Genomic DNA, 72,089 nt, shown 5'->3' on the forward strand with positions numbered 1-72,089 from the left:
ATCAGCATTCGCTGACTAGGCTACCTCCATGTAGTGTATTTCACTCGTGATGTTGTGTGATTGCGGGCCAAGCTCACAGCAGAGAGTCACTAAATATTCGAGCAAACTTTTGTAAGTAAGCAAGTATAATTTTTGAGATTGTCAAGGTGCATGCGCACATGTAGGCTCAAACACACGCACGTCCATGTCGTATAAATATCATATGATCGACCGAAAAGATCAATGCTCTATCAAATATTCAAGTCAAAATACAAGCAATATCTACCAAATAAATACTAGTCCTCCCTCTAGATCAGAGGTCTCGAACACGCGGCCCGCTGGAGCATTTTGTGCGGCCCGGGACGACATTTAAGATTTTTAATATTTTGACAATATATAGGTGTCACATATATCTTTTCAGGATATGAAGTGAAAATTCTCTCTTAAATTGCTCCGAGACCATTCGTCAAACTTCACTATCACATCAATTGTAAACGCTACCATGCTGTGGAAGATTCACGATTTCGCCTCATTTCCAATTCACGATGACAAAATCTGACCCTTAGACGTTTCGTGACCGAAATTTGTTAGTTGGACTTGGCCGCGACCTTTATTAGAATTGGCCTACTCAGACTCGGGCTAACTCGATTGCAAAATGAAAATGACTCGAGTGGACTCGGAGTGACTCGCAATGCCGTGAATTTGTTAGAACCACGGAATCAACAAACTATCAGGGAATAGTAATAGATAAAAAGGTCGCGGCTTGGTATTTCGCTAACCAAGCTAACCAAGCTAACTAAGTTATGTCAACCATAGACAAACTGTTATTTACATCTTTGGTCGCTAAACCATGTTATTTAGGCCACTTAAAGGTACCGAGTACCGTAGTGGTACGGTCCAACGATTTAACGACAATGGGCCGTTCGGCGTTCCGACATTTCAATCACTAGGACACATTCAATAATATATTTATATTATATTTTTTTCTGCTCCTATATTTGAAGATATTTGGCCATAAGATTAATAGCCTACTTATCAGAATCCTGGATTGGAATTACAATGCTCAACTTAGAAATGTTTTGATATCAGATCAGTCTCTATTATCAATCTGGTAAATTCGAAATATTCATAGTAGCTGCAAAATTATATCCCGATAGCTTCTATGATGGCATCATACATTTGTCCGCCCATATGGTGTCTATCTTGATATCAAGTACAACAACAATTCTATTCAAATAGTTATAAATGTGATGATTCTCTTCGTGTCAGGCCTAAACGGATACAAGAGTAAATCACATTTTGACGATGTGTGTTTACTGTCAGTCCACTGGATCGGCTCACTTTCAATAGGACAACTCCTTCCGGCCAAATAAGGCCTACTTGGAAAGACATAGAATACCCCTATAAATGCTGCGGCCCGCGGCGTCGTCAAAACTGGAAAACTGGCCCGCGAGCACATTTGAGTTTGAGACCTCTGCTCTAGATTACCGGACCACGACCTGACTAATCGATCTCACCGTCCGTGACATGCCCCCCATTTTTGTCGCTTGCTTTTTCTTATCTTCTTTTACTTTTCATTCAGTGTGCATGCCTGCTCTTTACATCGCCCAGGCCAAGGTGGGTGTTTGATTCCAAAGACTACTCAAAGTCGTTTCGACACCTTCCTATCTTTTCATTGTTTCATTGTTCGTTCAATTAAGGCAGGGATGTTGGATTATCTTTCGAGTTGTTGTTGTTGTTTATTAAACATAAATAATGGCGCTTATCGCCTGACGGCCTTTTGCGCCACGGCCAATAACATTGTACATGAATAATGGCGGAAACGGAATGAATTGGATGCACTCAGTTCATAACAGGCGGTATCACAAGGACACGAGGGTAGACCAAAAACACTAGAGCAGTGGTTCCCAACGTGGGCGATATCGCCCCCCAGGGGGCGATTTGGCGGACTGGGGGGGCGAAAATGACGAAGGGGGCGACAGGGGGGCGAAAATGGACAAAGGGGGCGACGGGGGGTGAAAATAGCAAAGGAGGCGATAGGGGGGCGATGACGCGTCAAAACGGCTGACCTTTTTTTTTTTTTTTTTTTTAGTCAACCCACGGAAATTTAGTTACAAAGGTGTGTAGACATCGAGCCGAAATTTTCACTTTTTTTTTTTTTTTTTTAGTCAACCCGCCGGTGATTACAGTTTGTATGCCCAATTTTCGGCACACAAAATTTGGGGGGCGATGATTGGTGTTGACCTTGAAAAGGGGGCGATGGGTCGAAAAAGGTTGGGAACCACTGCACTAGAGTAAGGCGGTTGCACAAGAAAACAGATCAATTATCAGAATAGCATGATAAACTCAAGTTACAAATTGCGGTTGCACGATAACACAAATTCAACAACATAAGGCGTTATTTGAGGATTAAGAAGTAAATCGGTAATACAAAAATTCACTTTCAATTGCGCACATTTATCTACAAGAAATTCACGGTGAAAAGCATATTTTGGACAACATATTAAAAAGTGTTCGACGGTTTCGGGGTATCGGCAGTAACTACAATATGGAGATTCAACTATTCCAATTCTAAACAAATGAGCGTTCAATCGGCAATGTCCAGATTTCAAACGAAACATGATGCCATCTATAAGGCGGTTCCCACAAGTAGGGGGAGAATCAAAAACAGAGGATTTGAAGGATTTATATTGACATCCTTTTTCGGATATACGGTATTCCTGATCTCACAACGTCATGCAGTGGCGACGTACGATACGGCGAGCTTCTTGTTCCGAGAGCATCGGCAAATCCCGGTAATTCGGCGGGGAGTCAGAAACGGTTTTGGTCAATCTGTCCGCTTTTTCATTGCCATGAATGCCTACGTGACCAGGGATCCAGAGGAATGCCACGCTGACTTCACGTTGTCCGAGTTGCTCAATAGAGGACAAAACTCATATACGAGCCTATGAACAGGATACAAGTTGGAATTACTAATGCAAGTTAGAGCACTTGAACAGTCTGACAAAATGAGAAATTTGTTTGACGAGGATCGGTTTCTGGAGATCCAGCTCAGTGCTTGGTCGATCGCTAGGAGCTCCGTCGACAGGACCGAATGATCCATTGAACAGGCCTCAGATACTGCCACATCAAATGACGGGACGCAAAAAGCTACTCCACCTCCAACTAGAGATCTAGGCCCGTCCGTATATATAAGCACGTGTTCATCGTAATGGTCGGCAACATGACTCAAACAAATCTGGTTGTAGGCTCCGAAAACGTCTCTTGAAGTCCTCTCTGCGAGGAGAGACAAATCCACACTTGGTTGAGGCAACAACCAAGGTGGAGACAAGGGTAGCCGGTATCTGTCCAATCTGAAACCATTGAATAGCAATGATTTAGTATAAGTGTTGAACGTTTGAAAGCTTAGATTAACGAAGCTGTCAATATCGTGCCAGGTTTCTTCAATAATTTTGCAAGTGAAAGAGTTGTTCGGATCGTGGTTCAAGAGGTAACAGCGGTAAGTCATAGAAATACACTTGTGCCGCAGATCTAACGGCATTTCCCCGCATTCGGCTTGAAGTACACAGATCGGGGTACTCTTCATGGCATTGGTACAGATACGCAAGGCTATGTTCTGTATGTTCTGGATCTTCTTCAGGTGGGTAGCGGGCGCAAAGAAGTATGCCGGCATTCCGTACTCGATGATGGAGCGAACAAGGGATCGGTAGACACACAGGAGACTCTTTTTACTAGCTCCCCAACTTGTGCCAGTGAGAGCTCTCAACAAATTTAGTCTTTTGTTACATTTAGAAGAGATGTAGTCGATATGTGCTTTGTACGATAGCCTCTTGTCAAAAACGACGCCGATATATTTGAATGTTTCCACAAACGGTATATTTGAACCATCCAGTTGGAGAGCCAGAGGAGGAATTTTTCTTTTATGTATAAATAACATTGCGACGGTTTTTGATTTAGACAAGAGCATGCCCCACTTGTCACGCCATTCTTGTATAGAGTCCAGGGAACGCTGAATGGACGGAAGTAGATTTGGGATAGAGAGACCGCAGTCCCAAGGCAAGAGGTCGTCGGCGAAGAGTGCATGGGAGGTGTTGACCAATAATGGGAGGTCGGCCATCATGACTGCAAAGAGCAGAGGACTGATGACACTACCTTGTGGCAGGCCATTTTTTAATTCATGAACGTTAGATAGTGAACTACCGACTCGAACTTGAAAAGATCGGTGTGACAAAAAATTCCTTATCCAAATCAGCGTTTGCCCTTTTATCCCAAGCTCCGTTAGTTTGAACAGAAGACCGTTGCGCCAGACCATGTCATACGCGGATTGGATGTCTAAAAAGACTGCAATCACGGAATACCGATTGTTTACCGCTTTATACACGGTATCATGAAGTTGCATGATGTTATCCAAAGTGCTACGTCCATGACGAAATCCAGATTGAGCGGCGTTGAGAAGGGAGTTCGATTCCAAGTGCCATCTCAAGCGCCTCGTTACCATAGCTTCCATTACTTTACATAAATGACTGGTCAGCGAAATGGGACGATAGGATTTAGCCGCAGCCGGGTCTTTCTCACCTTTCAATATGGGGACAACAACGGAGTGTTTCCAGCAGGGCTTTGGAGCAGCCATAAATTTAAACTGCTCCAGCTCCGGCTCCGGAGCTTTCTTCTATCATACATTAGCTCCGGCTCCAGCTCCGGAGCAGCATTATTACCACTGCTCCGGCTCCAGCTCCGGCTCCGGATCTGAAATTATTGAATGGGCCTGTCTATATGAGGGGTGGCCAACCCGCGGGCCAAATGTGGCCCGCGCGAGAGGGTTTTGCGAGGCCCGCGATGTAATTTCCTTTCTATTATATTATCGAAAATGAATTGCTCAGATTGTGAACTTGCAATGCCAACCAAAATTACAAGTCTGGCTGCGACACTTGGGATGTTGATGACTAAAATATCAGTTCCGACGCATTGGCAGGTCCAGGGTCGGTCCAGTCAAATTTTCAGTAAATCGTCGTACATTACAATAAACTGAAATAGTTGTGAAATTTTTCTTCACGCTTCGCGTGTTTAATTGTCACACGATTTCTTGCTTGGTAGCCTACCCCCTACTGAAAATGAAAAAACGCCTAATTTACCCGATTGAGTCTAACTGTATTCGCAATTACGGGAGAAAGTCTTTTCGCGTTTGCGGTCGCATAAAGATCGTCGACGGTGAAATTTAGGCACAAAATGATCGTCGCATATTATCGGAGACCTTCGATATCGATGTGGCCAGACGCCGAATAGTCGTGTCCTTGCAAACTGAGCCTAGCATGCGGTATACTATACAGTAGACCCCAGAGGTGGTCAGCAACGAAGTACTTCTACTTTTTCGAAGTACTCAAGTAGTTTTCCTCTACTTCTGGTACTTACTCAAGTAGATCTGATTTCCGCTACTTCTACTTCTACTTCGCAATATTTTGTGATCAACTTACTTACTTTTCGCTATTTTCAGTTTGTCAAGTAGAAGTAGTTCAATCTTCCAATCAGGAAGATAGCCTGAGGAATTTCGGGGCTGTTTTCACGGAGCATCAACATTTAATTTTCATAAAAGTTGAGTAAAGCCCAGAATTTTCTTCGCGCTTCGCGCGCAGTGGATACGGAGTTACCAGTATGATTTCACGAAAGTGATGATGAATATAATTTAGGTAGCGGGTTGGCGTGATTCCGTTCACACGAGAATATCTAGAACTAGATATCCCTGCGCTCACACCACATTGTCGCCCTTCGCCCATATGAAATAATTCATCACAGTATATATGGCTCATCATATCGTTTGAAACTGATGTTCGCAATCTATTATTTACTAGTCATATCGTAATCTAGCATGTCCATGGCACGTCCTAACCTGGAAAAGTGGACTCTGACTTTTTTGTTAGTTTTAGTGCTGTTTTAGCATACCGCCTTTGAAATTTTCTGGACTGAAGGCATGAAAAATGTGTTCTGCTTTTAGAAGTAGTATTCATGTTTTAGTTTCAATTCCCAGTATCATATACTTTGAGTTATAATTAATATCAGTTCTTTTGTCTGGATAAAATACCTGTTGAAGTATAAAAGCAAGTGTAGTAATGCCTTTAATTTCCGGAAATAAAGCTACACAATATGGCATTTTTACGGTCCACCATATTTCTATTAACGTTTACTAATCGCACAACGTGTTTACACCGTATCCTATACAACTTCTCTGTATTGCTTTTCGACTAAACTACGGACCTTATAATATGGGGGATGGCGACATACCATGCTATTTTCTAAAACGTGCTGTTCGAGAAAACAGAGGATAAGTATCGCATTTCCATAATAATACTATCATTTTCATCCTATGATGTGGACGAATGCTTATGCTATCGAAAATTGGATGCCTGCTGGTATGCATCAATATGAATCAAGCTCTTCACCTTTCGCATAGCTCAATTTGCACCTTTTTACAATCCATGTGAACGAATTAGGATCGTTTTCACAACTACTTACTTACTTGAGTACTTTTAAAGTCAGTAAATTCTACTTCTACTTCAAGTAGTTTTAGGTTGCTTATGGAAGAAGTACTTCTACTCGTACTTGAGTAGATTTTTTCGTCGCTACTTCTACTTCTACTTGAGTAGCTTTCTTGACTACTTTAACCACCTCTGGTAGACCCCCAATATACTCAAGTAATAATATTATTGACCTAGTTTATATATAAACTTTGTAAATTTTACCCGTTTGGCGCGGCTAGTGGACCGCGCACTCGATCGTCAATTGCATGTGCCCCTTATAGACCAGAAGGTTGGCCCTTCCTGGTCTATATAGATTACTAATCTACCCATAGGTTAGTTATCTATAGTAATCTAGAGTCTGTCAGCCGTCAGTAACATCCGATGTGGAAACGAAGACATAGGTGCCGCCGTGCCGGCTTGTGACGTCATAATGAATACTTGTCAATTGTCGATAGTAGTTAGTATGATCGGTCGCGAACTAGCGTTGGCTCTTATGGGTGCGGCGGCACGGTGCCGCGAAAACTCGTGGTGGCACGGTGACCCTTATCTCTTATGGGTGCGGTGGCACGGTGCCATTGTGTCTTATGGCGGGGGTGGCACGGTTACCTTTTCGGGTATAGGCTGCGGCGGCACGGTGACGTGAAAACTCGTGGTGGCATGGTTACCTTTTCAGGTATAGGCGCGGCGGCACGGTGCCGTGAAAACTCGTGGTGGCATGGTTACCTTTTCGGTATAGGCGCGGTGACATGGTGACCCTTCGTGTATAGACTGTTGATGATTTGACTAACGTTGTTGGTATAGGCGCGGCGGCACGGTGTTGAATATGTATCTGGTATGGTAAATAGTGATTGGTTCTTAGTTAATGTATATGTCGCAAATTACTATATATGACCGGTTCGAGTTGATCCTAACGTTTACGGTGAGTGCTACAATTATATATCGTTATTCTTATGGGCGCGGCGATGATTCGTACTTTCGTTTATAGACTGCGGGCGACATGCCGTACTTTCACCAAAAAGGGTGTGAAATAGTTTGCTAAATCTAGGAATCAGTCGCTTGGTAATTAGTTTACCACAGAGCCGGCGTAGACGGCGATTCGAATACCAACAATAGCCGCGTTCACATACTATCACTTCAAAAAGATGTGAAATATTTGTAAAATCCTACGAGCGCTGACAGGATAACACATCAGACAGCCATCTCTCGTGGTTTGGTGTTACAGAGACAGGAATCACGCACAAGCAATATTTTAGTAATTATTTTGTCACAGAGCCGGCGTAGACGGTGTTCCAATACCAACAATAGCCGCGTTCACATACTAACACTCCAAATAGGTGTGAAATAGTTTGCAAACCCTGCGATCGCTGACAAGATAATGTCTCGGACATAGCCATCTTTCGCGACTTGGTGTTACATGCATGCCGATCGCTCACGCGGTGAAATTTGAGTAAGCAGTTTGTCACAGAACTTGATTTCACTCGTAAGATTTAATAAGTACGTACGAATAACAGAACCACAGTGTCGGTAACTTGAATGGTGACAAATTGTCACTTATTTCTGCTCTAACCCTAATCCTTTGTGACGTGAACGCTTATTCAGAAAAGTGTGAAATAATTTTGAAATCCTACGTCCGTTCACAGGGTAATGCTTCAGACATAGCTATCCCTCATGATTTGGTGTTACAGACATACCGATCGCTCACAAGGTAATATTTCGATAATGAGTTTGTCACAGAGCCGTCGCAGGCGGTGTTTCGAAAACCAACAATTTGACACTTTCTGGTGGTCGCTATATGTTTTGACACTTCGGAACGCGGTTGACTTTAGTTGTATGATAAGAATCACGTGAATATTCAAGCAATGTGTCAGTTTGTCAACTTGAAATGAAACTTGCTACACAGCTCAAGTCGATTCGTATCTGAATGTGTTAATTCGGTACAATTCTAATTATTTTGAGAAATCTTTTCGTAATCTTTTGATTCGACCGTAACCTGAATATTACCGACGCCAACTTTCAGCCACATCGAATTATTCGCACATTCTGCGGCGCTGTTTTCACACCTATAGAATCAATACCAACTAGAAGAATCAAGAATCAAAAGTATGTGCATTATACAATTATTGTCTTTATCAACTTGAAATCAAACCCTTAGTAAAAACACGCATCTTATCACTTGTCAACTCTATCATGAAAATCCTCGAATCCGTATTATTAAGAATGTTATAGTACGACGTCGGAATCCACTCGCGAGATGTACTAAAGGTAAATCGAGATCACCCAAAATGAAATATTTTGACTTTGACATAGTGTGAATAGAAATAGGTTTGACAAACATGACTACCAACTTTGATCCAGTCACATTTCAAGATTACACTTTGAAACAATCCTTAAAACTTACAACTCCATTCACGACTGAGTTTTCCGTTTGTCAAATAGAGTTTCAGTAAATACTATCGCGATATTTTAATGTGTTACTACACACAATAGAATCAATCAATGAAATATCGCCCATTGTTGTAAATATTTCTAACTTGACAACCACTTGTGCTACCGCGATCGACTTGTGTCGCGATGAGTTAAATCGGAATATTTCAATCTATTTGTCGAAACCTTGAACAAGCTATCGGGTTATTTTTTGTTGCAATTGAGTGAACGGAAATAGTATTACGTCTCAACATTTTAACATCTTGCCATACAAAAAAGAGTAAAATACAAAAACCTTGTCAAGTCAATCCGTTTGTAGCTTACCCAACCAACTCAACAGTATCCTTATGAAAAGTAGACAAGACTACGCGAGTAATCACTACAATCCAAAATCCATAGCAAGTTCCGTTGTATTCATAGTCCGCCAACTCGTATTTTTTATTCAACTGTAAAAGTCGTTACTATTCTGTAACCAAAAGTAATTACTACTCGGTGTGCGCAACTTGAGATTAACATATGTTTTTAGTATATGATATTTGAATGTCTGACCAACGTAGTTAAGAATTCATTTCTTACGATCGAACACCGGTGTTACATTGAAAGTTATCATCTTGTAAACATCCTTAGTAACACATTGGTTTGACATACGAGATTTTGTAATAGTCGATCACGACTTGATTATTAAATTATGACGTAATTAGACCGGGGTTGTGTTAAAAGTTATGACAGCAACAAACTTTTCAGAAACATTGTTATTAGCATATTGATTTGTAAAACTATGCGCGCTTGAAATGTTCTTGATTTGAAAGATATTCCATGTTGGTACAAATCACTCTGCGTATTACGGATATCAGAAAATATTTTACAAATGTAATTGTTTCCAGTAACCAAGACTAAAGATGAAACAACAATTTCGTTATTCAAACATTGAACTCCCGATGCAAAATGCTTTATTGGTCGAATTCGTGACGTCTAATTGAAACGACTACGTATAGAGTCAGTATATCACAATTTCATGTCGTTACTATTGAATCCAGCAATTGATACAATTTGTTGTCGGAGTTGTGACAGGACTTGAAACATATGCACTTTACAGAGTGGTAAAATATCACTTTTGGATATCGAGCATCGTTCGAAGCGTGCGACCAATACTCAATTACATCCACACTCTCTGTCGTAGGCGCTAAACAGTGTTGGGATGACTCGAGTCATGACTTGACTCGAGTCAGACTCGAGTCACCTTTTTCGTATGACTTGACTTGACTCGAGTCACTTTGCTAAAATGACTTGACTTGACTTGACTCGGTCTATCAAAAATGTGGATTGACTCGTGACTCGGAGCAAAATTCACGAGTCAATTTCAAGTCATCAATTAGTCGGTGTGGATAAAAATCACTGTATCTTGCATATGTTCGGATTGTTCGCGAAACACTGATGTAACCCGTGAGAGCGACCAATCATTCAATGATCGTGCGTTTTACTGAGCCTCCATTGTTCTCCCACAAATAAATAGACCACAAACGAAGTGAAGTAGTGACGTAATATAATAGAAAATTATATATTTCTGTTCTCTGTTCTCACCTTAATCAAACCACTTGTTTTATTGATTTTGAATTCGAATATAGTTTGTATACTCCTCAACCATTGGCGCAGGCTCGAATTGTATCATTTCAATATGTAAATGGGTAAAGGGTAATGTATTGCATCTTATCAATTCTTTTCTCTATTCTCTATTTTGGCTGGTATCTATAAACTGAGACTACATATATGTGATCGATACAGCGCCTTCTTTGGTGTATATTCAACTCTATATTCGTTCATCGGTTCTGAATCAATGACCGCTCAATCTGTATTTAAAGCAGATAGTAAAATGTAATGACGTAATCATGCCTCACACTACGAAAAGGCAACTTGACTTGAATTTTGACTTGACTCGTGACTTGACTTGACTTGACTCGACTTGACTCGAGTCACCTCCAAAAATCGAGTGACTTGACTTGACTCGAGTCACCTTCGAAAACCGATTGACTTGACTTGACTCGAGTCAAAATGTGCAATGACTCGAAATGACTCGTGACTCGAAGGTAGTGACTTGATCCCAACACTGGCGCTAAATGTAAAAACATTGTGAAGTCTACAGATTTACACTTCAAGGCTTTGATCAGCACAGAAGCGATCTGGAATATCTTCACTGGGCACACCTTATTCTACTACACTTGGGTAATATATAAAACTGATAGCCGTATTAAAATCGAAATATGTCCTACACTGAAATCTACAAAAATCTGTTTGTATTATCGTTCAAAGTAGTGATACCGATTTGAACCGCCTAAAATAATTGTCATCATCTAACCAGACTACTGAAAGTCGTTGTCATCACAAAAACAATTTGCATGACGTTTGCTAAATGTATCCTATAGTTAGGCGTACTACAATTATTTGTAAAACACACGGACGATCAGAGAAATTAGAAATCTTCCCATTGTCATTCGTCAAAGTAGATGTAATCATAGCCACTAAAAGAACTTACTTGTATGTGATTGAATCGCCGGTAATTAACTCACTAAATCAAACCCTAAGAAATTCCACTCACTCATCGGCTATGAAACAGCGTCCTTAATCGGTGTAGATCGTTTTACTAAATGTAAATCATATATGTCCATCAGAAAACAATTTTCACTCACTCGGAAATGAAACCAATTTGTTGGTCTCCATTCGATATTTTGTTTGTGTCAAATACTTTGCAATGAACACATTTGAGTGGTTGAGCTTTACATCATCAAGCTGTCATTTGTAAATCAAGATTTCGGTAAACTTGTAAATGTATCGTTTAACTAACCGAAATTTAGTGATTGGTGAACATACCAAACAATACACATCCTCCTCCGAAATACTGCGTTGATCTTAATTTCCATCATCGTGATAATCGAAGTACATTTCTTTCGAATTCGTAACAACCGGCGTTTCTATGACATGATAAATTTTTGACAAGTCATACTTGGAAGATTGGTTGCATATCGCGAAAAATAATATACCACTCATATTGATACTCATATTTCTTGAGTTTCTCCGCTTAATGTAAATGTAAACTCAGCCGTCTTTTAACATCACAAAGACATTGATAAAAAGTAGGCAATCAAACGCTACAAGTTTAACTTTTGTAGGTTGTGTATGATTACCCTGCGCAACTCATTTCTTACCGCAGGCATATGACATATATTCATGTTACACGAAAATACTCGATATTCCCATGCTACGAACCTATACAATGATTGGTGACCATATTTACCATTATTCATAGGAGATTTATCGTTTAATCAGAGTAACAAAACATTTTCACTTGGGGGTTTATCGTTTCGAAGAGTAACAAGCCCCCTTCCCTTTGGAAATCGATTTTTCCCTGAGTAACAAACCTTTTTCACTTGCTAATATATTCCCCCCCCCCCCCCCGGGTAACAAACCTTTTTCGCTTGGAAATATATTTTTTCCCTGGGTAACAAACCTTTTTGCGCTTGGAAATATATTTTATCCTTGAGCAACAAACCTTTTTCACTTGGGAATATATTTTTTCTCCGAACAACAAACCATTTTCACTTGGAAATATATTTTTTCCCTGAGCAACAAAGCATTTTCACTTGGAAATACATTTTTTCTCTGAGCAACAAACCATTTTCACTTGGTGGTCCGTCGTTTACCTGAGTAAAAATATCATTTTCCTTTGGAGATCCAGCGTTTACCCAGTGTAACAATACATTCTCACTTGGAAATCTGTCATTTACCTGAGCACCAATACCGTTTTCACTTGGAAATCTATCTTTTCCCTTGGTAACAATACCATTTTCGTTTTGAAAACTAACCACCACACCGGGCCAATTTGATATTTTTGTATATTGTTACAACGGACAGTGACAAAATATACACCAACAACGACTCCGATACATTTGTGTAATCGCATATTCACTTGTTCTGGTGCATCCCATCAAAATCGGCGGTTAGTCACACACACACACACACAATAACAATGCGCTATTTCGATATGACTGTGATGTCCGGGTTCGTGCTTTAGATTTTCCAGAATCAATCCGTCTAAAGTTGTAATCCTCCGACTTTGTTAACTGATTGATACACGGATAACAATCTTCGGAAAATGTAGGAACGCATGCTATCCATCGTGCGCGCGATTCCAGGTTACTTGTAAATAATTTTCTTGCTCACCCTATACAGATTATACGTACAGGGATATGTAGCAGTAATCGGTTTGGTCAATACATATCGCCCCATTCAGTATGGAATTACAAACCCAATACAGGTCAGTTCATAACCGGATCCGGATATTCAATGCAAAGCGATAAAGCAGAACCAATGACCAAATGTAATTAAACATGTAGATTCACAACCCTTGATTTTTTTTTCGTGAAAAATGACAATACATATCGAATATATTTTACGATTGTTCAACCCTACCAAGTATTCGCGTAAATGTTGTTTATGACATTACATACAATGTGTTGGTGTACAAATGTTGGGTGTTTATGCACACATCGGTATGACCTATAGACAGCATCATCATACCCTCCAGGACTTCGGTATTGCATCGCGAGGTCAATAAAATCAATTTTGTATATTCAATCGGTGGCATAGACGACGGAAGGCTTGGAGATCCAATGTAAAATTCGGACAAACTTACGGGTATATTTGTCCATCTTGGTTATTCACTCAACTACCATCGGTCTCTCGATACAGCGAACGGTACAGTATGCAACGCATATCATTAGAGTGATACCCGAAAAGGTAACCGTGCCACCCCCGCCATAAGACACAATGGCACCGTGCCACCTCACCCATAAGAGATAAGGGTCACCGTGCCACCACGAGTTTTCGTGGCACCGTGCCGCCGCACCCATAAGAGCCAACGCTAGTTCGCGACCGATCATACTAACTACTGTCGATAACATCATGGTTGCACTATAACGCACTTTACTTTATGCCATTGCTGCGCACAGCATTAAAATTCAGGCCTGCTCTTCAATTATGATAAATCAACAGATGTGGTTGTTGCATATATAATAGCATCTTATGAAATACGTCGGAGCCGGAGCTACTCCTCAAATAACGGGCTCCAGCTCCGGCTGCGGCTCCGGCTGAATTTTATGTAGAGCTCCGGCTCCGGCTCCAGCTCCGATGAAAATGCACGGCTCCGGCTCCGGGCTCCGGCTCCAAAGCCCTGGTTTCCAGGAGTCTGGAAGAACGCCATTTCTCCATGAAGAGTTGATCAAATGAAGTATATACGTTAGAGACTTGTCAGACTAGTGCTTCAACATGGTGTAAGCGACATCGTCCAAGCCCGGGCTGGTATTTCCTCGAGAGGAAATGGCCGATCTCAGTTCGGCCATGGAAAAAGGGCGGTTGATGATATCATTGTTAGGTGCTGAGAGACTGGTGATTCGGGAGGTTATTTGATCCTCTATTGCTTCCTTCCTTGTTCGGAATGTTGACGTATAATTGCTGTCACTGCTAACCGACGAAAAGTGCAAGGCTAGAGCGTCAGCCTTCGACCTGTCGTCCCAACCAGTAACGACGCCACCGACAGTGATCGGAGTATGGTAATATAGGAACGAACACCAGATAAGGAACGAACGACCTTCCAAACTTTGCAGTAATTACTGGAATCATTAAGACTAGAACAAAACTTTTCCTAACTTTCCCTTTTGGAAGAAAGTATCATTTTCCGGCATTCCGACCGCAGGCGTTTATATTGGATGACATCGTTTATGCAGAAACTTCGTTTCATTTTGAGGTAAGCAGCTCTCTTGCGTCTTACAGCCCTATCGCAAGACGCATTCCACCATGGCACAGTTGGTTTTCGGTTCGACAAATGAGACTTTGGAATTGATGAATGCGCCGCGTCTATTACACATTCTGAGAAAGTGCTGTTCAAAAAGTTTACATCTTGACAGTCGGACGATTCTAAGCTACAGTCGATTTTTGTCTCAAAGGCCACCCAATCCGCTCTGCGACAATTCCACGAGTTTTTTTCTGCTTGTTTCATTCGAAAAGTTTTCTTTGAAAGTAGGTATTACAAGAAAGTGATCGCTTCCCAGTAACCGATCCGTGACTTCGGTTCGGCACTTCGAAGATACGTCAGCTGATGCGATAGATAGATCAAATAGCGAGTAGCGGTTTATGGCGTTGGAGGCAATATTAATATGAGTTGGCGAATTGCTATTCAACACAACCAATCCATTTTGGTCGAAAGCCTCAAATAGGTGGCGGCCCCGTCGGTTATTTCTTTGGCCCCAAGAAAGATGGTGGGCATCAAAATCCCCGAAAATTATTGAACGATGTGACAGCGATTCCAAGAAAACAAAAGCACTCTCTTCTGAGACTGTGGTAGGGCTCATATAGACATTGCAGATGCGTAGGTGGCCGATGGATATACCCAACACTTCAATGCAAGATGGGGTGTCAAGTTGGATCTGCGTCGCGAGAAGAGATTCCCGCACAAAAATGGCCAGGCCACCGGAATGAAGCGAGTTGTCTTGACGAAATACCCGAAAACCCGTTAAGACGAGGCGTCAACCAAGATGGAAAAAGGGCGCACACCAAGTTTAGACAAATCATTTTTCAGCGTATGGAGCAACAACTCCAGTAACATGCTTGCCGTCTTGGTACTGGCCGATGAAAACTTATTTGCAATGTTGGAATCGGAGAATATTGCTTTGAACAATTGCGATGTGTAATCGTTGGGGAGGAATGATTGCTGGTGTTTGACAGTATAGAATGCCCAGGTACCCTCTGCAGCTGCGGCCTTGTAGTCTGAGGTCGTTGGTGCTGATCGACTTGTGGAAAAATTATTCATTGACTGGCTCAAATTAATCATCATGACACACTTCTTGTGTTTTGGTGTATCAATGTAAGTTGAAGTAGCGGTCTCTCCTATGGCCTCCTGGTTAATGTCACAATTGCAGATATTGCTATGTGCGAAACACTCGCCCTTCAATCTTCGTTAGATACCGTTGAATTCTCTCTCATAATCGACACGAAAATCGTTTTTACGCCTGTTTATTTCACTAATCAGATTTAGTCTTCTTTGTAGCTAAAACTATATGCGCAAGTGCAATGTAATTTGGAGAAATTTATCAATGATTTATAGCTTTACTACTTTTTAACCAATGTGTCGACTGCACTGCGCCTTTTTTCACTACGCAATAAATGCAGCTTTCCCCACAGCTTGAGCTTCTTCTGCTGTGGACCAAACAGCAGTAACCTGGCATTGCTGTTTACTGCTAAAATGACGTCCGCTGCGGTAGCTTATTGGTACAGCCGAAACTGCTGTACCCCCACTCACTGCCCTAGCTATCTCAAATCTTGTCGTGTGTACGTCATGAGAGTTCCTTTCATTTATGATGTCATAAAATCTCGACGAATAAGCCTAATTTTAGAATATTATGCAAGGGCTGGGCACAATGATTCGAGTACTCGAATCTGAATCGAGTATTAATTTTAATGATTCGAGTCGAGTAGTAAAAGACGATTTTTTCGAGTACTGAGATTATACGCTCCTCACCACTGAAAGTTGATTTATCAACGAGGAGTTTATCAACGATCAACGAGTTTATGCTAATTTCACTGTTGAAGCCTTGAAACCTTGATTGGCCGTATCGCAGCATACGAAACATGAAGTACAAGTTACGTTACTGGAAATAGCACATTGCAATGAAATCGGTATGGTCGAAAAAAATAACAAAGTATCCTTAATATGATGGATAACAGGCATTAGGCTATATTCTTTGTGGTCGCTTAAAAGGTACATATTTGAACTTTGACAAATAATATTATGCTATGACGTCATAATGAGTGATACTCGATTACTCGACTCGAAGCATTTTACGTGATTCAGAATCGAATCACTCAGGTACTCGATTTTGCCCAGCCCTATATGCAACATGCAACATAGATACCAGAGGAAAACGATCGAAGTTTTGTAGCGGTTGAAAATAAGACAATATAAGGACGCAAGTCGAAAATAAGGATATTTCTTTTAAATAAGGACAGTCGAGTTTTCTAAGACGTGGCCCTTCAAAATAAGGACAAATCTTAGAAATAAGGACGGTATGGCAACCCTGCTTACAAGTCAAGGAAAGGCTGGTGTGTGCTCGCTTTTAGCGAAGCGCCTATAGAAAGTATCAACAGCGCCACGCGTCGCTGGAGCCCTACGCAACTAGCGGGCTAAGGCAATCGATATCATAATAATGTGACATATCCAATGTAGAATATTTAGACGTAGCCTACATATCTCTATCAGCTGAAGGATATTGCGCGAAAATTGGTAGGGACCAAAAATATTCTGTGGACCCAGTTCTACCCTTACAAGTCAAGGAAAGGCTGATAAGGCGTGCTCGCTTTTAGTGAAGCGCCTATAGAAAGTATCAACAGCGCCACGCGTCTCTGGAGCCCTACGCAACTAGCGGGCTCAGGCAATCGATATCATAATAATGTGACATATCCAACGTAGACTATTTAGACGTAGCCTAAATATCTCTATCAGTTGAAGGACAATGCGCGAAAATTGGTAGGGCCCTAATACATTCTGTGGACCCAGTTCTACTGTTAAAAGTCAAGGAAAGGCTGATAAGGCGTGCTCGCTTGTACCGAAGCGCATAGAAAAAGTATCAACAGCGCAGCGTTTCTCTGCTGACGCGATTGCTCATTGCTATTGCCGCGACGTCAGCTGATCCCACTCTCGCAGCTCAGCCGCATCCTTGCTCTTGAGCTACACTCTCGTTTCGCCAGACAGCATTGTTGCGTCACACTGCCAATCTACTTAACAATTAATAATTTGGGGCTGATTGTGGGGGTTCCAGGGCCATGAGTGGAATAAAATTTATATTTTCGTAATCATTACAGTGTCAGCTTTCGATTGATACCCGATTCATCAAATTTAATACTCGGCAAGCCGGTCAAAAATGACCGTCAAATTGCCTGTAGCCAAATGAAAATTGTGACGTGATACAATTTCATTGAACCGTGAGATTTGCTTGTGTCGACACCATATAGGACACTATTACTGCGTTTCCATGCACGGCCGATGGGCCCATTTTCGAGAGATTCGACCGACGAACGAGATAATTTTGTTGCGCATTCACAGTTGCACACCCACGTCGGCCGACTCGTCGGCCATCGAGTGAATCCTTCGGCTTAGCCCTTCGGCCATGCTTGCGCTGTGTCTTGGATTAGCGAATTGGTATTCGCTACTTAAAACACACTTTTCGTATCAACCTGACTGTGGCTGCACTCCGGACGGATCTTGGACGCCTTGAAAAACCCGGAATTTAATTATGATTGCAATGGAATTTAGTAGTACCGGTACTGCTACGAATTACCCGTATGCTACCGAAATCTTCGCGATCTGATCACGTACGCTGCTGCCACAATTCGAGGGTTTGTGTTCTGGTGCATGGGTACAATACAAACTATACCGTTTGACCACAAACTAGGTGAACTTATTCACATTCCCTTGTAAGAAAATCATCAACAGGACACTGGAAGTTCATGTCTGAATCATGACGACGAAACAGTAGTACCGGTAGACTACTGGACAAGTTACTATTCTGCGCTCGAAATTATTGGACCACGATATCTATATCCCCCACATACTAAGATATGCCACCAATTTTCATCTTTTTTCCATTTTATTTTATCTTCAGTTAGTTTTAAGCAATTGATTCATCATGACCATTTTACATTTTGGATGGATTTAGGCCTACGTGTTCGATGTTAAAGCGTGTTGTTTGACTGAAAGGCCGTTACAAGTCATCTCGGCTCATTCCTACCTAGTCATTTATCGCAATCTTGTGATTATTATGAAATTATTACATAAAGTAAGCCAAAAACGTCATTGCGATCGCTTCGCCCACCTAGTTCGGCCAAGTCACGGTCGGATTACGCCTGGTCATGGAAACACGGCCGACATGTACAACGCATGCGTCATGGCCTTTCGGCCGACCGTCGGCCGAGCATGGAAACGTAGTATATGATTCGACTGTACTAAAGAAATTATTTATAAATTTCTATAACTGTACTCTTCGGACGCCGACCGGTGTCGCTCGAGCGCTTATATTTACAATTTGCAGTTTCGTGTCTGCACTCTGCAATGCTGCGAAGTCATTCATGTCACTCAACTATCATAGTTGAGTTATCAGAGTTGAGTGACTTTGCAATGCAGGTGCAGCTAGTGGTCACTGAGTGGTGCCACTCCAGATGTTTTTATTTTTACACTAGATTTATTGCATTGTGACTTGAACTAGTGTTGTATTGTATTTATGTAAAAATTATGCAAATCTAGTGTTATTTCTTGAAAAATTACATTTAAATGAGGATGCTATTTAATGTGCTTTACATAATCCTACTTCAGCAATGGCCTGGCCCTGGCCATGGCCCACTGGCTTGGCTGGTTGAGAACTCCTGGCCTACGCGGAGTGAAGAGGAGGCATGCATCCACACTGAATGAAAAGTAATAGAAGATCACATAGAAAGACGAAACGACAAAATGTGGTAGTAGCCTATGTGACGGAAGACGAGCTCCATTTATCGGATTATGGTTTCGTAATAATCTCAAGCTCTGACTTATTTATGCTGGCAATCTTAGGTCTTCGCGCTGGCGACCACAGCGCAAAATTAAATCAAACCAGTCTCAATCGAAAGCTACTTTTTCAGTGATTCCAAAAATGATAATTAAAATTTAATCCAGGCCGGGCAGTACTGTAGAACCCCCTCAAATCGACCTGGAAGTTTGAAATTTCCATTGTTCCGAACTTTTGAATACCGATAAACGTATCGTACTGATTATGACACCATTGATAGGGTATCAGCAAGGTCGAGATGTGTTCCCCATGAGTCAAACAAAAAAACAAAAGTAATTACTCGAACTGGCCGATTTAATATCAGTTGTTAGTTTATGAAAAACTAACTCATGCTTTCGTAACCGAATGCTTAAATGAGATGACGTCATATAAGAGGTCAATTTATACAATTTTATGAATTTTCATGTGTTCATGGGAAGCACTTATTGGTTTTTTCATGAGAAGCACTGTGAGATGTGAGCAGTGTAGCCGGTAGCTAATACACGCAGTGAGCAGTGAGCAGGACCCTCCCTGTCAAGTGAGCACGGGGTGCTAATTTACGGGGGAGATAGTGAGCAGTGAGCAAGGCACACGGCAAGCCGTCAGGTGAGCAGCTGCCATCGATTCCAAACGGGCCCATGACTCTCAGAGTCCAGTATGGAATCGGTGTACACATGGCACATTGGATCACGTCGACAATTCCCACCTCATCTTGTCGCTTTCCTTTTATATTATCTGCTTTACTTTTCATTTGGTGTGCATGCCTCTTCTCTACTTCGCCTAGACCAAGGTGGGTGTCTGATTTCAAAGACAAATTTCGTCTTATAGTCTTGAAGCGACCTACTTTTATTAAAAAATGTCTTAAAGACGAATCGCTTAACAAGAATTTTTCGTCTCATAATTGAGACCGAAATTGCTTGAAAATAAGACCATTGTCGCTTAAAACCATGGTTACCAGTGAACTCGGCCCATGACGAATTCGGCCTATTGAACTCGGCCCATGACGAACTCGGCCTATGACCAACTCCGCCCGTGGGGAATTTCTTGATATTAATGATTATAAACGTCGTAAATTGTAGTATTTGTCGGAGAAAATTGTTAATTTGGGAGTGATGGACATGTCGTACGAATGCTGGGGGAGGGCAGTATTGCAGTTCTCAGAATTTGAAGTTTTACTTGCCGCCGTCATAACACGTGGGGATTGCCAGTGAACTCGGCCCATGACAAACTCGGCCCATGACGAACTCGGCCCATGACGAACTCGGCCCATGGCGAGCGCAGCCTATGACGAACTCGGCCCATGACAAACTCGGCCTATGACCAACTCGGCCCGTGGGGAATTTCTTAGTATGAATGATCATAAACGTCGTAAATTGTATTATTTGTCGGAGAAAATGGTTAATTTGGGAGTGTTGGACCCTAACCCCTAACCCTAATCCTAACCTAATCCTAACCTAATCATAATCCTAACCCTAATCCTAACCTAACCCTAATCCTAACCCTAATCCTAACCTAATCATAACCCTAACCCTAACCTAATCCTAACCCTAACCTAACCCTAATCATAATCCTAACCTAACCTAACCCTAATCCTAACCTAACCGTAATCCTAACCTAATCATAACCCTAACCTAACCCTAACCTAATCCTAACCCTAACCTAACCCTAATCCTAACCTAATCATAACCCTAATCCTAACCTAATCCTAACCCTAACCTAACCTAATCATAACCCTAACCTAATCCTAACCCTAACCTAATCCTAACCCTAACCTAACCCTAATCATAACCCTAACCTAATCACTTGATAATAAAATAATTATGTAATATAATTCACATTAATAGTTGAGTTGGTGCAAGGAGGTTTTTTTCTGTCTAGGCCCTATTCCTTGACGATACTGCCCCCATTGGTAATAACATTCATACGACATGTCCATCACCACCAATTCACCATTGTCTCCACACAATTAATACAATTCACGACATTTATAATAATTTTTATTAACAAATTCACCATGGGCCGAGTTCGTCATGGGCCGAGTTCAATAGGCCGAGTTCGTCATGGGCCGAGTTCACCGGTCACCAAAACCATAAGACAAATTGCATGAAAATGCTGCGAGTGTTGTGGGGTATCCATGTCAGTGGCATGTCAGCATAACATACCTGAACCTGCAGTTCAATAGATATCCATTATGTAACCTACATACCACTTTGTATACAAACCTCAAAACTATATATACTGTAGTCTGAGAATAAAATAGTATTTGTGGTGGGTGCGACTTGCCACCACCATTGTGTCAGTGAAAAGTGACAAGGTACGGTACTTTAAATTCTTGTTCTGGCACAAATGCATTCTGTATTTGACTTATTTGAAGTGTGACATGTGACCAACGTGAAATGGACAAACATGGCATGGTTTTGGCTCTCCGCTCTCAAGCCACCGCTAGATTGTATTTGCAATGACCTTTGCTGGATCAAAATTTGTTAAAGAAATCTAATTACGTCTTGTGCTCCTGGCTCATGACAATTTACCATTCTGATTTATAAGACCACAGACCATGACATTTTTTGATTAGCAAAATTTGTCTTAAAAACAAGACTAAAAAAAAACTGTTTTAAAAAGCAAAATGTGTCTTATAAGTTGCGTTTATTGGTCTCAGTTTTAAGACCGAATTCTCGTGACAATTCAATATGGTCTTAAAAAGTTTGATCTGTCCTAATTTTAAGACCGAATAATCTTGACAATTTATTATGGTCTTATAAAGCTAAATCAGTCTTAATTTGAAGACCGAATAAACTCGACAATTCAATATGGTCTTAAAAAGTTTGATCTGTCCTAATTTTGAGACCGAATAATCTTAACAATTCAATATGGTCTTAAAAAGTTTGATCTGTCCTAATTTTGAGACCGAATAATCTTGACAATTCAATATGGTATTAAAACGCTGAATCAGTCTCGATTTCAAAACCTCCCTTCATCAGTAAGACTGAATTTGCTTAAAATGAGACCAAATCTTCTCAATGTCTTAAATTTGGGACCAAAATTGCAATTTTTTTTATTTTTAGTGTACGTCAAGTTGTTTCGACACCTTCCTATCTTCCATTTCAAATGATGAAAATATTAATAAACTGATGCTGGTACTGATTGATGAACTGGTACTAATTGCACGCGGTCATGGGCTGTTGGTTTTTTTTTCAATTAAGTCAAACAAACAAAATATAGACTAAAAAGTAAAAGTCAATGCACTCACCCACCACAAATGCTAGTAGGCTATGTTAGTTGTATGTTTTATATGTTTTAACCAGAATATTGCGTTGTATCAATTGATGTGACACGAATATGTCCTATTCGAGTATGGCAGTTTTTTTTATTTCGCATCTTCACGCATTTACAAGTTTTGATAATAGAAATGATAGCACAGAAACCTACGCATATCGTTTATAGCATATCGAATTTACTATTAACGTGTACTTCTTTACAAGTAACTGGCCAATCTACAAAACAGTTATAGCTTCGTTCGTCTCTGAGCGGTTCATAAATTTCAATGAAATTGACAATATTGGAACATATTTTTGAGTGTTACAACTACTCTTGAGTATTTTGCGTCACATCAATCTGTGTAAATGCGAAAACTTCCTGTAATGCCAGTAGCCTAGTTTTCATATTTTGTGTTGCCCATTTACAAATTTGGACAAATAGAAATAATAATACACTAGTTCTTCTCAGTGCGTAACCGGCTGATTAAAGAAACAGCTCGTTCGTCACAATACGACAGTAGCCTATAGTTCTCAGACAATTTATTCAGCTATATCTTAAAAGACATCCCAGGCCAGCCAAATCAAAAATGGCATGTTAGTGCGGCATCGTGTCAATGATGCGTGGTATTTTGATGACGAGATACTGTAACTGTAATACAGGGAAAAGTGTAGGCTAGAACCTACCGAGGTTCGTTTGTAAATGTGAACCTCTAAATTTCTGAGGCTCACGCACAGAATCCGTAGCCAGTAGCCTTGATGACCTGATAGACGTATTGCTGACCTTCATTTTACTGCAATATTTTCATATTTTTTGGAAATATACTGTTGTCCGTCCATCCCTATCTGCTACATGCATACGGTAGCCTACTCGTCAATATTTTGAATTCTACGGTAATATGACTATGTTAATTTGTATTATCGAAATTCTTGAATGGGTGACAACGCGAATTAGTAAAACTACTCTTGTCACGGCGTATTCGCGTCACATTGATAGTAACAATGCAAAAACACGGGGCACACGGCTCAACTTCAACGAGACATCAGTGGCGTCACAATCAGTACGAGAAGGTAATCAGCTATTGTCTACTGGCGTTGCTATTGTCAGACACAATGCCGATTACAGACTTTGCGGTCGATTTTCGGGGGGTCCCAGTGCTTGGACCAGATTTTAATTTATATGTTTGGAATCAGTATTGAAGTAGCTTTCGATTGAGACGGGTTTAATTGAATTTAGCGTTCTGGTCCTCAGCGCTAACATTACCGTACCGTATTTATTATAATGCTGGTGCATTCATTGATCGTAGCTTTTTCAGTGCAATAATGCTTTGTTCCGTTTCTGGACAGTTCGGAAGAGTAAACTGGTTGTTTGCATTGCCGGGATTTGACTGTGACTGAATTTTAATAATAGTATATTTTAAATTTATTGCATATCTCATTAGGCTAGACATCGCTTCAATAGTGGGTTACACTGGATACTTACAGTAATGGCTGAATCAAAGTCACAAAGTCAAGTCGCTGCTGGTCGTGATTTGGAGACCCCTGCGTCGACAAGTGGTAAGCAGCCATAGTTTCAACATGATTTGCACGAAAGGATATCGGGCCACTTGTGCATCGCTTTATTAGCAATTGACTACAATGTGAAACGAAAAAAAAAAATTCATTAGGAACTAATTGCCACATTTCGTTTGCCTATGCCACAAAAAGCATGCTACCGAGACTACTTTAAATCTACATTTTGGCAGGGTTGTAATGACTCGAGTCATGACTCGAGTTTCGATTTTCTGATGACTGGACTTGACTCGAGTCATTTTCTCAAAATACAGAAATGACTCGACTCGAGTCAATAATTATGTGTATTGACTCGACTTGGACTCAAGTCATTGCGCATGACTCAAACCAAGTCATATGACTCGAGACTCAGACGGCCAAGACCGACATTTGATTGTAATTCCGAAGAATACTAAAGTAACCACCTTGTTGGGGCTTCGTCTATTGGTACTGGTACTTGAAAATGTGACCAGAAACTATAAAAAGTGAGGAAAATTAGTAGCCTACCATATATTATAAATTCCATTCGATATCACGGAATCGGCTTATAACAATGGGTTTAACAAGACCTTAACTGGAAACTGAGCAGTCCACACAATGACTTGGACTTGGACTCGAGTCATTATCCCATGACTCGACTCGAACCTCTGCTCGATGACTTGGACTCGGTTGCGAATTGAAAATGACTCGACTTGACTCGAGTCAAAACTATAAAAGTGAGATTGACTTGTGACTTGGAGCCTTGTGACTTGGTTACAACCCTGCATTTTGGGGTAATTTCATAATAGATTTGTTCTCCATCAAGTTTCAGATATTTGACTGAAAATCGTCTGAAAACACTGTGACCAAATATCAATTTATTTCGAATTGGTATTTATCAAATTATCGCAGTTATTCCATGTCAAGATGCAAATGCCTGTCTCACTACATCTTGGATGAATTTCAAATTTTGCACATAGATCAGGTATCAAATCTGGAGCATAACGAAATTTGTTTCATTTCAAGGTAATCGGACGATTCGTTTAGAAGTAACTGCATTTTGAAAAATGACATTTTGTGCTCACTCGAACGCGATGCTTTCCAGCTTAAAACCTGGGCCTGATTGTAATTGATATTATAGTGATCAAATTGCTGCCAGGCAGACTTAGATTTCTGTAAGTAAGATATTTTGGTACATACTTATTGTGATGGACCTAACTTTTCAATTTTACTACTAGGGGTTCGAGGTCAAATATCCATTCAAAGTCGTCATGTTTTCAAAATCAGCCATATGTAACATTGTAACAAATATTCAACTGTGCTGTGCATAATTCTATTCGAACTGATTATTTTGAGGGAGGGGTCAAATGAAAGCTTGGCAAAATTAAAACGCTGCTGAATTGACATTGTATTTGATATTTGAATGCCACTAGTCTGAAACCTAAAATTTGAAAAGATGCGTTCGGAATAGCGCATGACCTGTTCCGCATAAAGTGTCAAATTATATTTTTACTAGGGTTGTAACCAAGTCCCAAGGCTCCGAGTCACAAGTCAATCTCACTCTTATAGTTTCGACTCGAGTCACGTCGAGTCATTTTCAATTCGCCACCGAGTCAAGTCTCAGTCCAAGTCATCGAGCAGAGGTATAAGTCCGAGTCATGGTATCACGACTCGAGTCCGAGTCCAAGTCATTGTGTTGACTACTCAGTTTCTAGTTAAAGTCTTGTTAAACCCACTTTTTATAAATATGTTTGGTGATATCGTATGGTTCGCATTTATAATATACTAATTTTCACTTTTACCAGTGTCTGCTCGCATTTTCAAGTACCAGTACCAACAGACGAAATCCCAGTAGGGTGGTTACTTCATAATTCTTCGAAATTACAATGAAATGTCGTCGGAGTCTCGAGTCATACGACTTGGTTCGAGTCATGCGCAATGACTCGAGTCCAAGTCAAATCAATACACAGATTGATTTGAGTCGAGTCATTTCCGTATCTTGAAAAATGACTCGAGTCAAGTCGAGTCATGACTCGAGTCATTACAACCCTGATTTTTACCGTAACCGTGTTCTTGTTTCATATTCATTTATAACCAATTTCGATGGATTCTAATAGAAAACAGCTTTCAGATGACACCTTACTCATGAGTTTCAACTTAGATAGAATTCTTCTGGAGAGTTCAGAAATACCATTACGCATCACTGATTTTAACATACTGGTGTGTCAATTTTTTATTAAATTAAAAAAAATAAACTGTGATTCTTTATTGTGGAGAGTAATTCCTGGTCAGTGAAGAACATATACCACCAATTATTCCTTAACAGCATGCAAACCTGCAGCTTGTGTAAATGATGATTTCCTTCCAAAACACCAACAAAACATCTCTAGACAGCAATATTCTTACATCAGGAGGCTATTGGCAAATTGACTATTAAAATGAGTTCGCACAGTAGAATATTTCATCTCAGACGGCCGTTCTAGTTATGTGAGGTCTGAAGTTTTAGCAGTTATGAATCGAAACTGCCTCGTGATTTTCCCAATTAAAAAAAAGTCAAATCAGAATATTGTCCATTTTGCAAATTTGGAGGCTTCGCGAACCCCCTGAAAATGCTTTGTGGACCCCCGGTTGAGAACCACTGCCCTAGGAAGTGAGAAAAAGTCGCATTTGAAACAGAATTGAAGAAAATTTCAAATCAAAATATGAACCTTGGAGCATACTCGACACAGTATTTGAGCCACATAAACCTTTTATCTTACTGTTACAAAAAGGTGTATTGTTGATTTTATGTCACTGGTTGTAATCTAGCAACCTAGCTTATCTAGCAACTGCTTTGCGCACAGGTGTGGAAATTGTTAGCTACTAACATGTGACAGTTGGACACAAATGATTGTGTTTAAACTTATGCAGGTGCAGATTCCGTTACTGATGTTAACAAGCAACATGAAGAAAACTTGGCAATATTTGACGATTATCTCAGACAAAAATTAAGTCAGGTTGGTGGATATAATGATCTTGGGTCAAGTTATTTCATTTATATGATATGCCCCAAAAATGTTCGTTAGAGTTGTTTAAAAACAACATTTTTTCCCAGATTTCCGGGATTCATTGATTCAATTGTCAGATGACGCTACACACCTAATTTAACTCTATTCTCAAGTTCCAACTGTTGCATGTGAACTCACAGGAGATTGAAAATTGTCGAGTTGTCAATCAGAAACGATGCAAAACAAATTTGATGCAATTCCAACCCATGGAAGCAAAGTTATTTGACCTAGGCCTATCCCTTCATGATTCTGAGATTAACGACCACCCAGGCTATTTTTGCTAATCAGAAATTTTCAACTGCAAAATTTCAATTCTACTGGTTTGAAGTGAACAAAAATTGTGATGCATTGTTCTTTTAGACTAGCCTACTTGACAAATTCATAGAGCTAACAGTAAATTTTATAAAAAAAATTGAATTTTTCTCATCATAAATTGGAAAAATTCACACTCCAGCGCGTTCACATCTACCAGTTGGAATCAAGCCTAATTAGGTTGGCAGCGTTTTTTAGGCAAACCAACCCAAATAATCGCCGAATCCCTGGAGTCCCAAAAAAAGTTACTTTTGAACAACCCTAATGTTCATTCTATTCAAATTTTGTTCGTTGCTGATAAATTATCCACTGCTCCAGTACAAGTTTGCTACTGAGTTACTTACAAGCACAACATAGAAAACGCTGAGCCTAGCTGAAAGGCGCTCAAATGTCTTGGGAATTACTGAATATCTATAAGTGACATATTTCAGCTCTGTATTTCACTGTGTAACCTAATACAGGCTGGGTGTCTAATTGGCACCCTGCAGTTACATGGCTATTCCTCTGTAATTCACAGTGTCCTTGAAACAGTGTTTCACAATGTAGTTTCACGTTGGGATGTCCGGGCTCAGTTCTCCATTGTGACAGAATGGAAAATTCACCACTATACTGAGGAAGACATGTCGGGATATAAACTGTGCCAACAAGCGGAACACAGTTATAATACCATACCATGTAACCATTTGAGCTCAAAAGCACCAGGTTGTGAATTGAATAGCATGTACCCAACAACTAAACTAAGAGCTCTCCTAACACGACTATCACCAGTTTATTTGACAGACTCAAGCCTCTCAAGCTCCTAACTGTTTCAGGACTGATTAGGGCTGGAAATCAATGTATCGGAAACCATAGCAGTAACAATATTGGCTTCTTATCACGCTTGACATTATTAGATTTGCTTCGATTTTTCAGGGAGCTCAAATGCACGTGTTTTCATGTACTTCGACGTCATTGGCAAGATACTGGGTTCAAATTCAAACGATACTGCAATATTATAATGAAAGAATATACAATAGTGGATTTGGACATGTTGTCTATCTAAAGTTAAAGCAATGCTTGTATAATTGGCACCATACAGTTACAAGAACTTCGTATTAGAATTGTGTACCATATCAATAGTATACAATTGCAAAAATTCAAATTATGTTATGACTCATGACCCTTGTTTTACTTCTGCTTTGTAGTTGTACTTTGTTTTCTCAATCTACTCCTTTTGTACAGATGAAAGTTGATCCAGCTTTCCTGCATGAAGCATTGTCGTCTGAATATTATTGTGAGTTCATAATGAGCTTATATTATCATCTCACCAAAATACAGTAATTTTCAGCTTAAATTTAAAAATGTTGACCGATGCTTAGATACAAATTAGTAAATATTCGTCCTGCTGGTAAAGGATGAACTGATTTATAGATAAGATTTAAAGATATCCCTGGCATACTTGAAGAGATGTAGTTTATATTACTTCTCGAAAAGCACAAACACTACTTCATTCAGGATGACATGTAATTGGAATTTATGTTATCAATTTTTGGTTCCAGGCAATGTTTGATCATAAGGCTTGATATTTTCAAGCGCCAAACCTGCACTTTTCCATAAAGTTTGTTCTCCCACAATAGAATAATGCAGTACTGTACCACCATCCCAACCAACTACATTATCACAAATGAAAGTGTGACTTTGCTAATTGAATGACTTTGATATCGTTATTGTCATTTGATCAATGTCCCATGTAGCCTATAAATATTAGGGTTGTCCAAAATTTGGAAAATCTTAAAAATTCTCCGTGATTGTATCACATTCTATAGATTTTTGATAAAAAACAACAATGAGCCTGAAAGAAGCTTACAAGAAAGCCGTTAAGATTTCGGGCAAAGCGTATGAAAGTAGCTGCTCAAGAATGGGTGTGCCACCGACCATAGAACGGCGAGGAGACTAGTAATCAAATAACCACGGCTCTTGATTGGCTAATCGGCTATGCTTTAATGATCATGGCAGCAGCATCTACCGGCTGGGATTCTGAATGCGCATTTTTGGTAGGTTGGCAGATGATGATTTAAGATTAATTCAGGACATGTTGAGGTACGAAATACATGATGAACAAACAACAGCTGCTTCACAAAAACTTTTACAGCATGACCACTTTATTGTGAAGGAAGCGGCTGTAGCCTACATGCAGTGTTTTCATCGAGGGAAAGCAAAGGCGCTTATGCAAGTGGTGAACGAATTCACCGTTTCAGGAGGGATCCATCATCAGTGAATATAAATATAAAGCTAACAGTGACAATATACTTTGTGTGATCTTATTGGGCTGAAGCTGTAGTATATTGGTGACGTTTCGAATGCTCTAGGGATCGACTGAATCAGCCGGTTATGCGTGGCAGTTATACTTGCAGCAAATTGAATTCACTTGTAAGTGTTGCCAAAGTCCTTGATGATGCTGCAAAAAAGAGGTATAAGGTAAGCACAGACTATGCTGGATATGATATCCAAACTATGTTGGATACTATGCAGCATAGTCCGTGCTATTCTTTACACCTCTTTTCTGCAGCATCACTTTGACATACCATATCTAGCATAGCCTGTGTGTACAATGTACATCTACACCTCTTTTCTGCGTTATCATTAAGGACTTTGACAACACCTGCCAGTGAATTCAATTTGCTGTAAGCATCTGATAAGTACCAAGCATAACCCGCTGATTCAGCCTATCCCTAGAGCATTCGAAACGTCACCAATATACTACAGCTTCAGCCCAATAAGATCACACAAAGTATAGTGTCACTGTTATGCTTTATATTTATATTCACCGACGATAGATCCCTTCTGAAATGGTGAACTCGCTCAACACTTGCGTAGCCGCCTATACTTTCCCTCTATGAAAACACGGCATGTAGGCTGCAGCCGTTTCCTTCACAATAAAGCAGTCATGCTGTAAAAGTTTTTGTAAAGCAGCTGTTGTTTGTTCATCATGTATTTCGTACCTTAACATGTCCTGAATTAATCTTCAATCATCATCTGCCAATCTACCAACAATGCGCATTCATAATCCCCGCCGGTAGCAGACTCCTTGAACACCTAATCGGCAAGCTGCTGCTGCCGTGATCATTGAAGCATAGCCGATTAGCCTATCAAGAGCCGTGGTTATTTGATTACTAGTCTTCTCGCCATTCTATGGTCGGTGACATGCCCATTCTTGAGCAGCTACTTTTGAACGCTTTTCCCGAAATCTTAACGGCTTTCCTGTAAGCTTCTTTCAGGCTCATTGTTTTTTTTTAATCAATAATCTATAGAATGAGACACAATCACGGAGTATTTTTATGATTTTCCAAATTTTGGACAACCCTAATAAATATACTGTAGCCTAGTTGCAAAATTACGCATATATTTGTCATGCCATTCTGCTTGGTCACAAATATGATAGTTATACTGTAGTGATATCATGATGGCATTCAAAGCCACAACAGGTGAACGATTAATGAAGCTATTCTTTCTGTGGAATCACTGCAGATGGAATTGACTAGATTAAAATGGAAATGGAATCCAATGAATTAAAGGATTGGTGTTGATGGCATGGTCATTTCCATTGCGGCCAAGAGGTTTTGAATGTTTCGTGAAATAGAATATTTTTTGACTTGAAAATTTGTTTACGTGTCATTTCACATTTTCCACATTTCGAGTGTGAGTCAAATGAAGTCATTTTAGGATAGGTACTAAACCCAAGTCTTGTAAAAAGGTGCTGGAGCCAGAGCTCTACATAAAATTCAAATGGAGCTGGTGGTGGAGCCGGTTGTATGAAAAGTAGCTCCGGCTCCGATATTTCATAGAAGATGCTTTGCGAATAGGCCTACTATTGACTGAATTCACAAAATCGTTCACAAAATTAAGAATTGTTGCCTCGTTGGCACCACCTTTTTCTAACTAACCATGTTCATACATGACCACGAAACCTGGGTAGGCTAGATATGCCTCGCTTAATACATGATTACAGTATTGTGGGTATTCATCATACCCGCAATTTCATCATCAGCACAACACCGATGGCCTATTCTACGGTCGAAAAATACTGATCACTATGCATTTCACAAACAGGACTGATGCATATTGACGCGTGCTATCCAGTTTGTAATCGTCCGGTTTGTGTATTCATCTTGGCTGCTTGATACACTCTTATTCCGAAATTTTCCCGCAATGTCACTTTTGAGCAGGTACTTCAATTTTTTACCGAGACTGTGCAGTGTGCACTTGTACAGTGCACGGCATTGAATTAAGTTGTCAAATATCGATGCAACATCATATTCTCAATGGCACTAATTCTGAACTTTTTCGATATGTTAGAAGAGGAACCTTCCATATTCGAGTAAACTTGTTCGACACCAGGTGGACTGGTGAAAAGCGCACGAATATCGAACTTCAAACCGTTGGGTATTTATGAGAAAGCGGATTTCTACTAATAAGGTCGCGGCGTGCCCGTATATTGCTCTTGCTGCATTTACATTTGAATAGCCTTTGAATACATTTCAAGATTAAATTCGACTGCATGACTTCATAATAACTAGTGCAGTGCCTGTATTAAAACGCCACATCAGTGTTTCAATGCTGTACACAGCAATGACATGGAGGAAAGTTTGTTCTCGTACGGCTATAACGTCATCGACAGACGACACGGAGTAATTATCACGTTACAGGACTTCGCATACCCACACAAAATGACGGTTCCTTGCAACGGCTGCAACTGTTGTTGCCGACTACTGACCATGCCATTTGATAGCTTTCAAAACCGCAGCAGTGGTATCAATGAGCTCCGGAGCTGGAGGCGGAGCCATTTTATGATAGAAGACAGCTCTGGAGCTGGAGCTAGAACAGTTTAAAATTTACGAATGCTCCAAAGCCCCGCTTGACGTCAATCAAGCCAGTGACATCACTGACTCAATCAATTCTCATCCCGTCATTGTGAACAATGTATCGATTTATGTACGGTCTGTTGTAATTATGTGTAGAAATTCCTATATTTCTAACGAATTTCATAGTCCTAATTATTGCAAAAAACTTTAAAATTGTTTTTTTTTCTGGCCGTTTTTGGCATTATTATTACTATTATTTCCAAACACAATGTTGACGACTGTCAATTTGACATTTTCAGTGGAATATATGTGCAACGAATTGGCTTCTTGCATTCGAATCATCGATCTGAAGATGTTTTTGCGGAGGTATCAGCTGGTCTCCGAATTGCACATGGAAGATATTCAGCTACAACGTTTGTATTGTTTAATATTCAAATTGTACGTGACCGCAGCGGTCGAACATATTTTCATCACTACAAACATGGTCAACAAGCTTGCAATAAGCACTGTGTCAAAGTCGTGGCACGCAGCCAAGATCTGACCCACAAACTCAGTTGAAATGGCCCACAAGACCGTAGATTGTTTGGAACTAATTACATCGGGGAAGTGATAGATAAAAACACTGCATTTATCATTTTAACCATAGCGTAATCGTACTGGAAATATCAAGCCTCAGCATCAAAAATTTTAAACTTCAACATAAAATCATAAGAGTCATTATGGGATTGACTGATTCGACCAATCCACACAAGAAAGCGTCAAAATAAACTATTACTCCGAATTAATCAACATTTTTTGCAATGCATCTTCCGCTATTGTCCCCCATCTCCAACCCCCTCCCCATCACGGATAACGCTACACGCTGAGATATTATTTGGGAGGAAGCATGCAATGGTGTTTGACTGCCTAAAATACATCCCTCAGTATGTAGATCTTCACATTGAAGCAGTTTCAATACCATGATAAACATTTGGACCCGAAAAAACACAACACGTTGGCAAAAAAAATTTCCCAAGTCGCTGAAATGTCTCCTGTCCGTGCAAATTGTGTTGAAACCCCATGGTGGCCCAAGACCAGCGTTTGGCGGTTTGACAAAGTGTGGTTTCAATCCTGGGTAGAAGGTACGTGATACATTTCATGACAGCTGAGGTGGTAGAAGCGCTAAAAGGTTAAAAAACACTGCCTTGGGGCGTCTGCGGACTAGTTTTAAGGGTTCCATGAGAAGCCAGTGTTATAACTAAAACTATTAAACCATTTTATCCTTATTTATAAGATAGGCCCTATTTTTGACTTCTGTGCAAATGCATAGGCCTACTACCGACACTAACACACATGTATATGCTGTACTTTAATTATATTAATAAATCGTGTGACTACCTGCCATGACCACTACACACATCTGATGTTGCTCACAATCGTCCAAGGGATCGCTCAGGGCAGTGGTTCCCCAACCTTTTTTCACCCACATACCAATTCGTGTTTTATGCAGTGCTCGCGTACCACCTACACAAGTTACGCGTGGCGATGGCGATCAAAAATGTTTTCACCATTTACGACGTCATAATCGCGTATTTGACCTATGCGAGGTGTGATGACTAGGGCAAGTTTTTGAAACTTTTGCAACTTTTTTTACAGCTTCCGGCAGCTTCCTAAATACTCAGAAGTTACGTAGTATGGTGTTTTAAGCTGTTTGGAGGATTATGATATGGCAACTTTTCTCCATTTTTTCCATGTAAATTTTTGTACCTTTTTATGATTTTTCTTGCAGATTTTTGCAAGCTTTTTCGATTTTTCATGCAACTAACTTTTCACTGGAAATATTTGGCATTATTATATGCTAGCTGCTTCTTTACTAAGCTCAGCAACAGACTGCAGAGTACATGTTTATTACTCGTCGGTCTACAACACACTGATTAATGAAACAAGGATGCAGGCTGGAGCCTTGGAAAACATAAACGGAAATAATCAAATATTACAACATCTTCCTTCCAATAGTTTAGAAGTAAGAATGGCACAGTGACTACAATACTACACAAGGAAAAGTCAGTATTGAAGCCGATTCGGAGCCTTGACGAGCCTGCCGGATCTCGTGGTAATAGCACGAGTGCTGCCATCACTGATTGCTGTGGCATCACCAATATGCATGTCGTTGGATTTGGATCGAATAGGAGTCTTGATAAGCCTGCAAGGTCTTGTGGTAATTGCTCGAGCGTCGTCATTAGCCATTGAAGACGCATCACCAATATCCATGTCGTTTGTTTTCGTTTGCTCGGCATCGTCGAGTGTAGCTCGTTTTGCTGCGCTGGTTTCACGTAGATGGATTCTGTTTCGTACCAATTCATTACCCTTTTCAGTTTGCACCCTGTACGAACGTTCATTTTCTCTGGTCACCACTTTAGCTGGGGACCATATTTTATCATCTTTGTTGAATACACGAATCTGTTGTCCCTCTATCAATGGAGGGAGAGCCTTGCTGCGAATGTCAGAATAGTCCTTTTGTTTCTGCAGTCGAGCTTGCACATGGTCTTTATAGATCTCTGGTTTGTTGCTGATACCGTGACTTGGCATAGCTGTAGGGATCGGTCTACCAAATATCAGCTCGGCTGGGCTAGGTAGAACACTGTCCAGTGGAGTTGCTCTAACATTTAATAGTGCCATATGGATATCTTCTCCCCCTTTCATGCATTTGCGAAGAATTGGTTTCAGGTATCCAATTTGTCTTTCGATGAACCCGTTTGATTTTGGAAAACGGGGCGAGGATTTGGTATGTTTGACACCCCACATGTGACAAAATTTGTCAAACTTGCTGAGGTAGCATGGACCGTTGTCAGAGACGATTTCTTGTGGCACGCCAAAAAGGCTAAAACTTTCTTTGACAACTTCGATTACGTCTTCGCTGGTGCTTGAAGACAGTTTTTTCACAACCGGGAATCGACTGTAGTAGTCTGAAATTATAATGAAATGTTCACCTTGAATTTCAAAAAGATCTGTTCCCAGCTTGGTCCATGGCATATTTGGTCGCTCATGACTGATAAGCGGTTCTCTTGTTTGTCGCGGTAGAGCCTCCTGACATAATTCACAATTTTTGCAGAGATTTTCAATGTCCTTGTACAGCCCTGGCCAATAGACACTTTCCCGGCTCAGAGCACGCGTTTTCTCAATCCCTTGATGACCTGCATGAAGCTGCGACAGTATGTCATTCCGCATAGTTTCGGGAATAATGACTTGTCGACCTTTGAAGATGATGCCATCTTCAACTGCTAGTTCGTCCCTATAAGTCCAAAAGCTTCTCAGTTCATTTGGGATGGACTTGATATCTTCTGGCCAGCCAATGAAAATACATTCAGATAGTTTGTGTAGGACGTGGTCTTTGGTTGTCTCAGTTCTCAGATCTTTTCTCTTTTCTTCTGAGAAGTGGATCATGTCTATGTCCGTGTTCTCGATTGACCACATTGAGATTTCTTCCACGTGCGAGTCAAGGTCAATATATCCAGCATTGGCTGTATTAGGCATTCTTGACAGGGTGTCTGCTAGAGTCATTTCATTGCCAGGTCTGTACTTAACATCAAAGTCATATCCTTGCACTTTCAACATCATTCTTTGCAGCCTTGGAGGTGCGACCCGTAGAGGTTTTTTAAAGATCATTTCCAGAGGTTTGTGATCTGTGACCACGGTGAAGTATCGACCATAAAGATAATGGTGGAATCTCTGTATGCCACATATAACGGCAAGGCATTCTCTTTCTATATTGCTGTAGTTTGCTTGAGACGTCGTGAGCGTTTTACTGGCAAATGAAATGGGTGCCCCATCCTGAATCAAGGCTGAGCCCATTCCTTTCATCGAGGCGTCTACTTCCAATGTGACAGGACGTTGCGGGTCATAATATCTCAATGCCATGCAGTCGGAGATACCTTTTTTCATTTCGTTGAAGGCTTTCTCGTGGTCAGTATCCCAGGTGAATGGCGTATCTTTTTTAGTCAAGTCTCTCAGAATGGAAGAGCTAACCGAAAAGTTTGGAAGATGGTTAGCGAGGAAGTTGGCCATCCCAAGCAACCTTTGGAGATCTAGCTTGGTTGTTGGTGACGGCATTCTCAATATGTCTCCAACCTTTTTAGGATCAGGGTATACTCCGTTGTCGGTGTAAATGCGTCCAAAGAATGAGATTCTTCTTGACTTCACGATACATTTACTCTGATTAAATTTCAAACCTTCTTGCATTGCAACTTTCATGAATCTCAGGACACGTTCATCGTGTTCGACTTCTGTGCTGCCGTAGATGACTATGTCATCCGAGATTCCGACGCAACCGTCACATTTTTCTAGAATGCTGTCCATTCGGGCTTGAAAGATATCCTGACTTACTGATAGCCCAAAAGGTAGTCTCATGAAGCAATATCGACCAAATGGAGTTCTGAATGTGGTTAGTTCTTGAGACTCCTTGGCCAGTTTCACACTCCAATACCCCGCCTTCGCATCCAGTTTGGTAAAGAACTTGGCTTTGCATAGGGCTGGAGTTATTTCTTCCACTGTGGGAATATTGTGCGGATATCGTTTCAGTGCCTTGTTAAGTTTGTGTGGGTCGAGGCACATACGAAGATCACCGTTCTTTTTCACTGCATACGCTAGTGAGGAGCACCAATCTGTATGTCCCTCTACTTTGCGAATGACTTTCAAGCTCACCATACGCTCTAGTTCAGTTTTGATCTTGTCTTTTAAATTGAGAGAGACCCTTCTCGGTGGATCTATCGACGGTATCGCATCCTTCGTCACATAAAGATTCTCTTCTCCATTGAACTCTCCAATGCCATTAAAGCACCCAGGAAATCTTCTAGTAAGATCTTCCACTGTGTTCAGAACGTCTCTGTCTGATTCACTTTTAATATCGTCGATATTAAACTGGATGAGGTCAAGTTTCAAACAGCCTGGTAACCCAAGAATTACTGGTCCGGGCACATCCACAACGTAGAACTTGAGCTCAACCGGTTTGTGGTCAGTTTTCTTTCTTATTGATAGCGTTATTGATCCATGGCAAAGAAGTTTCGTACCGGAGTATCCTGTCAATCGAACGTTCGGTTCGTCTTGTAGGATTTCACCGTATGGCTTGCATCCAAACATCTGTTTGTATGTTCGTATCGGTAAAGTGTTACCACCAGCTCCTGTGTCGAGCTTGGAGTAGAGCTTGCCAGTTACTCTTGGCTCTGTGTATTTCATTAACAGAGGTATAATGACCTCTTTACAGTCCTCATCACATGCAATGTCATTGATCAATATATGGTGGAACTCAATTCCAGCTTCATCATCACTGTCCAGCTGTATCTCGTTGTGATAACTCTTTGATCTTTTGTTTCTGTGGTATTTTCTTTGAAATTGCTGTTCACTGTCTTGCTCTTCTGCAGATTCATCGCGTTCATTTTGAGCATGTTTGCAGGTTTTCATCCAGTGGCCCAATTTACTACAACGATGACAAGTGGCATTATATGCAGGACAACTTCTCGGTCTGTGATTTAGGCCACAGCTTGTACATCGTTTACCTTTCTTTATCATGTCTATATTGTCATTGTACATTCCACTGCCAGTATTTCCAGTAGTCATCCTGGACAGTGAGTCACTTGACGCTTGGATCGCTTCATATTCTCTCCCCTTTTCTAGAATTTCAGCCAGACTAGCACCTTTAGGTTTAGTCATCAATTCCTTTCGAAAGTTCTCGAATGGAGTGGAAAGGATAATCATCTCGATCAGACGTTCATTCAACTCCTCAATTCCAAACTCGCAACGAGAGGCCTTCTCCCTCAATCGTGAGATAAATCCAGTAATGGTTTCTTCAGGTCGCTGCCTGATTTGAGAGTACTCAAGTCTGTGAATACGAAAGTTAATCTTGATTGAAACGTCAATCCCACTTTCTATCTGCTTCCATATTTCTTTTGGATCCCTCTGATTCTGCTGTGTGAGGCCAGAATTCATGATTCTGCGCATTCCCTCGTCGCCAAGTGCTATTTTTATTTTTATGGCCTTTTTCACGTCGTCTGTGATCTCTTGGTCCATAAAGAACAACTCCATTCTTGCCTTGAAGGCTCTAAACGAGTCCACGAGCGGTTCATGTTTCCAGTCCATATGCGGCATTGGAATATTGCTAGCCATTGTAGGTAAGGTCTTTGAAGAATGTAGGAGACAAAACGTACCTTTTCAACATAGACGCCAACACCGCTGCCACCATGTAATAATAGCTGCTTCTTTACTAAGCTCAGCAACAGACTGCAGAGTACATGTTTATTACTCGTCGGTCTACAACACACTGATTAATGAAACAAGGATGCAGGCTGGAGCCTTGGAAAACATAAACGGAAATAATCAAATATTACAACAGTTACCATATTTTGGAATCGGTAAAGGAGGACACCTTTTCAAAACTTTCAAACTCAAATACCGGTACCGGTGGAAAATCCTGAAAAAGTGGTAAATTCCTACCACTTCGTAGTCGGTTGACTAAAACAAATTCCTAAAAAAGAGGACAAAATCTCAAAAAGGAAGACATTTATGCGTCCTGCGAGGACATTTTCAAAAACCCGAAAAAGGAGGACGTATGGTAACCCTATTAGATGTAAATAAATCGCTTGATTATTTCACTGTCGTTTAAATTTGAGGTCCTTTCTGATTTGACGTACATTCAGGCTAGACCGCGGAAAAATATATATTTTTACTGGGTCAATTTTTTCCGGCTATTGATTTTGTTGAAGTCTCCAATACTGAATTTTGCTACAGTGCCTTTGGATGCGGATCGATTCGAGTATCGCATGCTCTAATAATTTCAAGGAACTTTTCCATAAATGCAACTTTTGAGTGCAACTTTTGTGAAAAATAAATGCAACTTTCCACGGATTTGACTGCAACAAAAACCTGCCCTAATAATACCAAATTCTATTAACCTAAGCAATATCTGCCAGGGTTGATGGAAATCGAAGTAATGCATGGGCGCAACAAGTCGGTTTCGTTTCCTCGACTTCATAGTCATCAGGGATGAAAATCCTTGCTCGCACTCCCACGTAGAAGGGAAAATTAGCAGCTGGGGAATCGCGTGAGAAGCTTGCGTTGAGTACGAGGAGGCCATGCTAAGCCAGAAGTTTATTGAAGAACAATCTTCTCAGAATCTACTCGCGTACCACCTGGAAGACCCTCGCGTACCACTAGTGGTACGCGTACCACAGGTTGGGAACCACTGGCTTAGGGAGTGAGTTTGCTCAGACTGGTGAAATATTAGAGGGAACATTGCTTGCGACCTATTTTTTTTCATTTCAATGCTCGCCACAGGTCGTAATATAGTCTCACGAACGATACAAACACTAGTATTTGCACGCCAACTGGTACTCAGACCAGTCAGACCATGATAGGGCTGGGTAAAGTGAAGGCCTTTTTTAATCATCGGGTAGCTTTTCAGGCACAAACAATCTTAGGCTGCAATCACGCAAGTGATGACCTTCTTTGTTATTTATCAACTCGCATTCATGTCATTTCATCGTGGACTACGTCACAATAGGGCAGGGGTGAGCAAACTTTTTAGCTCGCGGGCGGCATTCAACAGTTGAATCCATTTGCGGGCCCCACTATATAAAATTGGGATACTAAGCCAAAATCCAATATTGGTATTTGATTATATAATAACCTACAACACGGGAAATAATATATATGTAATTGTATGATTAAAACAAACTAAACATTGATTTGATGATAACGTACATACGTCAGAAACAGTAACGAGAATTTATAAGCTGGTCGTGCTCGAAATTAAGGATAAAAGTCGGTTGTCCCGATTCTTAAAACTGGATGTAAATCTGTGAGCAGCGATCTGTTCATAGATTTGCTGATTGTACTTTTGGTTCAACTCCAAGACACATAATGCTGACAGCATCATAACCATGTTACCCTTAAATATGCTTCTACAATACATAGATATTATAAATATATATACTTCTACACATGCAAAGAACGAATCCATTTAACGCACTTGCGAATTGTTTTTTTGGAGTACAGCACTAAAAGTAGTAAACTTGCTCGTATTGCCAATTGAAAATCATACTCGTGGCCCGAATCAAGTCATTCACGTTTCACTTTCTGTAATGTTTACCAATTGAAACCTTTCAAAATGCATAGCCGCGAGATCAGGCTATCACGCCATCAATAAAATATGAATGGTAAGAATATTACTTATCAATATCATGTCAGAATATATGATATATAATCAAGTATCCACAGTAATTTGATTTTGGTACACATTTTATCTGTATTTTTATGTTTCTTGAAGCTTTCACGCGTCGCACAAAACGGTGTTGTGGGCCGTAATTTGCCCACCCCTGCAATAGCGGGTCCACACAACCACCGAAAAAAATTTAGAGGGCTGCGCTAGGCAAAGTTCAAGAAACCCTGCTTCAATTTTTACACTCGAGAGTAAAAAGCCATCATGTTTTTCAATCGAAACACAGCAGTGTTCCGTAACTCGGGGTGCTAAAGGATACCAGGGTACGCGGGACTAAGTTATGGTGAAGTGGATCTATGACTCAAATGCCATTATGTTTGGTTATAAGAAGTTTGATGACTGAATTATGATCAAAATAACCCCAGTTATTAATTTACCAATGATGGGTCAAGTTTTTACGTTAGCGAAATTAATGTCTTCTGAAAAAGAATTAGACTTCCAGCCTCAACACTTTTCCATCAATATTTTGCTGCTGTCTGAAGTTGCTCATACTTCCAAAATAACGCTGTTTCGCGGCTGTATGAATTGCGAATGAGTGTAAAAATATAGGAGATAGAATCAGCATTACAAAGGGGAGATCCGTGGATACGCCACTGGTGTGACAGTAGGCATACGTCCTGTGCAGTGGCGTACGCAGGGGCGGTTGGGATTCGAAATCGCAACCCCGTCCTTCCGTAATGTTAATTCTATCTCCAATAGCCTACTCAATATTTGTTCACCTCACTACAGTTTTTGTCGCTGCCGTACCAGAAATTCTAAATGAAACCGTATCAGTTAAAGGGATCTCTTGGGGCTCGTACGGGTGCCAATGCTCGGGTATTGCAAAGTGGTCGCGCTACTGGTTACTAGATTGCGCCCAGAACAAACATATCAGTTTGATGATTCAGCCTGAGAACATTCTAGCTGCACTTCACGTAGTCAACAATAAATATGGTATTCATTTTGAGTTTTCGTTTTGTGTGAAAGGTATATTTTAATAGATTTGTTCTTTTTGCACTCTGTTGAGTCACTGGCCATTTTGTGCACCAGTAATATATAGTAATGTGTTAAATGTGTAGCTAGACGTGTGTTGTGGTTGATTTTTATCTTTATGACGAAGGCTTGCAGATTACTGGAAGTGTTCCGCGGCTCAGTGAAGGTTAAGAAACACTCACTGCTCTAATGTCATTAAATTTTGCAAAAAAAGTAGTTTTTTTCTAGATTTCGATCCACAGGACATGACAAGAGCGCTACTGCATCAGATGCGTATGCAACACGGATCTACTCTCAATCCGAGGACATTGATACATATGGCACATTCGTATGAACGACAGAGGATTTATGACAATCTGTGCAATAGCTTTTTTGATTGCTTGCATAGCCATGTGCAGCATTCTTCGCTCGAAGCAAAACGAAGTTCACAAAATACTGTAAGGGTGAGTGGCCGTTCCTAGTGTTCTTTTGCGCAGCACCGGGCAAATCGAATCTCCAGACTGAATATCCTTTCTATTTCTATGAATGGTTGAGGAATACAATATTTCGGGGCTATACTAATTTTACTTGCAGTAGAAGTGAAATACGATATTTATGAAAGTATGCGCTAAAATGATTGAATTTACCAAATCGCTCAAGTTGGGAACCACTGCCCTAGTATGATGCATCAAGGATATGTCTTTCAATCTAGAACAGTAATTCCCAACCTTTTTCGACTCATCGCCCCCTCTTCAAGCTCAACACCGTTCATCTTCCCCCTAATATTGGGAAAAATGAGCATACAAACTGTAATCACTGGCGAGTTGACTAAAAAACGGTCAACTTATCGGCTCGACCTCGAAATGACACTTTTACAGCTAAATTTTCGTGACTTGACTAAAAAGAAAGGTCATTTAATGCGCCGTCGTCCCGGGGGGGGGGGGGGGGCGATATCGCCCACGTTGGGGTCTACTGATATAAAAAAAATAGTTGAGCTTAAGCGCTCTATTCGCTCGTATTATTCAAAATTTTATGCCGGTGATATGGTGGTAATATTTTCTGATAGGATTGTTGATATACAATCGGGTTTCTTAAAGTACCTGTATGGGTTGCCAGCCAAAAACAGGCCTCAAAGGGTATAATTTTCGGTCGCAACGGCACTAGAGCAATTTTTTGATATGTATTTATCATGAATTTTATTTCTCGCAACAAAAAATTCTTCACAGGTCACTGTGTTAGGTACTATAGCCAATAATCGAGACTCCTAGAAAAGTTGTTAATACAGTATGGCTTCATCATGAAAATGTGCTCACCTTTGCATTACACAAATTTATTTGAATTAGTGATAAGACTTGTCCGACATTGGTTTCTCTTTCTCTGGATTCCGTAGTGTGGTGGTGTGCAACGAGCGGGTGCGTGAATATGATACATGGTTATTCGAGGCTAACCCCTTCGCGCTGGACAAATGGAGACATGCAGGTTTGGTCAACATACGGCTGGACAAAGTGCGTTGTCATAAAAGATCGGTGGCGACCGGCGATAAAATCATGGCCAAAATTGACCGTCGTTGGTTGGCCCAAACCTTGATATTGATATGTCCGCCTGTTGAAGTGATCGGCACCAACTAGTCCAGTCATTGCAATCTGAGTAGACTGTATTACAAATGCAGTACAAATGCGATCCCTAGAGGAAAATGTGCACCCCAATATGAAGTCCCGTGCATCCGACATGACAGCGTGACTGTTGCCTGCCCTTGAAAAACGAAGCTTACTAGTATTTAGGATGCATTGTTTTTGATGTGCGAGGCTTGGGTCGCGATATGCCAATAAAACTCCGATTTGCGTTGTGGTCTAAAAACTTCAGGAACCACTGATATACAATGTTCTTTCCAATTCTCTACTACTTGCTGACGATTACTCCTGATGAGTAGAGTAGAGACCGAGCTAGCGCAACGCGGGCTATCGCTCGAAGACGCCCACGACCGCCCACGCTGGAGACGCTTGATAAGGGCCCAAAACTGATATCTTGATGTTCCTTTGTTTCCTGTTTTCTCTTGCCCTTTTATTTAATTGAAAGCCGATATATATATATCCTGATGAGTGTCAGCCGAAAATATTCGGGTTCATTTCAATATGAATAAACTATTCAAGTGTTTACAGAATGTTGTAAAAGTATGCTGTAAAAGTATGTCTGGCCTTTGAAGGCCCTGTTGTGTCACCTAAAAATCCCACCTGGTTGCTAGAAAGGTGGCTAGCTAGAGCTGGGAACTGACCATAAATTTATATCAATAAGATGTGTCCTTATTATCCACAGATTGATCCTGGAGCCGTGTTTGTAGCATGTGGTGAGTATATCTATTAATTTCGTATTTATTCATATTTCGATGTTCAGAGCAGGATCGTCTAACCTTTTTATCCAACAAGTCATATTGGAAATATGAATATTTGTGCGGGTCTCCACAGTTTTTGTCTACATATAGTCTGGTACCATAAATTCTAATTGAAACCATATCACTTGCAGGGATATCTTGGGGCAGGTACGGGTACCAATGCTCGGGAATTGCAAAGTGGTTGTGCTACTGGTTACTAGATTGCGCTCTGAACACAATCAGTTTGATGATTCAGCCCCAGAACATTGTAGCTACACTTCATATAGTCAACATCTGTTGTACAAATTTAAGGAATAATTTCTTCTAGTGGTCGTCGGTGCTCCAGGTGTGGCAGTAACATTAATTAGGAACTTACAACTATAATTGTGATATATCAGTTCAGTTGCATTAACTGTCTTTCCAAATTTCACACCAGCTTCAAGCCATTACTACAATATTATGTTCTGTTTCGGCATCAAAATATAAAAGAGTTATCATGAATTGCGGTTGCGGCGATTTCCTGTTTCCATCTAATCGCCGTAAGTAACAAGACTGTGACATTGAGATGCATTGCTCAATAAATATGTGGCAAATATTTGTGTTCACACTGTTCATAAGCGCTGGACGCTAATTATCCATAAGTATGTGGGATGATAAATGGGCTGTGTAAATGTGAAATTATTACTATTTGAGCAACTGGCAAGTGTTTAACAATTAACAATTACCTAGTGTCGTGTATATGGAGACAAAAAGTCACTACAAGCTGGAGCGTACCCGACAGAGAACAAATATGTTGAAATAGGTAGGGAGTTTAAAAATTACCAAGATAACAGTAATTCACGAGCGGTAACTACATGCGTAAAAGCCTCTGATACAAGGATCAGATTTGGGCTTTCTCACCTTAACCAACTTATTTGAATACGATATAAGCCAGTGTAAGCTTTACATTGGCATTTACTATAAGAACTTGGGCGAAACAAAGATACAATTCCGTTGTCACATCAGACTACCAGCGAGATGCCATGTCACCAATACAATGACAAATCAGTAGGAGATGTCAATCGTGACACGATGTGCCGCTGTGCATCAAAATCAAGATGCGCTGCGATTACTGCTAATTGAAAGCAGTTCGTCAAACCGTAAAACTAGATTCCAGCATCATTAATATCGAGGTCGCGATCTTGTCATTTCGTGTCGTCTCTAATTAGCCTACTCATAGTCGATCAATGTGTTACTGTTAATAATTTACCCGCTTAAGAAGCAGCACATTAACGGAAGCACCTTTCAAATTATCTCTAAATCACGCAATTCATCAGCCTGTTTAGGCCGGTGCATTCCTAACAGAATTGTGAGTAAACCAAATTGATCTCATTCCATCTGTTGCATACCAAATGAGAATACAATACTGCTGCATTATCGAAGAGCTCACGTTGGAGATGACCCAATTCGGGACTTATGGTCCACTCCTGTATCATACAGTCGATAGGCTAAGCTTTGATAGTGTGGCATCATATTGACAGACAATATGTTTATACCTCATTTCAAAACCCACAAGTGGGCGCTAATGACTGTCCGGAATTTGAGCCACGAAAATATGGTAACCCAAGCATATGATATTTTTCGAAGCTTAAGACAATTGCCATTTAGATTTCCAACAGACGTAGACAACATTAAAAGTCTGAATGCACTTTTCTCACGGTTTTACAGTTAATGCGTCTTTTGGTGTAGCATGGCATTCCTGATGACTTGGTAGTCTGGTTGATAATTGTTGATGTTATGCTTCATACCAAATTTGAGACTTTCTTCAGTCAAACGAGGACTCATGATTCGTAGGAGGAGCCAAATATGGTCACTATGCAACAGTATACATACCCACTGTAATGTGTGATGTGTCAGTTACTTGGGTCAGCGGAGGCAGGTGACGCAGTGCATCACCTGTCAACAAGATTTTGAACATTTTTTCTACCAAAACCACGCAACTTGCCTATTTGTTGTTCGAAAATAAAGCGTGAAAGGAGAGGTAAGGCATAGGTGAGGCACGGCTGGGCGATGCCTTGCCTGTGATAGTGCAATTTTTCGTAAATGTCATAGAATTTATTATAACTGATAATAATCGAATGTAATTGTCGCACTGATTCCGATTTGACTTGTCAATTCTCAAAGTATTCGGCGGTAACGAAACGTTGCACCACACGCCTATACATTTGAACACCGACTACAAAGCTACGTTATCAATCAAGAACGTGGATATCTATGACATTGTTTTGTAATTTGAATTTGTAATTGTGGAGGTCACTTCCACGAACGTTCATTTCTCGCCGTAGATCAGGAAAACAATGTGTATTTGAAAACTGCATTGTGATACAGGTGCCGCCTCTTATCCTACTCTCTTTGATCAATCAACGCATCGTGCAATTCAAGATTTCGTGACGGGTACGTTGAATTCGGGAGTTCTATTAGTAGCAGGCACGACAGCAACTTGAATTTGAGGATTTTGGAAAGGGGTTCCGAGCCTCTGACCTCGAATACGCCAGCCACTTTGTTGACCTCTCAAAGACATGTTTATACCGCCACAAGAATAATTATACTGGTCGTGCTGAAGATTTGATTATGAGTTGCTGCCATATCGATAAAGAAGGCACAAAATTTAAAATTTCGCAAAGAGCCATATCTTATGCCCAAAAGAGCCATATATGGCTCGCGAACCATAGGTTACCGACAAATGGGATAAATTATCCAACACACTGACCTTGGATATGTAAAAACTATCGCAGGATTTTCGCAATATATTTAACAAATATTTGATACATATTAACAGATATCTCTGGCACCGTGTCGACCCAAAATTATACCCTTTGGGTTCCATACTCTGATAAACCTTAAAGGTGTAAAAATTTGTGTTACAGTAACTTGCAAATGTGAGTCTGTAATGATGGTATTTACTACTATCCGCGTGCCTCGCGCTAATCGAACAGTTATTACGCAAATATGATGATTGTTTAGCGAAAGAAAGCAGAAAGGCAATTTGTCGCCATTTTCCAGCCTGTCTCAGGCTCAGACGGGCTGATACACGGTATGTCTGCAACTATACCAGCTTCCGAACCAGGCTTTCGGTTACGTAATGATTATAGTGCGAAAATATTAATTCACTACAACTTGTGAGAGCTAGCAGTGCATCGTAAGTTAAGAAAGTTTTTATAATTGCGTCTCCACTAGAACAGTTATAGTCTGCCCTTGAACTTCCTATTAGGTTTGTTTGAATTATTCGACGTCAGACAAATTAACGATTATCCACGATTTTCATTGGCAGTTATCCGGGATTTTTCATTCGCACTGCAATTTTTCTCTTTCGCACAAGTGCGAACCGTCACACAGGTTATATTATAATAAGGTATATAACCAAGGAGTCAATTGAATTAATAGGAAAAAAGTACTGGTGTCGATCTAGGCCGATGCTTTCACGCATTTTTGGTCAGAGGATGCAATCTTCCGAAGATATTTCAGACACATATTTGATGCAAACTGCAGGATATGCCAAGAAAAATAAACATTACATTTACCATAAGCCATGGAGTCAATTGAATTAATAGGAAAAAAGTACTGGTGTCGATCTAGGCCGATGCTTTCACGCATTTTTGGTCAGAGGATGCAATCTTCCGAAGATATTTCAGACACATATTTGATGCAAACTGCAGGATATGCCAAGAAAAATAAACATTACATTTACCATAAGCCATAAGTCCAATGCGCCATTCAGTTTATCCAGTGCAACTTTGAACTCCTATACGCTCGATAGTTTGGATCAAGGTGAAGATCTTAGGGATGGCATGCCTAATGATGAAGATTTTGAAATCGAAGACGATTCAGAACGTAGAGTAGTCCATTAGCACAAGTTTTATGATCTGAAATAGGCTTTGGCACTTGGAAGGGAAATATACGGGACTTTAGCATCCTTACGAATTGAGAAAAGATTACTTGGCAAGAGAGCAAAGACTTCTCACTTTCGATCATCAGAAACGGGGTTTTCATCGTAGGGCTAATTACCAATGTAATGAATGGTCCCCCTGAAAAACATAGGCATTGCTTTGGGGGTGGCATATTGGCATTATTTGAATGGTATGGCTTTCAAGCGACTAAAATATCTGAATCTGCATTCAACCCGAATTCAGTTTCACGTGCTTGTTTTAGATGGATCACAAAAAGACGGCGCTACTGGCAGTAAAGAAGCCTCTATTCTGGAACTCGCTGAAACAGGTATATTTTTTGAAACTGTGAATTGTGATCATCTGTAAGTAAACGTCTTCAATTAAGGTAGAGTATTAAAGACATCACCACTCAATTAGGCACAGATAAAGCAAGGAAGTATAAAAGCAATCATTTATTACGCATTCGTATAAACGCTTCCAAGAAACTGAACCCTAAGATTGACTCGACCGTACATTCATATTGCGCATGCAAAATTAGCCACAGATTTGCTGTAGGTTTTCTGGATACAGTTACATCTTTTGATACTCACATTATTTTCCGAATTGCCAACATATTAATTTTTGTATTTAATTTAAATACTGGCATAGCAGTTGTCTCGAATGGTTAAATAACGCATGTTACGGATGATAGGATGACATTCATTATTGCATTTCCACCACAGGTATTCGCGCAAAGACGATACCTGGTGAAACAAAGTCCGTCAAAATAGGAAAAGATGGAGGTGAAATTGATGTAGGGGGATCATGTGTCGTTTTCGAGCCTGGAACTTTCAACGACGATCAGACTGTCACTGTCACTGCGAAAATGGATCCTGACGTATTGCCGCCTGGAAAGGAGGCAGTCAGTTCTACTCTTGAGATTCGAGCTAAAAATCTGCAGAAAAAGGCGACAATTAGGTTACATACTTGGGTCGTCGCATACAATGATTGCTCGGACGTAGATATCATGTTTTATAAAAAGCACATAAAGAAATGGGAGGTTTTCACTACTTGCTTGATTGGAGACTCCGGATTCATCGAATTTCAATCGCAGCATTTTTGTAGCTGGGTAGCCGTCTTGCGAAGAGCATTTTCCCAGTCCTACATAATGCGACCTATCATCAACTTCCACTCTAAAGATTTTGTATTAGCTTTGGTTCAAGATACACCACTTAAAATAACAAAGCTTCTGAACGATTTGAAAGGAGATTATGGCCATGATCTGAAGACCCGCAAGCTCAACCCAATAAAATGTGAGAAAAAGAAGAGTGTTGAATGCTGTATTGAAGCTATCCCGAATCAATTTCAGTTTCTGGACAGTGCAACATTCACTCACGATATTAGGAGCATTATTGAAGACAATATGATGTCATATAAGCATTGTCGATTAGAATGCAACAGTGATCTTCCATCCACCAGCAATCAAGATACAACGCCGAAAGCGATACGAATTACACTGAAAGTTGACGGCAAAGAACTCCGTCCACCTGATTGCTTCTCTTACGTGCCACCACAGTCTGGTATGTTAAAATTCTCAATGCATCGATAGATTATTTGCATTGCATTCTGCTGTATCGACTTTGCCAGTAGCTCACAACTTAGTAGGAATTCCTTCAAAGGAAGAAGGTTCTAAAACATTTCTTACTGAACAATGTGAGCATGGTGAAAATTATTTATGAATAAATATTAGGTATTTCCGTTGAAGCTGTTTAGGAGATCCTAGTATGAATTGATGGACAGTAATTGGTAATTACGTTGGAATCAGGTGGATATGTCTTTATCAGGGCTGTCACCGAGTCACAAGGTTTCCGAGCCACAAGTCAATCTCACTTTTATAGTTTTGAATCGAGTCAAGTCGAGTCATTTTCTATTCACCACCAAGTCAAGTCCAAGCCGGCTAGCAGAGGGTCGAGTCCGAGTCATAGTGTCTAAGTCATCATGATAATTGTTGAGTTTTAAGTTCAATCGGATTCATCCCACATTTTTCAACTCAGCTCGAGTGATGTAGAACGGTGCGCATTCACAATAACATAATATTCTGCAGTCTTAACAGTTTGCGGCCCTATATTTTCAAATTATCAGGACTGATAGACGACATACCAATAATGTGGTAACTTCACCATTCATCAAAGTTACCAGGAAATATATATCTTGGCTGTCCTAGCCTCGAGTCATTTTATGCATTTGAATAAATGACTCGAGTCGAGTCATTACAACCCTGGTCTATATAGCTAACTATAAACAACATGACTGCTGACTTGTTCAAATATAAATAAATTTGTGGTTATGCGCAACAAGATTAACATATTGCTTGACGCAGTAGTACCCAACCGTTTCCAGGCACGCCATCCCTTGCTGTCAAGGTCCTGAACAATATTATCCAAATACCACCTCGTTCTATAAATACAACGAAACAGTTAGCATGGCAATTGACAGTTCTCCAATCGGAGTTCAATACGACTACGAAGGGTCACCAATATGTTGGTCACGGGCTCCAATACTGTTGTAAGAGGAAGTTCCTCACGTGGAAATAATGCTTTTTTAAATATCTTTACCAAAATTTTGTTAATTTAAAAGGAATTTTCTTTCAACTTCACCCTTAATTGTTTGGTTTGAGGTGCAGGGGGGCCTTGGTTACAAGTTCTTGAATTACATCAATGTGAAATAAATTGGATATTGTTTCTTATTATTACAGCAGAAAGTACAAGGCTAATAGTGAATGTAAGTGGACCCAGCTCAGATGAAGCCCACACGATTGGAGATGAACAGGTACCTGCGATTCCGGTCATCTGGCGTGTCGTAAGCAAACCACTTGCCTGATATCTCCTACGTATAACCTCTGCAACACAACCTAGCCCAAAATTATCTGTAACACAACGTTACCTACAACCCTAGCCACTGTGCAGGTTAATCTGAACCACAACTCAATATAACCGGACCCTATTCTTATCTCGAACCGAAACTGAATAACAGCTAACCTGATGCCTGATTCACTAACATCGTGTGTGGGATTGTGCATGCGCATAGGGCACCTACCTATACCCATACACCATAATGCAGGAGATATGTCCCAAATTACTGGTTATTGCTTTCAGCTGCTTGACCAAATACTTCATTTGCACAATGCATCCAAACAAAAATGATAAATTAAAATTGATTGATAGTGTCCTGTTAATCATTGAGATTGCTAATAATTCACAATGAATATGATCATAATCATATTTAGCGATTCTATTGTTTTCATCAGACCAAGACACAGTATACAATGCGATGTAATGACATGTTGTGGTTGCATTGCATTACGGTCTTAAAAATAGTGAAATTTTGTAATTTTTGTGGTCTGCCCGAACCTGTTACACTTATGAAAGCTGAATAACTATATTATTTCAATAAATACTTGTACAAATGTAGTCCTATGGCCATTATATGATACAATGCCTCGTTCATGACTGACCGTGTTGTATGTATGTTGTACATTGTGAAATGAGCCAGACGGTTCAAGTATTAAATCCGGAGTGAATCTTCCATTCACTACTTTTTATATTGAAGTTATTTTGTCCTGATTTTTATCTCAAGTAATATCAAAGTACGGCCATACGAAAACTCAGTTTTATTACTTAGGGGGACTACATTACTGACCAACTCTGCATGACGGGATTTCAATACCGGTAGCAAGTAGGCCTAGTAATATTACCAAAATCTAAACCAATCGTAAATCAATCTGCTACCAGTGTTCCCCAAACTTTTTTTACATAAAGCCGCCCTGGGCAGCAAATCGTGTATAAACGCCTCCCAAACCCTCTCCTATTCCGTCAAATTTTTTTTGTTCATTGCACAGTCACCATACTATCAAGTGCGTTGATCTAATTGATTTACATCCCGATATACATTATGTACGCTATCTCAGATTCTCATTTTTATATGAATTCTAGGACAGACATAATCAGTGAAATCAAGCGTATAAGGCAATTTTTCTTCCAAATCATTGTACTGTATTGTGGTGTGATATGTGCTTGAAACTTTTTAGTCCTCGCACATGCGTTTGAATGTGTGTTCTTAATTTGCGCTCATTCAGTGTCACTGATTAGTTGATATAATATTTGTTTGATAGATTGTCTGGTCAGTTAAAAAAACTCAATGTTGCATAACCATGAACATCTGCCGAGAGCGTCGCTGACGATTGAAAGCGCCTTGTACGAACGCGAACGATGTGACCACATAAATATTCCTAAATTTAACTTCGGTAAACAGACTATTACTTTATGGATTTTTCCAAACCGTTCCCCATAGTCCATACCGCCCACGTTTACTCCTAGAGCCCCCTTCTCTTCTCAGCGCACCGAGAGGGACGCCGGTACCCACTTTGGAAACCACTGCTACACAATATTGTAAAATTGTGATCGGTATTTCTTTTGACTTCATATTGCTTATTAATTTTCTTTGACATTATCAGAGCACTGATTCAACAAAATTTGGAAAAGGTACAGGTTCAGATCAATCTACCATGCAACATGGGAAGAACTGCTCCAATAAAGCTCAATCGATTGGAGGTCAACAGGTACGTCTACAGAAGTCATTTGTTGATATAGATGCAAAATCTTTAGTATTCGCGATGGGATTTTTGCTAGGTGATTCATCACGAGGCTGTGCAATATTTCGACTGTTGGTCTTTGATTTACTTGGTTTCTGGGTGCACTATTTCATATAAATATCCGTTTTTAATACCGTAAGCTATTTTACCTTTTTTAATTGTTGAACACCACAGTGCACTCCCATTATATCAGAAATTATATAACTTCTTCAAAACTGTCAGATTCGCACTGGGCTGGCCACCACCCAGTAGATCAAGATATCCATTCTGGAGCAAGTATACGATACCTAGCGTACGGACTGTTCTGGTCATGAATCATTTTGGTATGGTGATGCTGTATTCCAAATCATGCAAAAATTCATGCCCCAAATATTTCTGGTTAACTGGATGAGTCTATTCTTCTCATAAAATAATTCTGTGTGCTTGAATTTCAGGTTTTAGTGGCAGGAGGACCACAGCAGCCCATTACGTTTAACTATTTGAATCAAAGGATACATACCAACACCGCAGCTGGAACGATCGTGTCTGGTGGAACTGCTACCCAAAACTTCAGCCACACATCAACTTCAGTTGCGGCGCATCTACCAGGGGATGAAGCAGTAAAAATGATAACGAACTAAGTGGTATCATTCCAGGAGAGCGATAGAAGAACGTCCTGGTGGCGTTCATACTTTCATAAAGAGAGACGTGGGGGAGCTGCCAGTTTTGGCGATTGCATGTATTTATGTGGCTATAAGGCTAGCTCGTGACCGTAATCATTGATGGTTTATTGTCTGTCATTTTGATTTGGAACTCTTCGTGAGATGCAATGATTCAATATCAATAAATTGTTATTCATATAAATATACAAGCATTTGAATCAAAAAGGCTAGCATTTTTACGATCATGGCATATCACAGTGTAGGCATATATATTTATTAATTACACAACGTCAAGTATCGAGTATTTGTTCGAACTCTGGAAAGATGGCATCGAATGAACAGAAGAATACCGCAAAGACATGTTAATGCAATTTCCTTGCTGGCCGCCAATTATGTGAATAAAACAAACAAACAGCAAAATACTATACTTAAATGTAGTGTACCTGTACGAAGATTTACCTAAAATGTATTTGGATCTGCCAATGCATTCGCAACTGATATTTTAATCATCAGCATCCTAAGTTTTCCGGTCAGACTAATCATATTTTGGTTGACCTCGCATGTTCACAATCTGGGCAATCCATTTTGGACAATATAGCTAATTTCGAAAATTACCTCCTGTTCAAAACCTCGCAGGCCACATGTGGCACGTCACTGTTTTAGAATCATTTGATTGGTGCGGCCCGCCATTGATCTGAATATTTAAATCCTGCCCGCGACGTCGGTTGAGTTTGACGACTGTGAGCTGCATGCTACATTCTATCACTATCAGCCAGAATAGAATATAAACGCATTAACTATATTCGTTCCACTTGAATCATACAAGAGCATTGGTAAATATGACCGCTTTGCAATGTAAGTACAGAGCCATCTAATAAACAGCGATACGTTGCTATTATTAGATTAATATATTACACTGGTCTACACGATTTTTGCGCCAGGACTTATTTGGGTCAATTATGCCTAATTTAAGGGTGCTGAATACGAATCTGGCGTTATTTTTGCTCTATCACATCACGTTGAGGTAACCATGTTGAATATTTCTACTTTTTCGAGGTAATCAAGTAGATTTGGGCTACTTGCAGTACTTACTGAAGTGGTAATGTTTTACAACTACTTAAACATCTACCTGAACAGTATTCTGGATGAACTAATTACATTTGTAATTAGGTTTTTGTAAAGTAGAAAGTAGTTCAGGCTATTATTCCACCACTTTCATGAGTTAAATTGTCATAAGAAATAGCCTCTGAATCACGGTAACTGAATATATTTTTCAAAGATTCTACACATGGGTGGTGTCATCATAGTCATGTTGCGTTAGCTACAACGATGCATCTTTCAATTTCGCATGTAGCCACCTCCGACTAACTGTTGAATGTATGCGACCACGCTGGCGCAAATACCCATAATCGAATTTAGCTGCATTCTCATGAGAATACAACAGTGCCAGAGGTAGATCCTAGATACACGAGAGTAGCCCGAGGTCGTTTGGGTTGACTGAGTCTAGGGGTGTCAGTTCAGTATGGGGGTTGGGGATTGTTGGTTCCGGCAATTTCCTACCGGGACACACGAAGACATTTAAAATAGGCTACATGAGACTCCGCAGAGGGCGCTCTCAAAATGATTGACAACTATAAAACCGACTCATGTAATCCGAAGCCTTCCATATAGATTTTCGGGTGCTTAAATGGCTGGCGCCTAATGATCCTGTCTCTGCAATCGGACCCCTCCGATATAATTGCGACTGGCACACCTCCCGTTCAAAAGTGCTAATTTGGAATCGCACGAGTCTGATCAAAGGAGTTTTTTAATTTGTTCTGGTATGCATCAGCAATTCCAATCTTTAAAGTATAGCGTCAATCTTTACCGGAGGTTGATAAATAACCAGGACCGTAACTGCCGCACCCCAAATCCCCCCCCCGCCCCCCCCCCCCGAGCTAGAAGGGGCCCAAAAGTATTTCGTGAATTAGCATAAATTAAAAAGTATTTCTTGAAAATTTATGCAACTTCTTGAAAAAATTCATGATGCCGAATATAGCAATATATATGCAATTCCCGATATTATTGACCGATTGTTGAAAATGATGATTTTCATGTTACATGAGACATTGTTAAACTGTTGTATGTATTGTACATATTGTGTATTCGTTGTATACTGTACTAGTGTTTGGAATATTCTGGAACTTTGTTAGCTAACCGCTGGTCTCCCTGTAGGAGTTTGAATGACTCATATTGAAAGTGTTCTGGTTTCTCGTGTACGTTCGAGTTAATGTTTTGATACTCGGGTATAATTGGTTTGATTCTGGGTTACCTCGTGGTAGTACGATACGTCGCTCGCTGTATGAACAGGTCCGCTGTAATATACTCTGCTGTGTGTGTTGGACTGATGTCTGTCAAGTGTAAGAAATAGGGAATCTCAAGCCGTAGGTAGAACGGAGTAGACCCTGAATTTCAACAAAGGTTATGCGCCCTTGCTAATCTGCTCAACAGCAACGATGTCATCTGCTAACAATATGGAGAAGTTGAAGTGCGGTAGGATCAGTAATTGGCCTACGTGGAAGATACAAGTTAAAGGTGAATTAATGGCCAACGATTTATGGGAATACGTTTCAGAAGGAGACGTACAGAATGCATCCAGGTCTAAGAAGACTAAGGCCGCTGGTATATTATTGCGTAGCCTTGATGGTTCCGTGTTGCCGGCTGTGCCGGAAGACCATCATAGCGATCCGAAGAAAATATGGGAGGATCTGGAGAAGAAGTTTGAGCCGAAGAATTCGATGATGTTTCTATCACTAAAACGGCAGATTGAAATGATGCCGACTTTTACGGATACGAATATTATTGAGAAGATTCAAGAATGTCAATTGCTGTTTCAAAGAATGGCTTGTATGGGTCATGCCGTCAGTGGTAGTGATCAGGTTTTCGAAGTGATAAAGCATTTGCCGTCCAGTTTTGAAGTGACGCGTTCGTATCTTGTGAACGAAATGCAAAGTAAAGCGGATTATTCGTTGGAAGATTTGCTGTTGAGAGTGCAAACAGTGATTTCGGTTTCTCCGCCGCAAAGTGTTCAAGCCTACCAGGCGAAGGGGGAGTACGGTAAGCCGAAATTTACTGGTACGTGTGATCATTGTGGTAGAGTTGGTCATAAAAGGTCCATGTGTTGGGATCTGAAAAGTGATGATAATCCACGTGATCGGGAATTCGAACCTCGTGGTTACGGGCGTGGAAGTGTTTCTGGTGAAGGCAGAGGACGTTTTGAGCGTCGGACTGCTCATTATGCTGAGTGTGGAAGTGATAATTATCGAGAAAATAAATCGACTCGTGTAGGAGAGAGACATTCGCTGTTTTATTCGTCGGTTGTGTTACCCGTGGAAAGTAGAAATCTGGGCATGCCGCATCGTGGTAATGGCGATCGTTTTCGTGTGAGTAAGCAATATCTGATGCTTACGTCTGTTTTCCTGTCTCGACACAGACTGTCTGTTATCTGTGATAGTGGTGCAACCAGTCATATGAGTTGCAATCCTGATATGTTTATTGAACTGAGACCTTTTCATGCGGAAATCGAATTGGGTGATGGTAAAGTCATATATGCTGAGGGTATTGGGACCCTTCGTATGGTCATGTACGAAAATGGAGAGAGAACTGGTATTGCCGATTTACAAAACGCACTTTATGTTCCCGACTTGTCGACAACACTGTTTTCCGTAACAGCTGCTGTTGCCAATCCGAAATATGCAGTCGCTTTTAATTCGGATGGTATTCGGATTTTTGATAGAGTTGCGGGGCACAATGTTGCTACTGGCAGTATCGTGAACTATGTGTATGTGCTGAATTGTCGTCCTTGTACTAAAAACGACATGTGGGAGCCTTTGTCACGCCCCGTCGAAAGGGAGCGTCGTTCTCGTGAAGTTGATAATAATGCGAACGAAGTTGATAAACCATGTGTTATGACATTGAAAAGTGAAGTCGGTGATGCAGGGTCAGCCGATGACTCTCAAATCCCGCGTGGTTCAGAAGGAGTGTCTTCCGAATTGTTCATGGTCGACACGAAGTGTAATAATGTCGATAAAGCGGATGTCTTACCGCTTGATACTGTTGGGGAATTTGTGAATGTTACTGAAAATTGTCTGGCTGGAGACGTTTCAGCTGAGTTGTGGCCTCATCGTATTGGCCACGTTGGACGAGAAGTGATTGTACAACGTGATGTTCGTGTCGATGAAACACGACTTGGTCAAGAAGGAGAAGTGGCTGATTCTCAGCCTGAATTGCCTGCGTCGAGTTTCATCTATCCTGGAATGGATGACGATCAGGAAGTACGTGATGATGAGAAAAGTGGAAACGAAGAAGAAATTGTGGAATTGCGGAGGTCTACACGTTTGAATGATGGTCAGCCGCCTCCGAGACTTACATGCAATGAAAGTTTGCGACAGACTGTAGAACAAGTTGAAGTTGGAGTTGAAGTTGAACCTTCAGTCTCATTATTGTCGCATGCAGTAGCAGTACCTGCTACTGATGTGCACGTGGCAGAGCCAAAAAGTGTGAAAGGTGTAATGAACTCTGAGCATTCTGATTTATTGAGAAAAGCTGCATCAAAAGAAATGAAATCAATGTGTGATTTGAAAGTGTGCAAGTTGGTTAAATCTCCTGTCGATGCAGATGAAATTGAAGTTAGTTACGCGTCAACTTATGGTGAATTTGCCGACATTTTGACAAAGCCGTTACGTCGACAACCTGCTGTTACTTGAGAGTTAATATTGGTGTAGATCATTGCCGTTGTGTTGAACGTTTAAAAATGTCTCAAGAGAAGGAGTGTTGAAAATGATGATTTTCATGTTACATGAGACATTGTTAAACTGTTGTATGTATTGTACATATTGTGTATTCGTTGTATACTGTACTAGTGTTTGGAATATTCTGGAACTTTGTTAGCTAACCGCTGGTCTCCCTGTAGGAGTTTGAATGACTCATATTGAAAGTGTTCTGGTTTCTCGTGTACGTTCGAGTTAATGTTTTGATACTCGGGTATAATTGGTTTGATTCTGGGTTACCTCGTGGTAGTACGATACGTCGCTCGCTGTATGAACAGGTCCGCTGTAATATACTCTGCTGTGTGTGTTGGACTGATGTCTGTCAAGTGTAAGAAATAGGGAATCTCAAGCCGTAGGTAGAACGGAGTAGACCCTGAATTTCAACACCGATTTTATCACGAATTATCGAAAATGTTCGCGCTTGGCGCTGGGGCACTATTCGGTACAACTATAATTTCGTGATAAAAGCGAACAACGCGATGGGGGACGGTTTTTGACCTTATGGGAGCCCAAGACTCAAGTTCTTGTGGGAGGCCTGATGAAATGCTGTTTCGTTCCTGCCAACGGGTATACGCCCGGGAGATGTATAATTATTATTGAGGAGGACCTACCTTTTCAAACACACCTCACTCAGCTCTCACTCAGCACCGATAAATCAGATTACGTCAGCAGAGAGACGATCAAAATTGACAGCAATCTATATGCAATTCCCGATCATAGTCCCGATCATCGCTAACCTCACTGCTATAGCAGTGTCTCTAAAAGCCCAGTAAGATGGTGAGCCGCGCCAGTAACAAGTCGGCAGTAAAGAACGAGTCCGGATGCATGAAAGAGAGAGAGACTGAAGTTGGGAGCGCGCGAGTGTGGAAGTCATCCGGAAAGAATACGAAAGCAAAGACCCTGAACATTACTGATATCATTGTCGTGGTGTACATGACCTTAATAGGCGATAAACACCACTGTTGTATGTGTTCAATAAACCAAACCAAACCCGATCATAGTGACCGATTCATTCATGAAATATAAAAATTTCTCGCGCTTGGCGCGTTTAGGCGAAAAAAAGCTGACACAGCAAAGCCCCCAGACGTTCGGTTTATCGCCCCATGGGGGGCCCAAGAACAACGTTTGGGGGGGGGGGCTGACGAAGTGCTCTTACGGCCCTGTAAATAACCGTGCTTCAACGAAGTAACTGAGAAGACTGGAATCCATATCTCACGCACCAATATTATTCATCAAATTTTTTCATTTATTTAAAAACATTTTACGCTCCGCGCGACTAGGTCCAAAATTCACACTGATTGTTCATCATTTATTGTCAGCGATTTGTGCTAGTCCGTGAAACGATCGCCTAATACCAGCTATAGTTGGCAACTGGAAGCTTCCATAGGATATGTGTGTCTGTGCGTCAAAGAATCGTGGATAAACGGTAGTGATGAAATTGCCCATGAAATTGCCTGACGAAGTGCTGTTACGGCCCTGCGCTACATGTAGGTCGGCGAATGATGTTTTTTCAATCAATCAATGAAATTGATAGCGCTGTCTAACGTAAAAATTCTAGCAAGCGTACGGGGTCCATCTCGATTTCATATGTTGATTATATCATAACAACCAAATCTGAACGATTGGGTTGTTGGCTATTGCTGCATAGCATGTTAATGGGGTGAAACCCGTTTTACACCCTGCTTAACATCAACGCAGCAACACTCTATTCCCTTGCAAGTCCTCGTCGAAATTCTTGGCAAAGCAACTGAAGATATTGATGTTAGGGGATTATTATATCATTTGATTGCCCCATTTGGCGACGTTTAAAAAGTATGTACTGCAGCATTATGGCATTATGTGACTCGAGTCGTCGCTAGATATCGTTTACAATCACTTCACTGAAATATAGGATTGGAATTAGCAGTATGACGAGGTACACGTTCGCGTTTACACAGAACCTTTCAAAACCTGAACCTTAGACAGTGGTGCACGCCATCCCTAGCTATTACCTCTCCTAAATCATAACTGACTTGCTGTGATCTCGTTGAAACTTCGGACCCCGAAAAGGTTAAAGTAATTCGTCTGAGATCGTATCATTACTGCTGAGGATTCTACTGAGTATGCTGGTGGTTTACAGGTGCCGTAAGTCAAAAAATAATTCGAACCAGTGTGCTAATGTGCCGCGAACTATTTTCCATGTTCAAAGGGTGCCATGAGGTCAGAAAAAGGTTGAGAACCATTGAAATAGTGCTTAAAACACCCCAATAAATTGTAATCCGTGATTAGTAATCAGTAGGGCAAGTTTTTGCAAATTTTGCAACTTTTTTTTTTAGTCAGTCGAGCGAAATATCGGCTTTTGCAACTTTTGTCAAAAATAAATGCAACTTTCTACGGATTTAACTGCAACAAAAACTTACCCTAGTAATCAGACAATGGAAGCAACCTCGTTTACGACGTTGATTTCGGCACGCTTGCGCTGAGAAACGCCATCTTCTCTCTCGATCAGACGAGCGAATTCACGTTCTCCTTCTCTTAATTGTATTGTATTTGCATTGCACCCATATTCGTTTACAAATTAATTCTAGAGTTAGTTCCGTGATAGTCTCTTTACTTGGAGGTTTGGAGCGCGAAATAGGACAGTGTGTTTGTGTATGCCTGCGAATTGAAAGTCATTCCTGCACAAAGTGCGCATATTCAATACTCTAACAAGGCTTTGCCAACTTTCGTCGGAAAATGCAACAATTGCTGGGCGGACTCTATCGAGTGCAACCATATTGCGGATCGAATTTCAAAGTTTTGGGGTATGTATTTCTATTGATAAGGTCGTGGCATGCGCCCATATCGCTCTTACTGCAATAATACGTGGATAATTAAAAGTGCGCGTTTTTACGATCTATTTCAACTGGTTGATCGGGGCCTACGTAGGCCCGAGGCCCCGGGCTGATATTAACCAGCGCGTTGTCAGCATAAAAGAACAGGTGCGTAGTGCAGTAATTGACGGCGTGTCCATGACACCCGCCCCACACACCAAGTTTGATGTAATAAAGGAACAATATAATGAAGCCAATAATGAATATCGGGTAAAGTGAGTCGATAAGGTTATTCATATGGTAATTCTCGGCTGAAGTCACCCTGACTAAAAATTTTGATTCTGGCATTGCGTATCGAATGTAACGCGCTTTAGTTTGTTCACAGCCGAAGTCATTCGTCTTTGCACGTCAATCATATATTGTCTCAGAGAAGATGAGCTATTCACTGACGGCGCGACCTGATTTTGAACAGGAAAGTGAATCGAATCTTGCGGTTCTATGTGACTATTTCGTGCGGCAATCTGCGCTGATCGCCTCGGCTGACCGGAGAAAATGGCGTTATTTTGATCAATTTTAGCAATTCGATCGTCAACATACGAAGGCTCGTTTTTAACAACGCTGATAGGAAAGGCGTGCCTACTTTTATCGGCAATACCGGATAAAGCAGCTGTGTGCTTAACATTTTTAGCGTGACCGATTTCAGAGTCTAGATTCTTATCATCTGGTTGCTTATCATTACTTGCCATTTAGTAAACACTTGTCTATGGCAAATATTGAGTATGTAACGACAATATAACAAAAACACTCTAAAATCCACTAACACATACACAATTCAATAGTGAGGTCTGCTATCGTGATAGTTTTCAACAGAAATTGAGAATTAAATCGTGTTACCGTGTCTGTCCGTATAGAATGTCCTTTTCGTCGATAGCAAACGTCCGTTTTAGTATTGAATATGTATACCAGAACGACTGTTACTCGGCGGCGCCATACAGCAATTGACGGCTTAATGTCTCTGGTGATCTGTATAAAAGTATAGCTAACCAATCGTCTTGATGCTCGGCTATACAATACTTATCTGGAGATAGCCTGCTGCTCTTGGTTAAGTTCTTCGTAACAGATGTATACTCAATACAATGGTTTGTTCAACGTTATACAGTAGTAGCGTATAGAGCGGTGGTCGGGAACCTTTTTTGTCCGAAGAGCCATATTGGCCCTATTTTCTCCATCTCATCTCCCTAAGAGCCATACATGCCAATCAACTGCTACGTCATAATTGGAAATTTGTGACGCCGTGGTAGCACTCATTCAAACTCACTGCATGGGATCCCTCGTGTGCGTCACATTTTCTCTGTAAAAACTGGTCTCTATCGTTCGAAAATGAAGGTAAGACGCAGACGGGCCAAACCTCGCCAATGATAACGCAATTAATTGTAAGTAGCTTAGAATTTTACAACTGATATTAATGGAATGTGACTGTCACACTGATTCCAAAAATCTAAATACTTTTCGACTTCTCAATTCTCAAAGTATTCGGCGGTAACATAACGTTGCGCTACACGCATACATTTTATCGTCAGTACTACATAGAACGTGGAACGGGGATAATTATGGCGTTATTTGTAATTCGCGCCGTAGATCAGGAAGACAATGCGTATTTGAAAACTACGTTTTGAAATGGGCGTCGGGCTGTATGCTATGCTATGCTCTTTGATTCAACGTATCGGACTATACGAAACATAGTACAAAGCTTCGAACGTTACTGGAAATAACACATTTCCGAGGTCATGATCATCCCACAACATTGTCACCGAGAGCAATGAAATCGGTATGGTCGAAAAATACCAAAGTATCATATATGAGATGGATAAAAGGCATTATGTTCTTTTTGCTGGCATAAAAGGTACATATTTGAACTTTAACACACTATATGTTGCTATGACGTCATAATAAGTGATACTCGATTACTCAACTCGACTTCGAAGCATAATACGTGATTCAGAATCGAATCACTCATAGGTACTCGATTTTGCCCAGCCCTAATTGCGATTACAGCGGACATGATAAACTTTGCGCAATAATTATGATAAGAATGATATAATCAGGTGATAGCGGGCCAATGTGTTAATCGACTCTCTGAGAAGTACCCTACCGTAAACTGCACCTGTAACGTGAGGTCTCTTCTCTTTGGAGCCTCGACGCCTTGGCAGATCCATGAGCCAGTCACATATTGGTAGATCTTCCTACACTGCAATAAAGCAGAATAATTTGCGATGGATTTTTCGTAAGTGAAAGTTTTCTACACACTTCGCACAACACGTTATCAGTCGATTTCTTGATTTTAATATTGTTACCCCTTTGTGAAAATGAAAGAACGAATGTATCAGATTGAGACTAACTATATATTTGCGATTACGAGACAGAGTGTCGTTCAACATATGCGATTTTGCGTTTGCGCTCGCAGAAAGACCGTCGACTATGAAACTTATAGGCACAAAATGATTGACGCATGTGTGTCGAATCTTTCGATGTCGATATGTCCAGGCGCCGAATAGCCCAGTCCTCGCAAACTGAGCCCAGCGATATACAGCAGGCCCGCAATATAGTCAGGTGACAATATTATTGATCTACAAACTTCAAAAAAAAATTCGGCTAGTAGCCCGCGCCATAGTTCGTCAATCGAATGTGTCCCTTTGGCTAAAAAGGTTGACCACCCCGGCTCTGGAGCACTGGAGCCAAAATAGTTGCTAAAAATGTGAGCAAGAATTGAATAGTTTGTATGAAGGTATAAATGATATGCAAAGCAAAATTTTTAAATCGGGGTCCGCGAACACTTCGGAGGTTCTCTGACTATCTTGTAAGGGGTCTATAAAAGGAAAATAAAAATCTTTGGTCAATGCCAAAAGTGTCGAGTAATCAAGTCTAGAGTTACGGCAAATCTCTTGATTTATTGATCCAGCGATTAGGAAGTAAACATAATCCTTTCCCGCATAAGTAGGGTTTTCGTTAGTAGCAACGCCGTAACCGCACTTCGTAACCCCCCCCCCTCAAACGTTGGTCTTGGGCCACCCATTTGGTTATAAACCGAAGTTATGGGGGCTTGGCCCCTCAGACCCCCCAGGCCGTAGGCTGTTGAACGATACTTATTTGCTACATTTGGTGTCCGTTCAGTAAGTCAGCTTTTTTCGCCTAAACGCAAGAGGCGCAATAACTTTCTATAATTCATCACAGAATCGGGCAATATATTCTGGAATTGCATATATATTGGTATCAATTTTTATCCTCTCTCTGCTCACGTAATCAGATTGACCAGTTGAGCCGAGTGAGTCGTGTTTGAAAAGGTAGGACCACTCAATAATAATTAAACATCTTCGGGCGTATACCCCTTGGTAGGAACGAAACAGCACTTCTTCAGGCCCCCCAAAACACTTAGGTCTTGAGCTCCCATAGGATGATAAACCGACCCCCCGTGCCGTTGTTCGCTTCTGCCACGAAATCAGGATCCCCGTTTAGTGAGCCAGCGTGGAGCGCGAAAATCTTCGATAATTCAAAATAAAATAGGTCAATAAGATCGGGAATTGCATATATATTGCTATCAATTACTTGTCCTCTCTGCTCACGTAATCGGATTTACCGGTAGAGCTGAGTGAGGTGTCTTGGAAACTGTAGGGCCCGTAAATAATAATTAAACATATTCGGACGGGCGCACCCGTTGGTACGACTTCGTTACATGATGTTATTTGTTATTTCGTGACCTCCAGTCTGCTATATCAAAAAATATAGAATCACCCAAACGTAGTAAACTAAAAGATTCACACGATTTCAAATTGGTAGTTCTTCACTGGCATATAATTCTTCCCTGCGGGATGGTAGCCTATGTTACTCGCGACGTTCAGATTGCCAAGACAGGAACATTCGGCGCCAGTCATTTAGGCGCTCATGGCCAATTATACCTAATTATACATAATCCTTTCCCGCATAAGTAGGGTTTTCGTTAGTAGCAGCGCCGTAACCGCACTTCGTAACCCCCCCTCCCCCCAAACGTTGGTCTTGAGCCACCCATATGGTTATAAACCGAAGTTATGGTGGGCTTGGCCCCTCAGACCCCCCAGGCCGTAGGCTGTTGAACGATACTTATCTGCTATATTTGGTGTCCGTTCAGTGAGTGAGCTTTTTTCGCCTAAACGCAAGAGGCGCAATAACTTTCTATAATTCATCACAGAATCGGGCAATATATTCTGGAATTGCATATATATTGCTATCAATTTTTATCCTGTGTCTGCTCCCGGTAGAGGTGAGTGAGGTGTGTTTGAAAAGGTAGGACCCCTCAAGCATAATTAAACATCTCCGGGTGTATACCCGTTGGCAGGAACGAAACAGCACTTCGTCAGCCCGCCCCCCGAAGGAAAAATTTGAGTCTTGAGATCCCATGTGTGATAGACTGACCCCCCATCATGTTGTTCGCTTCTGCCAATAAATTTAATATGTACTGTTTAAAGAGCCAGCGCCGTGCGCGAAACTTTTCGATATTTCGTAATAAAATCGGTCAATAAGATCGGGAATTGCATATATATTGCTATAAATTTCTTGTCCTCTCTGATCAAGTAATCAGATTTAACGGTGGAGCGGAGTGAGGTGACTTTGAAATTGTAAAGCCCGTAAATTATAATTGAACATCGTTGGGCGGACGAAACGTTGGTATATGACTTCGTTACATGATGTTATTTAAAGACCTCCAGTCTGCTATATCAAAAAATATAGAATCGCCCAGGGTTGTAATGACTCGAGTCCGACTCAAGTCACGAATTTCTGATGACTCTACTTGACTCGAGTCATTTTCACAAAATAGGAAATGACTCGACTCGAGTCAATCCGTGTATTGACTCGAATTAAACTCGAGTCATTAAGCATGACTCGATCCAAGTCATATGCCTCGTGACTCCGACGGCCAAGACCGACATTTCATTGTAATTTCTAAGAGAAGAAAAATAAGCACACTCCTGGGATTTCGTCAATTGGTACTGATACTTGCGACCAGAAACGGCTTAAAGTGAGGAAAATTGGCATATTATAAATGTGAAGTATTCGATATCTCCAAACAGTGTTTTTAAAAGTGGATTTAACAAGACTTTTACTGAAAAGTGAGCCGGCAACACCATGACTTGGACTCGGACTTGACTTGGTGGTGAAGTAAAAATGACTCGACTTGACTCGAGTCAAAACTATAAAAGTGAGATTGACTTGTGACTCGGAACCATGTGACTTGGTTACCCTTGAATCGCCCAAACGTACTAAACTGAAAGATCACACGATTTCAGATTGGTATTTCTTCACTGGCATATAATGTTTTCCTGCGGGATGGTATTTGTCTTGCGAGGTTCAGATTGCCAAGACAGGAACATTCGGCGCCAGTCATTTAGGCGCCTATATGGACAATTAAAGCTATGTATTTTGTATATATAACACAGTTTTCGACCAGCATAAGGGCAGTCATTTACGGCCAGGTTTCTCGCTGTCGATCGTTCTGACACACTTCTTGGAGTCGCATGTTACATGGCCTAAAACTTTATATGTCTTGGTGCGTCGTGGCGCGGTAATGGCCAACGCCGATATGCTCATTTCTATAAATCTTGCGTATTTGGCGGGGGAGAAGAGTATATACCCAATAATCAAAATATATGGCGACTTGAAATCGCGCATAGCGCGAAAATCTTTTAAAAAAGTTGCATAACTTTTCAAAATATAATTTTGGGCCCCCTTCGAGCTCGAACCCCCCATCAATTGGGGGGTTTGGGTGCGGCGGTTACGACCCTGGTTAGTAGTCAACATATTTTGGAATCCATGACTGAGAACTCCAATTTATTGACAATGACTAGACATTTCCTGCTCTCTACGCTCGTGCATTTTGTTACATCATGTAGCCCCCGGGTGAGATCCTGGGAGTATATCTAGCTCAAACCAACATAAATATACAAAAATACATTCACTCTTAACTTGCTCTTTAAAATGTATGCATGGTTCGATCACTGATAGACTGTGGTATAGTTTCGTCAACAAACATGAACAATAGAAGATATACTGTTCGAAAGGCCTCAGTCGCCAAGAACCAACCCCATCCATACGTACCATACGTGTTACATACATAAACTGTTAGCAAACAGAGCGTGTATACACTAGGGTTACCATACGTCCTCTTTTAAGAGGATTTGTCCTGTGTCTTGACTTTTTTGAAAGTGTCCTCGGAGGACGCCCTTTTGTCCTCTTTTTTGAGAATTTCGGTCATATTGATAGCAAAATTCGACTGCCGTAAATGAGCACCGAAGTGACGCTTCGGCGGGTATTTCGGGAGCTGAGTGGAAAAATGACCTTTTTTGAGAATTTTACTCCGGTTTTGCAAGTCTGAAAATCTGAAAAAGTGTCCTCTTTTCAGATTTCTAAAGTATGGTAACCCTACTATACAGAGCCATGAAGATTTTACACAAAAACAGAACCTACCCCCGTGCGAGTTTACTGTATATGGCATGTAAAGACTTATTCCCCATAATAACACCCAACTGCAGTTCCAGCGGCCCCTTCAAACTTGGAACACTTTCTAATTAGATAACAGGTATGTATATGCGCAAATCGTTTATATGTATATCATGAGTTGATGTATATGCCACAAAAACATCAAGGATAAAAATTAACTACGTCCGTTCCTTTCAATAAAGTATCTTGAGACGGTGGCCTTTTTGACGCACCTGACAATCTCATTCATAAAGGGGATGCAAACTGATCCAAAACTACTTTCTACGATACTGAATCCAACGTCTGAAGAAGTAACTATAGTTTTGCCTAACCTATTCATGTAGAAGTGGTCTTAGAATATGACCACTTGAGTAGGCCGATAAAAAAACTAAACTTTCTTGAGTAGGCCTACTACGTAAAAATAGCCTAGAATTAGGCTACTTAGTGTCTGACACACTCTTAAAACCACGCGCACGATGAAATATGGCACCAATTACAAGTCTTATAGCAATGTAATTATGACTAATATAGTAATCAATGTCGAGAGATAGCAACGTAAATCGGCGGACATAACATATTTACACAACACACATAATTTGGATAAAACAACATATGAGTGCCTACATATAGAACGTGGTGCAGTGGGATGCTCTACCGATGCAGCACCGCTTATTGCATCCGATTGAAGTCGACTTTAAAATTCATACTAAGGTGTTGAATGCACAATTAAGCTATTTATTGCTACAGACGTGGCACAGAAAAGTCCTACAAAAATGGAGCAGAGCGAGGCGGCACTGTAAGTGCAAACCAAGTATGAGAAGCCGGCAAATTCGACATAGGCACTGGGCAGGTATGATTATTTTTGGCCTTTCAGGATCCAGAAACTGCCAAAAATGTAATTTGGTAAACGCCAAAAACAACATTTCATGAACATATCATATCATGTCATGCAGATATTTGATAAAAAATGTCAACAAAAATTGAACAGAGTTTGCCGGAAGCGACGAAACAAGTGTGTAAAGCACAATTCCTAAATTGAGGTCCTCGAACGATTTGGCGGCTTGCGGACTAACTTCAAAGGCAGAGGTCTCAAACTCAAATGTGCTCGCGGGCCAATTTCCTAGTTTTTATGGTACCGCGGGCCGCAGCACCAATAATGGGGAGAATTCAATGTATTTCCAAGTTGGCCTTATTTGACGGAACCTTGCAGACTGACATTCCACACGCATCGCGAAAATGTGAATGACTATTGCGAATTCACGCTTGGCACGTAAAAAATCACATTTTGAGTATTTCAATAAAATTGTTGCTGTACTTGGCATAGTTTGTCAAAGTAATTATTGTAGACACCATGCAAGAGAACAAATGCATCAGGACATCGTATAATCTGTCGCGGTATAATTTTGCAGCTAACGGACATTTGACGTGCCACAGTTATAGGTAGAAATTAAGAATTTTACAAAGATTGATCTGATATCAGACCATTGGAGGAGTACAGCCTAATCTGGGTTCCTGGCATAGGCCTACTCCTGATAACTAGGCTATATTAATCATGTCATTACCAAAGTCAAATACAATCAGCGTTAGATTTGCCTTCGAATATTGGAACAGATCAATAACAACTAGAAGATAATGAATACTGTACCATAGCAGTACAAATGTGGAATCGTCCTTCTGTGATTGTAACGTTTGACGCAATGAGTGCATGTATGAGTAATTCTACAAAAGGTCTCGCCCAAGTCCAAATCACAATTTTCAGTAACGAATCATCAGCGGGTCATGTTTCACCATCATAAACAAGTAATATCATGTAATAGTTGATCTTCCACCGCGTGGTAACTTTTGAAAGTGATGTAAAAATGAAGTTTGATGACAGCTCCAGGCTTCTGGAGTAGTTTTAGAGCTATTTAAGTTTTTAAATTGAAAAAGACTGGTAGATAAATATTGTCGAATACTTCGAAATCCAAAATGCCGTCGCGGGCCGTTTGAGACCTCTGTTCTAAGCGTTCCATGAAGGGCAAATAAAAATATTATGGTCAATAGCGAAAGGTCCGGTAATATAATTTGTATTTACGGCGAATATGTGGGCTGATCACGATAGGTGATATCGAGCGATTTAGAAATAGATGATTCTTGTCCGTCACAGCATGGTTTTCATTAGTAATCAGCCTATTTTGGAATCCTTCAATAAGACGCGTTAATGATAGGTGTTTTGGGGGCCTATATGCTTAAATTATTCATGCCTGCACGGGTAAATGATCATGGGATACGAAGAAACGCGAAAACACACCAACATAAACGATATGCAAGTCAAGTCTATACTCACCTAAATAATCAGTAATAGCAAATGGAATAGTAAATTGCGGCACTGGAATTGGTAACAAATTTTCACAGACGCTATAGAACAGGGGTAGGCAAACTACGGTCCGCGGGTCCGCGCGATACACATCCCATTCATAATTTTTTGCTCCGTATTTAGTCCGATTTTCATGTTTAAATGTCTGATCCGCAGTCGTTACCTGCCATGACATGAAACTATCCGTTAGGTTTGCAGGCACCGATAAAGGGGGCGCGAAATCTTTTACCATAATAAGTAGGGGACATATCTTAAATAGTTTGAGAACCACTGTTCACTGTTCCTATTTCATTCTTTATGGTTAATTTCTGGCGCGACAGCCCGATCCCAAGGCCCACGCATAGTTTGAAAGGTATTAACTGCTAAACATCACTGAAATCCTAAACGAGATCGATATGATTCGGATCATGAGTGTGATTTCAGACTGGGCACTCCAGTTTTAATTATTTCAGTGATGTGGTTGTGAAAACGGGCTTGTCATAGGTAGATTCGTTCTCTGTATGTTTAGAATGAGGGTATTTATATTTTATCTAAAGAAGAGTGTTTAAAGCTAACATGATTATGATGCTGTCAGCATTATGTGTCCTGGAACTAAACCGAATGTGAATTTAGTAAATCTATAAAAAGATCGCTGCTCACAGATTTAAATTTCAATCCTGTTGGAAGAATCGGGACAACCGACTTTAATCTCTATCTATATAGTTATTAGGGTCGACCAGCCTATGAAATCTCGCCACTGTTTCTGACACGTTTACGATATCATCAAAGCAATGTTTGGTCTGTTTTAAATAGGCATATCTGTTATTTTCATGTCCTCTCTATATAATCAAATACCAATATTGCGTTTTGGTTTATAATCCCAATTTCATACAGTGCGGCCCGCGAATGGATTCAGCTGTTGAATGTGGCCCGCAAGGTCAAAAGTTTGCCCACCCTGCTATAGAAAGTAAGCCGCGAGTAGGATCAATATCTGATTACCAGTCATACTGGTGCAGCTCATGCTCGATTGAACATACTTGAAGGTTACAGCAAAATATTTGATTGAGTTTTGGAGATTGCTGCCGACATTTCGAGAAGAGCAAAGCCCGACGAAGAAAGTGTACGAGTACACCAATTCTCAAACATTATGTCGAATCAATCAATTCCCAGGGGATGAAGCTCGACAGAACTTTATTATACCTCGTACTTGCCGTGAGAAGTATGGACAAGCAATATGGCATGGTGATTGGTGAATACCAGCGTACTTGTAGAGGTGGTCAGTAACGAAGTCATTGTACTTTCTGGAGTAGGCCTACTTCAGTGAAGTTTCCATTTTCTTATACATGACTGACTTGACTACTTTGATCAACTCTACATATCCGTTAAGCCCGGTCCATCCAGGAAAAGATACACGGCGCTTTTGAGCAACCTGAATCAGAACAATTATATATAGCCTACACTGTTTTATAAAGGATGAATGAATTGCGCGAGTATGCAATTCAAAATATCTAGAACTCTTTTACACTTTCTTCTAAATATTCCTGATACAATTGGTGTGATTTTAAATAAAGAGCGATAGTAATTGGCTGCATTGCGTGCTGGTCCTATGGTTAAGTCTCTCTGCTATGTTGTAGCGTCGGAAAGGGGGCAATTTTTAATAATGAAAAGCAAAAATATACCGATCTGCGATTCATTCTACAGAAAAGATAATTTTAAACGGTCCGGTCAGGTCTTTCAAGTGTTTTGTAATCCCTTCAAATGCTCAATGAAGCTGTTGCACAAGACATCGTATATCTTTCGTTTTTCAAACCGTCGTGCCAATGTGATCAAAATCCTCGGGTTGATAGCTTCGCCTCTATTCACACACATCTCTCTGAGCAGCATTCTCCTCACTTTTTGCGGATGTTTATCTTCAATGTATAAGACATATGGACATAAATGACTTCTCCAAATTGAGGTTAAATTGTGCATAAAGTAGGATTACCATATATTGGAAATAGGAAAGGAGAACAATTTTGATCATTTAAATAATAACAGAGGGGCCAATTTTGTACTCATGACGTGTATCCAGTTTGTAAGGCCCAATACCACTTGACTCATTCATATTAGGTTCTGGGCGCATATAGGCAAAGCATACCGTATGCCATTTTTTAAACCGATAACATAGAATTCATACGAACATCTTTCCTCGATGTCATGCATTTTCACTTCACCGACCAGATCATATTTCAGCAAGAAGTCTTCCAGAAAGTGACTTTCAAATTCAGCTACCAAAGCCGCGCACAATCGCTTTACTGTAAAAGAAATTTATTAGGCCTTAATATGATATTATACTAAAACACCGCGGTTGCAATTCCCTTTC

General features: G+C 40.6%; 2 protein-coding genes across 4 annotated transcripts in view; one reads left to right on the forward strand and one right to left on the reverse strand.

Annotated features, from left to right (window-relative positions):
* The first annotated feature begins 23,546 nt into the window (after positions 1-23,546).
* On the forward strand, positions 23,547-53,494 carry LOC145436087 (uncharacterized). Of its 3 annotated transcripts, none has more exons than XM_080313370.1 (12): positions 23,547-24,348; positions 27,232-27,317; positions 28,902-28,953; positions 32,821-32,934; positions 41,970-42,184; positions 44,034-44,064; positions 46,456-46,521; positions 48,277-48,342; positions 48,737-49,573; positions 50,752-50,822; positions 52,507-52,611; positions 53,079-53,494. In XM_080313370.1, exons 1-12 carry the CDS (start codon positions 24,279-24,281, stop codon positions 53,262-53,264), a joined length of 1,899 nt encoding a protein of 632 aa, XP_080169496.1. In that variant the 5' UTR covers positions 23,547-24,278; the 3' UTR covers positions 53,265-53,494. The 3 variants fall into 3 exon arrangements, with proteins under 3 accessions (XP_080169496.1, XP_080169495.1, XP_080169497.1); XM_080313369.1 differs by having other exon boundaries at positions 23,550-24,348; positions 50,749-50,822; XM_080313371.1 differs by lacking the exon at positions 46,456-46,521 and having other exon boundaries at positions 23,551-24,348; positions 50,749-50,822.
* Positions 53,495-71,355: 17,861 nt separating this feature from the next.
* LOC145435404 (uncharacterized) overlaps positions 71,356-72,089 on the reverse strand; it is a 9,006-nt gene continuing 8,272 nt past the window's right edge. Inside the window, exons 7-8 of the mRNA XM_080312680.1 lie at positions 71,908-72,021; positions 71,356-71,637 (exon numbers count right to left, since the gene is read on the reverse strand). Coding sequence (XP_080168806.1) covers positions 71,462-71,637; positions 71,908-72,021 — 290 coding nt within the window. The 3' untranslated portion in view covers positions 71,356-71,461. The remainder of the gene's footprint in view (positions 71,638-71,907; positions 72,022-72,089) is intronic.

This window comes from Botryllus schlosseri, chromosome 3, assembly GCF_051294905.1.
Source record: "Botryllus schlosseri isolate E-star chromosome 3, Bs_hap1, whole genome shotgun sequence".
Classification (NCBI taxonomy): domain Eukaryota; kingdom Metazoa; phylum Chordata; class Ascidiacea; order Stolidobranchia; family Styelidae; genus Botryllus; species Botryllus schlosseri.

Coding starts and splice junctions, on each gene's coding strand:
- LOC145436087 (XM_080313369.1), top strand. CDS start 24,279: ATGGCTGAATCAAAGTCACAAAGTCAAGTCGCTGCTGGTCGTGATTTG. Junction 27,318..28,901: donor TCAGACAAAAATTAAGTCAG/GTTGGTGGATAT, acceptor CCTTTTGTACAG/ATGAAAGTTGATCCAGCTTT. Junction 32,935..41,969: donor GGAAGATATTCAGCTACAAC/GTTTGTATTGTT, acceptor GTTTTTTTCTAG/ATTTCGATCCACAGGACATG.